The sequence below is a fragment of the Hyla sarda genome, chromosome 2, assembly GCF_029499605.1.
Source record: "Hyla sarda isolate aHylSar1 chromosome 2, aHylSar1.hap1, whole genome shotgun sequence".
Classification (NCBI taxonomy): Eukaryota; Metazoa; Chordata; class Amphibia; order Anura; family Hylidae; genus Hyla; species Hyla sarda.
The window spans coordinates 80,828,596-80,900,684 of record NC_079190.1 but is presented as its reverse complement, the minus strand read 5'-3'; the positions used below and the strand labels follow the sequence as shown (position 1 = coordinate 80,900,684).

General features: G+C 42.7%; 1 long non-coding RNA gene across 4 annotated transcripts; it reads left to right on the top strand.

The window, feature by feature from the left end:
• Positions 1 to 34,518: 34,518 nt before the first annotated feature.
• Positions 34,519 to 70,457, top strand: LOC130358677 (uncharacterized). 4 transcript variants are annotated; one of them, XR_008889613.1, is made up of 7 exons: positions 34,519 to 34,637; positions 34,774 to 34,880; positions 37,946 to 38,051; positions 38,583 to 38,670; positions 44,703 to 44,771; positions 45,383 to 45,498; positions 70,125 to 70,457. It is a non-coding gene; the product is annotated as an uncharacterized LOC130358677 (long non-coding RNA). The 4 variants fall into 4 exon arrangements; XR_008889612.1 differs by having other exon boundaries at positions 70,122 to 70,457; XR_008889614.1 differs by lacking the exon at positions 70,125 to 70,457 and adding an exon at positions 38,409 to 38,474 and having other exon boundaries at positions 45,383 to 46,193.
• The last annotated feature ends 1,632 nt before the right edge of the window (positions 70,458 to 72,089 follow it).

Sequence of the window (72,089 nt, the reverse complement as noted above, 5' to 3'; positions counted from 1 at the left end):
GAGTTGCAGGAGCCGGCGGAGGAGATGGTTGTTGCAGTTGCAGCTGCTGTAACTGTGACTTCAGTTGCTGTGTCACGGTGGACAAGTATGCCAGCTGGTGATTTTGTTGGGTGATCATCGTGGAAATGTCGGCAAGACTTGACAGCGGCACCTCAGCGGAATCCATGGCCGGACGCTGCGGAGGAGTTGCAGGAGACGGCGGAGGAGATGGTTGTTGCAGTTGCAGCTGCTGTGTCAGTGGCAGCAGCTGCTGTAACTGTGACTTCAGTTGCTGTTTCACGGAGGACAAGTATGCCAGCTGGTGATTTTGTTGGGTGATCATCGTGAAAATGTCGGCAAGACTTGACAGCGGCACCTCAGCGGAATCCATGGCCGGATCTACTGTCACGATCCCGGGTGGTAGGAGGTGGATCCTCTGTGCCAGAGAGGGATTGGCGAGGACCGTGCTAGTGGACCGGTTCTAAGTCACTACAGGTTTTCACCAGAGCCCGCCGCAAAGCGGGATGGTCTTGCTGCGGCGGTAGTGACCAGGTCGTATCCACTGGCAACGGCTCAACCTCTCTGACTGCTGAAGATAGGCGCGGTACAAGGGAGTAGACAAAGGCAAGGTCGGACGTAGCAGAAGGTCGGGGCAGGCAGCAAGGATCGTAGTCAGGGGCAACGGCAGGAGGTCTGGAACACGGGCTAGGAACAAACAAGGGAACGCTTTCACTAGGCACAAGGGCAACAAGATCCGGCGAGGGAGTGCAGGGGAAGTGAGGTATATATAAGGAGTGCACAGGTGAACACACTAATTAGAACCACTGCGCCAATCAGCGGCGCAGTGGCCCTTTAAATCGCAGAGACCCGGCGCGCGCGCGCCCTAGGGAGCGGGGCCGCGCGCGCCGGGACAGGACCGACGGAGAGCGAGTCAGGTACGGGGACCGGGGTGCGCATCGCGAGCGGGCGCCACCCGCATCGCGAATCGCATCCCGGCTGGAGGCGGTACCGCAGCGCACCCGGTCAGTGGAACGGGGACCCGGAGCGCTCGGCGTAACAATAACACAAGGGGATAAAGATGGAGGAGGAATTATAACACAAGGGGATAAAGATGGAGGGGGAATAATAACACAAGGGCATTAATATGGAGGGGGGGAGGGTTGATTATCCCCCCCCCCTCCATCTTTATCCCCTTGTGTTATTATTCCTCCTCCATCTTTATCCCCTTGCGCCATTGTTCCCCCTCCATCTTCATCTCCTTGTGTTATTATTCCCCCTCCATCTTTATCCCCTTGTGCCATTATTCCTCCTCCATCTTTATCCCCTTGTGTTATTATTCCCCCTCCATCTTTATCCCCTTGTGTTATTATTCCCCCTCCATCTTTATCCCCTTGTGTTATTATTCCTCCTCTATCTTTATACCCTTGTGCTATTATTCCTCCTCTATCTTTATACCCTTGTGCTATTATTCCTCCTCCATCTTTATCCCCTTGTGTTATTATTCCTCCTCCATCTTTATCCCCTTGTGTTATTATTCCACCCTCCATCTTTATCCCCTTGTGTTATTATTCCCCCTCCATCTTTATCTCCTTGTGTTATTATTCCATCTCCATCTTGATCCCCTTGTGCCAATATTCCATCTCCATCTTTATCCCCTTGTGCCATTATTCCTCCTCCATCTTTATCCCCTTGTGCCAATATTCCATCTCCATCTTTATCCCCTTGTGCCATTATTCCTCCTCCACCTTTATCCCCTTGTGTTATTATTCCTCCTCCATCTTTATCCCCTTGTCCCATTATTCCTCCTCCATCTTAATCCCCTTGTGTTATTATTCCTCCTCCATCTTTATCCCCGTGTGCTATTATTCCTCCTCCATCTTTATCCCCTTGTGTTATTATTCCTCCTCCATCATTATCCCCTTGTGTTATTATTCCTCCTCCATCTTTATCCCCTGTGCCATTATTCCTCCTCCATCTTTAACCCCTTGTGTTATTATTCCCTCCTCCATCTTTATCCCCTGTGCCATTATTCCTCCTCCATCGTTATACCCTTGTGTTATTATTCCTCCTCCATTTTTATCCCCTTGTCCCATTATTCCCCCCTCCATCTTTATCCCCTTGTGCTATTATTCCCCCTCCATCTGATCCCCTTTTACCAAATTGGATGATGCATCCGAACCACTCGCTCAGCTAGCATGAGAAGGTGGTTTGTTACAGTGTATCACCCAGTAGTAATCTAATAACATGAGGAGGCGGTTTGTTACAGTGTGTCACCCAGAGTTCAAGTCCAGGAAAAAAAAGTGTGGGAACCCATCCAAGATTTCCACTCAAGGGCTCGTCCTGCAGGACTCCTGCTAATGGGAATGGTGTTCCTGCTGTAAAATAAGTGTAGGAACTTAGTTCCCATGCGTTCCTGCAGGACTTGAGCCTTGGTATCACCCCAGTAGTAAGGTGATTACATGAGGAGGGGGCTTGTTACAGTGTGTCAACCCAGTAGTAAGGTGGGATGTGTCAAATTGTGGGCTAATGGGTGGAGTCAAGGGGGTGGCAAAATTAGATTTTTCTTAGGGTGGCAAAAACCCTTGCACCAGCCCTGGACATAGGTCCTCTTCTAACTTCTCCCAGCACAGCATAAGGTACAATAGCTCTGCCTGTGGTCAGACAAGACGTGGCAATCCCATGGCACATATGGTGGCCACTGCCAGCATAAAATCTATGAAAACTATTATTATGAACAATGTACATTTACTTCTTAATGATCAATGCATTGTACCATGTAGCTTTGTAGGGGTGAAAAGCAGACGGAGCGTTGTTGCTGTAGATTAGGTTGTATGTGAAATTTGACTAAATATTTATTAGGAGCCACTATTCTTGCCACTTAGAAACGGCAGATCTGTACAATAAAAGTTTCTGTGGCAGACACTGCCAAGAGGAGTTGTTGTAACATCTATCTGAGTGTGCATTGTTTCCATATTATTTACTACGCCAGATTAGCTGCCGGGTTCCTTTGTGGCTTTTGAGTATTGGGCGGAGATTTAAAAAAACATTTATGAGGTGTCCACAATAGTTCTGCCAGGCGCAAAGTTTCCCAATGTGTTTGTTCAGATTTATGCTTCAGTCTCTAAATTATTGTATTACAACTACGTGTAGAAGGTGGAAGTAAGTATTCCTGTTATGTGGACTTGCATGAGTGCGGTGGGGGCAGCAGCATTACTTTCATTAAAAGGGTACTCCGGTGGAAAACTTATTTATTTATTTATTTTTTCAAATCAACTGGTGCCAGAAAGTTAAACAGATTTGTAAATTACTTCTATATAAAAATCTTAATCCTTCCAGTACTTATCAGCTGCTGTATACTACAGAGGAAGTTGTGTAGTTCTTTTCTGTCTGACCATAGTGCTCTTTGCTGACACTTCTGTCCATGTCAGGAACTGTCCGGAGCAGGAGAGGTTTGCTATTGGGATTTTCTCCTGCTCTGGACAGTTCCTGACATGGACAGAGGTGTCAGCAGAGAGCAGTGTGGTCAGTCAGAAAAGAACAACTGAACTTCCTCTGTAATATACACCAGATGATAAGTACGGGAAGGATTAAGATTTTTTAAATTGAAGTAATTTACAAATCTGTATAACTTTCTGGAGCCAGTTGACATGGTTTGGATAAGGGGTGGTCTTCTAAGAGAGGTTTTAATCTATTATACTTCTCAAGATATCAACTCCAAAGTTTTACATGGCTGTTACTGGAATGAGTCTAGATACGTTTCACTACTTTCATCAAGTCTTTTCTCTGTTTAGCATTGTTGCTACATTATCATCCATGGAGTGATATATCACAGCTCATCTATTGGGTGATGTAAGTTGTGAGTAGTGATGTTGCGAACAAAAAATTTTCGATTCGCGAACCGCAAAAGTTCGCGAACTGGCGAACCGGGCGAACCGCTATTGACTTCAATGGGCAGGCGGATTTTAAAACCCACAGGGACTCTTTCTGGCCACAATAGTGATTTAAAAGTTGTTTCAAGGGGACTAAGACCTGGACTGTGGCATGCCGGAGTGGGATCCATGGCAAAACTCCCATGGAAAATTACATAGTTGATGCAGAGTCTGGTTTTAATCCATAAAGGGCGTAAATCACCTATTATTCCTAAATAGTTTGGAATAACGTGCTTTAGCCCCCTTTAGGCAGCACATAGAGCCCCCCTTTAGGCATCACATAGTTAGACCCCCCCCCCTTTAGACAGCACATAGATTCCCCCATATTAGGCAGCACATAGTTAGAGCCTCCCTTTAGGCAGCACATAGTTATATCCCCCCTTTAGGCATCTCATAGTTAGATTCCCCCTTTAGGAAGCACATAGATCCCCCCATGTTAGGCAGCACATAGTTAGAGCTCCCCTTTAGGCAGCACATGATTCCCCCATATTAGGCAGCACATAGTTAGAGCCCCCCTTGAGGCAGCACATAGTGGGATTTGAACAAGGCCCCAGCGCTGCAAGGCAGTAGTGCTAACCTCTGAGCCACCATGCTACCCTTAGCATACATCTAATATCCACGGTTTAAAAAATGGACAGAGATGTCAGCAGAGAGTACCTGAAAAATTAGGCATGTACACATGCCTGAAAAATGTGGTATTGTTGCTGCCGCTTCTGTAGCAGCAGCCATAAAAATTGCAGCACCATAATAAGTGCAGCAGCAGAGGCCAGAAAAATTAGGCATGTACACATGGATGAAAAATTGGGTATTGTCGCAGCCGCATCTGTAGCAGCAGCCAGAAAAATTGCAGCACCATAACAAGTTCAGTAGCAGAGGCCAGAAAAATTAGGCATGTACACCTGGCAGGAAAATTTGGCATTGTCGCAGCTGTAGCAGCGGCCATAAAAATTGCAGCACCTTAACAAGGGCAGCAGCAGAGGCCAGAAAAATTAGGCATGTACACATGGATGAAAAATTAGGTATTGACGCAGCCGCATCTATAGCAGCAGCCAGAAAAATTGCAGCACCATAACAAGTGCAGCAGCAGAGGCCAGAAAAATTAGGCATGTACACCTGGCAGGAAAATTTGGTATTGTCGCAGCTGTAGCAGCGGTCATAAAAATTGCAGCACCATAACAAGTGCAGCAGCAGAGGCCAGAAAAATTAGGCATGTACACCTGGCTGGAAGATTTGGTGTTGTCGCAGTCGCGGCCTGACAAATTTCTGTTTGTTTTGCCAGGCAGAAAGTACCCTAAAACATTGCGGCTTGAACCCTAGTTGGTGGCGGATAAGTCACGCAAGTCATCCGGCATTCAGAGTTCAAATACAGCAGCGTGTGGACCATTTTTAGGCCAAGGCAGCTCATCTGATCAGGCCTTGTTCAGTCAAATGTATCGCACAGTGTCAGTCCCTTCGGGATCCATCCCTTATTCATCTTAAGAAAGGTGAGGTAATCCAGTCTTTTTTGACCAAGGCGACTCCTCTTCTCAGTGACAATACCTCCTGCTGCACTGAAGGTCTTTTCGGACAGGACACTTGAAGCAGGACAGGCCAGAAGTTCGAGTGCAAATTGGGATAGCTCAGGCCACAGGTCAAGCCATTTATGTTTATACCGGGGGCCTAGTAGCATGGACACCCAGTACAGGTAGTTCTCCTTCATCCTTTTTATACGAGGGTCCTTCAACAGGCACAACAGCATGAAAGACCCCAGTTGCACAAGGACGGATGCCGAGTTACTCATGTCCCGTTCCTCGTCCTCAGTGATGTCAGGGAAGGTATAATCTTCTTCCCCCCAGTCACGTAGAACACCACGGGAACCAGATAGGTAACAAGGAGCACCCTGGGATGCCTGCTGTGGTTGGTCTTCCTCCTCCTCTTCAAAGCCACATTCCTCCTCCACTTCCTGACTCCTCTTCCTCACAATCCTCTTCCAGCATTGCCGCAGGTCCAGCAAGCGATGCTGATAAGGCTGTTTCTGGTGGTGATGGTGTCCACAACTCTTCCTCTTCACGCTCATCTACTGCCTGATCCAGCACTCTTCGCAGGGCATGCTCCAGGAAGAAAACAAACTGTAGGATGTCGCTGATGGTGCCTTCGGTGCGACTGACCAGGTTTGTCACCTCCTCAAAAGGAGGCATGAGCCTACAGGTATTGCGCATGAGCCTCCAGTAACGTGGCAAAAAAATTCCCAGCTCCACAGATGATGTCCTAGCACCCCGGTCATACAAATATTCTTTGGCGGCTTTTTCTTGTTGGAGCAGGCGGTCGAACATTAGGAGTGTTGAATTCCAACGTGTCGGGCTGTCGCAAATCAAGCGCCTCACTGGCATGTTGTTTCGCCGCTGGATATCTGACAAGTGCTCCATGGCTGTGTAGGAACACCTGAAATGGCCACACACTTTCCTGGACTGCTTCAGGACATCCTGTAAGCCTGGGTACTTGAGCACAAAGCGTTGTACAATCAGATTACACACATGTGCCATGCACGGCACATGTGTCAACTTGCCCAACCTCAATGCCGCCAACAAATTTGTTCCATTGTCACAAACCACCTTGCCGATCTCCAGTTGGTGCGGAGTCAGCCACTGGTCCACCTGTGCGTTCAGGGCCGACAGGAGCGCTGGTGCGGTGTGACTCTCTGCTTTGAGGCAAGTCAACCCCAAGATGGTGTGACACTGCCGTATTCGGGATGTGGAATAGCACCTGGGGAGCTGGGGGGGTGCCGGTGATGTGGAGCAAGACGCAGCAGTGGAAGAGGACTCGGCCAAGGATGTTATGGAAGAGGATGGAGTAGGAGGAGTAGAGGAGGTGGCAGCAGGCCTGCCTGCATGTCGTGGCGGTGTCACCAACTCCTCTGCAGAGCCACGTATTCCATGCTTGGCAGCCGTCACCAGGTTTACCCAATGAGCAGTGTAGGTGATATACCTGCCCTGACCATGCTTTGCAGACCAGGTATCAGTGGTCAGATGGACCCTTGCCCCTACACTGTGTGCCAGACATGCCATAATTTCCTTTTGCACAATGGAGTAAAGGTTGGGGATTGCCTTTTGTGCAAAAATTTTTTGTCCTGCTGCCTTCCACTGCGGTGTCCCAATGGCTACAAATTTTTTAAAGGCCTCAGACTCCACCAGCTTGTATGGTAAAAGCTGGCGGGCTAGCAGTTTTGACAAGCCAGCTGTCAGACGCCGGGCTAGGGGGTTACTTTGAGACCTTGTCTTCTTGCGCTCAAACATCTCGTTGACAGACCTGACTGCGCAGATGAGCAAGAACTGCTCAAGGCGAGAGACGGAGAGGCGGATGGTTGAGAGGGGGCAAGGAGGGCAGCAGTGGTTGACCTGGCTGAAGATGCTGGACCAGGAGGAGGATGGCGGCTTTGACTTTGTGTGCTGCCTGTACTGACGTGTTGATCCCATAGGCGTTTGTGATGTGACATCATGTGCCTTCGCAGAGCAGTTGTGCCTAGGTGGGTGTTGGACTTCCCACGACTCAGTTTCTTCTGGCACAGGTTGCAAATGGCCTTGCTGTTGTCAGAGGCAGAAACACAAAAAAAATGCCACACTGCTAAGCTCTGCGATGACGGCATTCTGGTGGTGGCAACAGCATGCGTTGATTGGCGTCCCGTCTGGCTGACCCCGGGTGCCGATGCATGCTGTCTGACTGTGCCACTAGCTCCTTGTGACGACCTCCCCCTGCTTCCGACTCGTCTCCTCCTCTCTGTCTCCCCATCTGAACTTTCCCCCTCTTCTTCTCTTCTAGTGGGCACTCACGTGGCATCCACGGACACATCGTCATCATCAACACCTTCACCGCTATCTGACACCTCAAGAAAGGAAGCAGCAGCGGGTACAACATCATCATCACACCGTACGTCCATGTGTGTAATGCTGCCTGACTGAGACATATCCCTGTTAACTTCATCCTCTGCCAATAATGGTTGTGCATCACTCATGTCTTCAAGCTGATTTGTAAATAACTCCTCTGACGGATCAAGTAAAGCTGCTGTGGTGCTAGTGTTGGTGGTGGCGCAGGCGGGCAAGTGGTAGCATGAGAGGTGCCCGAAGCTAAGCTAGAGGAGGAGAAGGATGGTGCGTCAATGTTCCGAGCGGAAGCTTTAGTAGTAGATTGGGTGTCTTGTTATAGCCAGTCAACTAAGTCCTCAGAACTTTGGGTGTTCAGGGTACGTGGCCTCTGAACCCTGGCCATTCTAGGGCCAAAGGAAATCCCAGCACCACGACTGCCCCTGCGGGGTGGCCTTCCTCTGCCTGTCATTTTTTTGGTTAAATTTGCACAAGTGTCACACCTAATGTGATTTGCACTAGGGTGACACAATTTGCCCTGCAGGCAGGAAAAATGGCAACTGTGACGTGAACTAACAGTGACCACTGATTTTATTTAACAGCCAAAAAAGGTATTTTTTTTAATTTGCACAACTGTCACACCTAAGGTGATTTGCACTAGGGTGACACAATTTGCCCTGCAGGCAGGAAAAAATGGCAACTGTGACGTGAACTAACAGTGACGGCTGATTTTATTTAACAGCCAAAAAAGGTAATTTTTTTAAATTTGTACAACTGTCACACCTAATGTGATTTGCACTAGTGTGACAATGAGCAAAAAAACTTGCCAGCGGAGTTCCCCTTTTATGCAGTGGTCCCCAACCAGGGTGCCTCCAGCTGTTGCAAGACTAACAGACTGATATCTTTCTGCCATTTGAATACTGTAGTAGTTAGTTGCTTTAAAGAAAAAAAGCTTGCCAGCGGAGTTCCCCTTTTAAGCAGTGGTCCCCAACCAGGGTGCCTACAGCTGTTGCAAAACACACGGACTGATATCTTTCAGCCCTTTGAATACTGTAGTAGTTAGTTGCTTGAAGGAACTTAAGTTTGATTCTGCAGTACCCCTTTTATCCAGCGGTTCCCTCCCAACCAGGGTGCCTCCAGCTGTTGCAAGACTAACGGACTGATATCTTTCAGCCCTTTGAATACTGTAGTAGATAGTTGCTTGAAGGAACTTAAGTTTGATTCTGGAGTACCCCTTTTAACCAGCGGTTCCCTCCCAACCAGGGTGCCTCCAGCTGTTGCAAGACTAACGGACTGATATCTTTCAGCCCTTTGAATACTGTAGTAGTTAGTTGCTTGAAGGAACTTAAGTTTGATTCTGGAGTACCCCTTTTAACCAGCGGTTCCCTCCCAACCAGGGTGCCTCCAGCTGTTGCAAGACTAACGGACTGATATCTTTCAGCCCTTTGAATATTGTAGTAGATAGTTGCTTGAAGGAACTTAAGTTTGATTCTGGAGTACCCCTTTTAACCAGCGGTTCCCTCCCAACCAGGACTGATATCTTTCAGCCCTAAAAATGGCTTTTTTGGGTGCTGTCCTTAAAGCAGATGTTATACTAGTGCTTTAGAAGTAAACTGGACCCTGAATACGCCACCTAGCAGCAACCTAGCTATCGCTTTCCCTATACAGCAGGAGCAGCTTCTCTAACCCTCCACTTTCTAAGCCTGCAGCATGCTGAATGAGGCTAAAATGGCGTCCGTGCAAGATGTAGGGGGGTCTGGAAGGGAGGGACTGATGCTGATTGGCTGTAATGTGTCTGCTGACTCTGACTCACAGGGTCAAAGTTTACTGCAATATTAAAGTATAGGGGGCGGATCGAACTTCACATATGTTCGCCCGGCGATGCGAACGTGAACATGCGAAATTCGCCGGGAACTGTTCGCCGGCGAACAATTCGCGACATCTCTAGTTGTGAGCATCTTCAGCATATAGATAGACCAGGCCTCAGTATGGGCATTGAGGGGGGAGATTTATCAAAATTTGTCCAGAGGAAAAGTTGCTGAGTTGCCCATAACAACCAATCAGATTGCTTCTTTAATTTTTCCGAGGCCTTTTCAAAAATGAAAGAAGCGATCTGATTGGTTGCTATGGGCAACTCAGAAACTTTTCATCTGGACAGATTTTGATAAATCTCACCAAGAAGTTGTCCAGGAAAAAAACTTTTTTTTATATATACATCAACTGGCTCCAGAAAGTTAAACAGATTTGTAAATGATTTCTATTAAAAAATCTTAATCCTTTCAGTTCTTATGAACTGCTAAAGTTAAGCTGTTCTTTTCTGTCTAAGTGCTCTCTGATGACACGTGTCTCGGGAACCGCCCAGTTTAGAAGCAAATACTCATAGCAAACCTCTTCTACTCTTTGCAGTTCCCAAGACAAGCAGAGATGTCAGCAGAGAGCATTGTTGCCAGACAGAAAAGAACAACTCAACTTTAGCAGCTGATAATTATTGAAAGGATTAAGATTTTTTTATAGTAATTTACAAATCTGTTTAACAGCAGAAATTATGAGATAACTGGAAACTTTTCCTTGAACTTTTATGCAACAGTCTTTACAATTAAACACTTTCTCCTGAGGTAACTGGAATGCAGGTTCCTCACAGGCTTTGCTGGGACGGATAGTAATGAGCTTTAAGCAGGCCACTGTGCTACTAATTATAAGATTTGAGTAGAATAGTAGTCACACAGGATTTGTAGGTTTGAGCTTTATAACTCACGGTTTTAGTGACTGCTGGTTCTTTAGGCTTTGGCCTAGATGAGATGAATGAAGATCTGCTGATTGTGCTTCTTTAGTGTCCAGGGCTCAAGAGAGAGAATTTACAAACTATAGCCCTTTAAATATTAAGGGGCTGGACTAAGCTCATTGGCCAGCAAACCTGTAAGTCCTGAACCCAGTGAACTCTGGGTACATCAAATGACTCAGTAAGGTCCTTGAACATATGTACATTCACAACTGTACAGGGTGGGCCATTTATATGGATACATCTTAATAAAATGGGAATGAATGGTGATATTAACTTCCTGTTTGTGGCACATTAGTATATGTGAGGGGGGAAACTTTTCAAGATGGGTGGTGACCATGGAGGCCATTTTGAAGTTAGCCATTTTGAATCCAACTTTTGTTTTTTCAATAGGAAGAGGGTCATGTGGCACATCAAACTTATTGGGAATTTCACAAGAAAAACAATGATGTGCTTGATTTTAACATAACTTTTTTCTTTCATGAGTTATTTACAAGCTTCTGACCACATGTGTTCAATGTGCTGCCCATTGTGTTGGATTGTCAATGCAACCCTCTTCTCCCACTCTTCACACACTGATAGCAACACCGCAGGAGAAATGCTAGCACAGGCTTCCAGTATCCGTAGTTTCAGGTGCTGCACATCTCGTATCTTCACAGCATAGACAATTGCCTTCAGATGACCCCAAAGATAAAAGTCTAAGGGGGTCAGATCGGGAGACCTTGGGGGCCATTCAACTGGCCCACGATGACCAATCCACTTTCCAGGAAACTGTTCATCTAGGAATGCTCGGACCTGACACCCATAATGTGGTGGTGCACCATCTTGCTGGAAAAACTCGGGGAACGTGCCAGCTTCAGTGCATAAAGAGGGAAACACATCATCATGTAGCAATTTCACATATCCAGTGGCCTTGAGGTTTCCATTGATGAAGAATGGCCCCACTATCTTTGTACCCCATATACCACACCATACCATCAATTTTTGTGTTCCAACAGTCTTGGAGGGATCTATCCAATGTGGGTTAGTGTCAGACCAATAGCGGTGGTTTTGTTGGTTAACTTCACCATTCACATAAAAGTTTAACACTGAACAAAATCTTCTACGTAAACTGAGGGTCCTGTTCCAATTTTTGTTTTGCCCATTCTGCAGCACCTGAAACTACAGATACTGGAAGCCTGTGCTAGCATTTCTCCTGAGGTGTTGCTATCAGTGTGTGAAGAGTGGGAGAAGAGGGTTGCAAAACAGTTAGAAAACAGTGCTATATGCACACTCACACTATATGTACACTCACACTTTATGTACACTTTATGCACCCACTATGCACACTCACACTAAATGCACACACTATGAACACTGTGACCTTGATATATCAGGGCTAAATCTGCACGGGTATCTCGCCTCAGGAAGCAAATCAAGGAGTCCCCAAGAGGCAGTAAGTTCCATGGAGTGACTGTAAATTCTATTATCTAACTCTACCCCTTACTTCTCTTGTTCTGTACTTTTGGGTCCATTGACCCCATGACCAGCAAATGGGGTTCTGGACACAGGCATTAGGACTGGGAATGCAATGATTATTGGTAACTGTATGACTATTACATATAGTACACTTTGATGGTAATATTTTACACTGTAGATTTTCTAATTTTATGCTTGGACACCATTTCAACAAATGACTACTTTCAATGTTCAGTCTTCCTTAAAAGGTTAAAATAATTAAAAATATATTTTAACCCTTTAAGGACGGAGCCCATTTTCACCTCTAGGACGAAGCCCTTTTTTGCAAATCTGACCACTGTCCCTTTAAACATTAATAACTCTGGAATGCTTTTAGTTATCATTCTGATTCTGAGATTGTTTTTTCGTGACATATTCTACTTTAACATAGTGGGAAATTTTTGTGGTAACTTGCATCCTTTCTTGGTGAAAAATCCCAAAATTTTATGAAAAAATAAAAAAATTAGCATTTTTCTAACTTTGAAGCTCTCTGCTTGTAAGGAAAATGGATATTCCAAATATTTTTTTGGGGGATTCACATATACAATATGTCTACTTTATGTTTACATCATAAAATTGACGAGTTTTTACTTTTGGAAGACACCAGAGGGCTTCAAAGTTCAGCAGCAATTTTCCAATTTTTCACAAAATTTTCAAACTCGCAATTTTTCAGGGACCAGTTCAGGTTTGAAGTGGATTTGAAGGGTCTTCATATTAGAAATACCCCATAAATGACCCCATTATAAAAACTGCACTCCCCAAAGTATTCAAAATGACATTCAGTAAATGTTTTAACCCTTTAGGTGTTTCACAGGAAAAGCAGCAAGGTGAAGGAGAAAATTCAAAATCTTCATTTTTTACACTCGCATGTTCTTGTAGACCCAATTTTTGAATTTTTACAAGGGGTAAAAGGAGAAAATGTATACCCCACAGGTGTTTCACGACTTTTGCATATGTAAAAAAATAATAATAATTTTCACTAAAATGTGGGTTTCCCCCCAAATTTCACATTTTTGCAAGGGTTAATAGCAGAAAAGACCCCCCAAAATTTGTAACCCCATCTTTTCTGAGTATGGAGGTACCCCATAAGTGGACCTGAAGTGCACTACGGGCGAACTACAATGCTCAGAAGGGAAGGCGTCATATTTGGCTTTTTGAGAGCAAATTTTACTCAGGGGGCATGTCGCATTTAGGAAGCCCCTATGGTGCCAGAACAGCAAAATAACCCCCACATGGCATACCATTATGGAAACTAGACCCCTCACAGAATGTAATGAGGGGTACAGAGAGCATTTACCCCCCACTGGTGTCTGACAGATCTTTGGAACAGTGGGCTGTGCAAAATTTTTCATTTTCACGGACCACTATTCCAAAGATCCGTCAGACACCTGTGGTGTGTAAATTCTCACTGCACCCCTTATTACATTCCGTGAGGGGTGTAGTTTTCAAAATGGGGTCATATGTGGGTGTGATTTTTTTTTTGCGTTTGTCAGAACCGCTGTAACAATCAGCCACCTCTGTGCAAATCACCTCAAATGTGCATGGCGCACTCTCCCTTCTGGGCCTTGTTGTGCGCCCCCAGAGCACTTTGCGCCCACATATGGGGTATCTCCGTACTCGGGAGAAATTGTGTTACAAATTTTGGGGGGCGTTTTTCCCTTTTACCTCTTGTGAAAAGTATAGGGCAACACCAGCATGTTAGTGTAAAAATTTAAATTTTTTTACACTAACATGCTGGTGTAGACCCCAACTGTTCCTTTTCATAAGGGGTAAAAGGAGAAAAAGCCCCCCAAAATTTGTTAGGCAATTTCTCCCGAGTACGGCGATACCCCATATGTGACCCTATTCTGTTGCCTTGAAATACGACAGGGCTCCAAAGTGAGAGTGCCATGTGCATTTGAGGCCTGAATTAGGGACTTGCATAGGGGTGGACATAGGGGTATTCTACGCCAGTGATTCCCAAACAGGGTGCCTCCAGCTGTTGCTAAACTCCCAGCATACTTGGACAGTCAATTGCTGTCCAGAAATGCTGGGAGTTTTTGTTTTGCAACAGCTGGAGGCTCCATCTTAGAAACACTGCCATACAATACGTTTTTCATTTTTATTAGAGAAGGGGGGGGGGCAGTGTACGTGTATATATAGTGTTTTACTCTTTATTTTATGTTAGTGTAGTGTAGTGTTTTTAGGTTACATTCACACTGGCGGCAGATTACACTGAATCTCCCGCTAGGAGTTTGAGCTGCGGCGGAAAATTTGCCGCATCTCAAATTTGCAGCGGGGAACTCGCTGTAATCTGCCGCCAGTGTGAATGTAGCCTGTACATTCACACGGGAGGGGGGTCAAAACTACAACTCCCAGCATGCACTGACAGACCATGCATGCTGGGAGTTGTAGTTTTGCAACAGCTGGAGGCACACTGGCTGGAAAACCTTGAGTTAGGTTCTATGACCTAACTCAGTATTTCCCAACCAGTGTGCCTCCAGCTGTTGCAAAACTGCAACTCCCAGCATGTACTGATTGCGGAAGGGCATGCTGGGAGATGTAGTTATGCAATGGCTGGAGGCACGCAAGTACAACTCCCAGCATGCCAAGACAGCCTTATGCTGTTCCTGAATGCTGGGAGTTGTAGTTTTGCAAGATTTAGAGGGGTTCAAGTTGTAAATCACTGTCCAGTGGTCTCAAAACTGTGGCCCTCCAGATGCTGCAAAACTACAACTATCAGCATGCCCAGCCAGCAAACTGCTGTCTGGGCATGCTGAGAGTTGTAGTTTTGCAACATCTGGAGGGCTACAGTTTGAGACCACTTAGTGATCTACAACCTGAACCCCTCTAAATATTGCAAAACTACAAGTCCCAGCATGCCCACACAGCAAACAGCTGTCTGGGCATGCTGGGAGTTGTAGTTTTGCAACATCTGGAGGGCCACGGTTTAGAGACCACTGTAAACTGTGGCCCTCCGGATGTTGCTAGGCAACAACTCACCTAGCAGGACCCGGAAGCCGCCGCCGCCGCACGTGGGGGATCCCCGCATGGAGGATCGCGTTCCGGGATCCAGGTAGGGACCTTCGGCGCCGACCCTCCCTGGACGGTTCCCCCGTTTTGCCCGGACATCGATAGGTGGGCAAAGCAGGGGAACCGAACTTTAACCCCCCCTCCCCCGGTCTGCTATCGGTCGGTCGCTCGGCCGACCAATAGCAGGGATAGGAGGGGTGGCAACCCTGCCACCAAACTCCTATCCCTTTAGGAGGATCTAGGGTGTCTCGGACACCTACGATCCCTCTTATTTTCCGGGTCACCGGGTCACCAGTGACCCGTATGACCCGGAATCGCGCAGATCGCAGGTCTGAATTGACCTGCGATTTGCGCGCATCGCGGTCATGGGGGGGTCTCAGGACCCCCCTCGGCGATGTGCCGGGATGCCTGCTGTTAGATAACAGCAGTCATCCCGGCCCGATCACTGCTACCGGTGACGCGGCGCTCCCGGAACCCCGCGACGTACATGTACGTCGCTGCGCACCAAGTGACACTTCGCGGCGCCGTATATGTACGTCGCTCGTCGTGAAGGGGTTAAGATGTCGACCAGACATGTCAAAGTTGTTGATCACATTGGATATCACTCCTGAGACCCACTGCGATCTCTGGTTATAAATTGGATAAGTACACGGCAGCGCTGCCCACTTCCTGGCCAGCTCACATATCTGAACTTTTTGCTGCAAAGGTCAGATTTGATTGACAGCCGGGGAGTAAGTGGTGCGCTGCTGCAAACTTCCCCGGCATAAACTAAACATGGTAGCAGGTCTCAGGACTGCGACTTGGTGCCATAAAAACTTTTGACATACCTGAGCAACAATGGCATACGCACAAAAAAATTCCATATTACAAAATAGCGTATTTTTGGTCACTTTTTATACCATAAAAAATTTATAAAAAGCGATAAAAATGTCCGATCAAAACAAGAATGGTACAGATAAAAAACTTCAGATCACAATGCAAAATATGAGCCCTCATACCACCCCGTACGTAAAAAATAAAAAAAGTTATAGGGGTCAGAAGTGGACTTTTTTAAATGTATAAATTTTCGTGCATGTAGTTATGATTTTTTCCAGAAGTACGACAAAATCAAACCTATATAAGTAGGGAATCAATTTAATCGTATGGACCTACAGAATAAAGATAAAGTGTCATTTTTACAGAAAAATTTACTGCGTAGAAACGGAAGCCCCCAAAATTTACAAGATGTCGTTTTTTCTTCAATTTTGTCGTACAATGATTTTTTTCCCCATTTCACCGTAGATTTTTGGGTAAAATGACTGATGTCATTACAAAGTAGAATTGGTGGCACAAAAAAAAAGCCCTCATATGATTTTTAGGTGTATAATTGAAAGGGTTATGATTTTTAAAAGGTAAGGAGGAAAAAACGAAAGTGCAAAAACAGAAAAACGCTTGGTCCTTAAGGGTTAGACACATATTTTAGCTGCTGAAACGGTGCCATCACAGAAATTCTTTACAATATACACAATAGCCCTGAAATTCAAATCATACTACCTTGTGAAATCCATTATAATACCTTGTGACTCATAAATGAATTAATTATATATCGTGCCCCCATAAACCAATTAATTATACATAAATGATACACTGTGCCCACAAAATTGATTTATTATATACTTTGAATTAATTTAAATTATACGCTGTGCCCCATATATGAGTTTAGTAAGCCACATTGCACTTTATGTAAAAATTGTCCCTTAGTATTAATGGCCCCCATATTGTCCTTTATGTAATAATAAAAGGGGTATTCCAGGAAAAAAAACTTTTCTTTTTTATATCAACTGGCTCCAGACAGTTAAACAGATTTGTAAATTACTTCTATTTAAAAATATTAATCCTTCCAATAATTTTCAGCTGCTGAAATTGAGTTGTTCTTTTCTGTCTGACAACAGTGCTCTCTGCAGACACCTCTGTCTGTCTCGGGAACTGCACAGAGTAGAAGAAGTTTGCTATGGGGATTTGCTTCTACTCTGGACAGTTCCCGAGACAGGTGTCATCAGAGAGCACTTAGACAGAAAAAAACAACTCAACTTCAGCAGTTCATAAATACTGAAAGGATTAAGATTTTTTAGTAGAAGTAATTTACAAATCTGTCTAACTTTCTGGAGCCAGTTGATGTATAAAATTATTATTTTTTTCCGTAATAATCTCCTCCTATATAATTATGCCCCCTTAGTATTAATCTGCCCCTATATGATAATGGCACCTTAGTATTGATTTCCCTAATCAATTGTGAAAATAATGCCACCCAGCTTGCCCTCCACATAATGATGGCCCCTTAATGGCTGGTCCCTTTGAGCATGGTCTATAAGTGATGACTCTATGTCAGTGTTTCCCAACCACATGCATTTTGGAAACAAGTTCTGTCGACCGATGAGGTTAAAATTGAACTTTTTGGCTGGAATGAGCAAAGGTACGTTTGGAGAAGAAGAGGAACATAATTTAATTAAAAGAACCTCTGTCCAACTGTTAAGCATGAGGGTGGATCAATCATGCTTTTGGGTTGTATTGCAGGCAGTGGCACAGGGAAAATCTCACGAGTAGAAGGAAAAATGGTTTCAATAAAATTTCAGCAAATTTTGGATGCTAACTTGATGCCATCTGTGAAAAAGCTGAAGTTAAAGAGAGTATGGATTCTACAAATGGATAATGATCCTAAACACACCTCACAATCCACGGGGGATTACATCAAGAGGCGTAAACTGAAAGTTTTGCCATGGCCTTCACAATCTCTTGACCTCAACATAATTGAAAATCTATGGATAGACCTTAAAAGAGCAGTGCGTGACAGACAGCCCAGAAATTTCAAAGAACTGGAAGACTTTTGTAAGGAAGAATGGGCAAAGATACCTCAAACAAGAATTGAAAGACTCTTGGCTGGCTACGAAAAGCGTTTACAAGCTGTAATACTTGCCAAAGGGGGCAGTACAAGATATTAACTCTTCAGGGTGCCCAAACTTTTGCAGACGCCATTTTTTTGTTTTCTGTTATTTTGAAAGTGTAAATGATGGAAATAAAATCTAACTTTTTTTGACATATTATAAGAATGTCTAATCTGTAATTTGATGCCTTTTGGAGATTTTTCCATCTTTTCTTGGCTTCTTTATGCACATTAATACAAATTTTTACAAATTTTTGTGCCCAAACTTTTGATCCCCACTTTATATATATGTATATATACACATATATGATACATATATATATATATATAAATATATATACCGTATATATATATATATATATATATATATATATACACATAAGTATATATATATATATACATATTTAGTATATGTATATATCATTCCAAAAGTCTAAGCATCAGATTATCAGACTATGTCCTGGTCTATAGTAGTTGTTGTGTCCTTTCTGGGTGAGGAAGAGAATAGTGACATCATTCGGCCGGATACTTATATGAGCAAAAGAAAAGTTAAATCAAGTTTTAATAATTCAACTAAAGCAAGCTTCTATGGCAGCGCATGGAATGAGCAGTCTTCCTCGGAAATCTGCTGGAGATTATGGGTTGGAGGCAAGCCTCGGTCTATGGGATTCTCTTTGTTTTATACATTAGTGACTCTTTTCAGGCTGTTTTATTTCCCCTCTAATCCCTAAATCTAGCAGCTTTAGGTGAAGGATCCCTCACACATTCACTGCTGCTGGAAACGGATTAGCTACAATCCCTTTAACTGGTTCCTTTCTGCACAAATCGACTTTCAACTCTTTTCCCTCTTAAAACCTATTTGGAATCCCTGGCCAGTGATTTACACATTAAATTAAAATCCCAACAGAGCAGCCCCTGTGAGGTCAGGAAGGTGACAGCACTAGTATTGTGTCACAGGGCACTAGTGTGGCAGAGAATACAACAGATAGGACTCGGGTGAGAGGAAAGAGGAAAGATAAATGACTTGAACAGTAATGAGACCACTAACACTATTGTCTGGGAGTGTTGGGACGTAGATAAATACATGGACGGATTGGCAGGTGGATTGATGAGATATTAGTCATAGTAAAAAAATAATAGTGTCTTCAACTAGTCGTGAATGGCCACAACCCAACACAACGAACATTGTGCTAAGACAAGATGTAAGGGTACAATTGACTGGTGTTTCTGATGGTACACAGCCTCAAATCATGCTTGAAAAGCTGGAATAAGGTCATGTTATGTCTCCCCTTGATCTTGTCTACCACAGCTCTGGAAGTAAAATGCTCCAAAATACCAAAAATCAAACAAAATCCTGTCGAACATTGTTGACTCTGAGCCTTTTTTTTTTGTTTTGTTTTATTTAAAGAGAGTAGCATTCAGTAGTATAAATTGAAACATAGTACAAGTAACTTCACAGGATACAATCCCAGTTAAATAAGGCGGCCAAGTAGTACAAATAACAAATTAATGATTGTAAATACATACATAGGTGCATGCTAAACCAAAACAGAAGAAATATAACACAGAAAAATAAGGAAAAATGTAAAAGAAAAAGACCAGCACTTACTCCCATTGCATGGCATCCGTACATATGAAACAAAAGGGTATAGTGAACTTAATGGAGAAATCCATAGAGAATGAACTTATCCCCTATCCAAAGCATACAATGAATGGAGAGCGCGTTGTCTACCGGTAGACGACACATGCTCCTCTCTGTGGAAGCCGGGGTCCCGTCCCAAAGATTGCAAGGGGTCTCAGCAGTTGGACCCCCTGCGATCAGCTAATTATCCCCTATCCTGTGGATAGAGGATAAGTACATTTTTGATATCCCTTAAAGGGGTACTCCACTGGAAGTTTTTTTAAATCAACTGGTGCCAGAAAGTTAAACAGATTTGTAAATGACTTCTATTAAAAATATTAATCCTTCCAGTACATGTCAGGACTTGTCCAGAGTAGTAGCAAATCCTCATAGAAAACCTATACTGCTCTGGACAGTTCCTAAAACTGGACACAGACAGCGCTCCGTGGTGTGATAACGGTATAACCAGATTAGGTGTAATAAAGGTGGCGTTTACCACATAAAGTTACACTCCACCAAGTGTAACTATGGAGAAAAGATAGTAATAAAAGTGCCTAGGAAATGAACAGACAACATTTGAATTAGTACATAAACACATACTGTATGAGGACATTTATCAAAACCTAGAGGAAAAGATGCTGCATTGCTCATAGCAACCAATCAGATCGCTTCTTTCATTTTTCAGAGGTCTTTTCAAAAATTAAGGAAGCGATCTGATTGGTTGCTATGGGTAACTGGGCAACTTATTTTTTACTCTCAACAGATACAAATTTCAACCAGTTTTAAAATAATAGCAGAAAAACCGGCATTCCAAATACTTGACAGCTGTTGCAGAATAGTGTTAGCAGATGTTTTTTCCCACTATATCAGGTAGAGCGAGGCCACCCAGGCAGGGAAGCTTGGAGGCAAAATAGTATCATAATCTCAAATTTTAGGCCATGTGGGCAAAATCTGCTTTACATCTTGTGCCACCCTACTACTACTTTGAATTGTTTTTTGATAAGGTTCTGTGTTTGCATTTCAGCAAATAGACCTTCACAATTATTCTTAGGATACCAGCAGTGTGTTCCATGCTGGGAGTAGTAGTACTACCTAAAAAATGGAGAGAAAAAAAAGAAATAAAATGAAAAACATACACACACACACACGCACACTACATTTTTAATATTGTTAGCTACATTTTTAGTGTCCTGCCCGCACACATAAATTAATCCCTGTTTAAAAATTAATAAAAAATTTCGTTATAAAAAAGAAAAATTTTGTTAAATACTATTTTTCCATCACTACTGTGTCTTTTTTATATAATTATTTTTTTAACCCCTTAAGGACCAAGCCCTTTTTAACCTTAAGGACCAAACCCATTTTAACCTTAAGGACCAGGCCAATTTTGTTTTTGCGTTTTCGTTTTTTCCTCCTCGCCTTCTAAAATCCATAACTCTTTTATATTTCCATCTACAGACCCATATAAGGGCTTGTTTTTTGCGTGACCAATTGTACTTTGTAATGAAACCTCTCATTTTACCCTATGAGAGGTTTGTATGTATGGCAAACCCCCCCCCAAAAAAAAATTTTAGGGAGGAAATTTAAATGAAAACCACAATTTTGCACATTTTGGAGGGTTTTGTTTTCACACTGTACACTTTACGGTAAAAATGACGTGTTCTTTATTCTGTGAGTCAATAAGATTAAAATGATAGCCATGGCTAGATACTTTTATATTTTTGTACCGCTTCAAAAAAATCTAAAACTTTTTGTACAAAATCAGTCATCTAAAATCGCCCTATTTTGACCACCTATAACTTTTTCATTTTTCTGTATATAGGGCGGTATGTGGGCTCATTTCTTGCGACGTCATCTGTACTTTCTATTGATACCACATTTGGATATATAAAACTTTTAGATAATTTTTTAGAAATTTTTTTGGGAATAAAATGTGACTAAAAAGCAGCATTTTTGGACTTTTTTTTTATTTTTTACGTTTACGCCGTTCACCGTTAGGGATAATTAACATAATAGTTTGATAGTTCAGACATTTATGCACGCGGCAATACCAAATGAGTTTATTAAAATAAAACGTTAACACTTTTCGGGGGTAAAGTGGGAATAGGGAAGGCATAGCACTGATCAGTATTATCGGGTGTCTTCTGCTCTGGTCTGCTTGATCTAAGACCAGAGCAGGAGATGCCGGGAGACGGACGGAGGCAGGTGAGGGGACCTCCATCCGCCATTACAGATGATCGGATCCCTGCGGCAGCGCTGCGGGCAATCTGATCATCTATTTTAACATGCTCACTGCCGCAGATGCCATGATCTGTACTGATCACGGCATCTGAGGAGTTAATGGTGGACATTTGCATGATCGTGGATGTCGGCCATTGCCAGCGGGTCCCAGGGTGCTGCTAGCAGCCAGAACTTGCCGTGTATGATGCGAGCACCGCTCCGATGCTCGCGGTCATACACAGGATGTAAATGTATGTCCTGGTGCGCAAAGTACCGCCGCACCAGGACGTACATTTACGTCCGTGGTCATTAAGGGGTTAATGGTACCCTCCAAAATTTTATTAAAAAAGGTATCTCCATCCCTTTTTTGATCGCTAAAGTTCAAAAAAGAGTAAAGAAACGCCGGCAAAAAAAATGCCAAAGTTAAAACCCACATGATTTTCCTTAAAACCAAGATTAAAAAACGCCAAAGTCTCAACAAGAGGTCATTTTTGAAAAACTGCCAAGGAGACAAAAAAAGCTGAAAAATGCCAAAAGGATAAAAAAAAAATGCCAAACTGAAACGCCAAGTGGATATGGCACTTTGCAGTTCTATTGACTTGCAGCTGACGTCTGTCCGCAACGTTTTTTTCACCAAAAAAATGCCATGCGGGAGAATGGGTGTTTTTATTGGCGTTTTTGCCCCAAAAAAACAAGTGGAACCCTAACCTTAGAGTGGCAATGGCTAGAAGACTGTGTTTAAAGGGGTACTCCACCCCTAGACATCTTATCCCGCCGCTGGGGACCCCCGCAATATAGCATGCAGCACCCACCTGTATCTGCTTCCGGCAGCGCTGGAGGTTCTGGCTCCCAACCATGGGAACGGAAGAACGTGACGTCACCACTTCGCCCCTGTGTGACATCATGCCCCGCCCCCTCAATGCAAGTAAATGGGAGGGGGCATGACAATCCCCTTTGGATAGGGGATAAGATGTCTAGGGTTGGAGTACCCCTTTAAGAGGGACATTAGCAGAAGTCAGAGAGAGGGGGCAATGAGTAAAAGTCTATATGTGTATGAGAGAGAGACCTTTGTGCAGCAATCTATGTGTTTGAGGGGGGGGGGGGTAATATACAGCAGTTTTTGTATAGGAGAGAGGGAACCATGGAGAGAAGTCCATGTGAGAAAGGGCATCCATGGGTATCAACCTATGAGAGGGGGTATACGGAGCAGTTTAGATGAGAGAGGCTGTACATGAGGATCAGTCTGAGTGGGAGAGAGTGGATATAAGGAGCCATCTTTGGACAAGGGTTTCTATTGATCTGGTCTGGAGTCATTTTATTTAGGGGTCTGAGTTAATTTTGCGGTTTTATCTGGGGCTTGTTGAAAAGTTTTGTTTTGGACACATTATTTAGATACACTTCTGCTGTGATCTTTATGCACATCCTCAGGCACTATTATATTTAAACTATAGTACTTTGGGGGCATTGTGTAATCCCTACATACGAATGGGGGGATATAGGGCAGCTGCAGCCATAGTATTTGTTGTAGCACTTATAAAGGGTGGGGTTTTGTGTTGTTATAGAGGGTCAGGATGGCTTCAGAAGTGCAGCTCCAAAGATAGCTGGACAGAATGGGAGGGGAGGGGGCTCATGACAGGGGTGGGATGAGGAGCAAAAGGGATCAGGGAAAGGTTAGGTCTAAGAGCGGGAAAAAAGGGGACGGAGCAAGAAGGGGTTAATAGGGAAGAACAGGAAGTAAAGAATCAGTTTCCAGGAAGACAGGAGATTGTCCTGCCCGCCCTTATTATGGGTGTTTGGTGGTGGGAGGGGTCACATTGTCGCAGCGGCAGGAAAGGAAAGGGGGGGGGGACTTGGAGGCATTTATGGAAAAGTGGTGGCAGTGGCCCGGTTATACCGGCCCCTGGTGGAGCTGGGATAGGACCCAGCTGGTTCTGGCTGTATAGTAAGACGCTGTAAGTAAGACGAGTATGCTCGGGGCCCAGGGGACACTGTATCATACAGGAGAAGGAGGCGGGGGGGGGGGGGAGGGCAGATAAAAGGGAATATTTAATGTGAGGGGCAAAGAATAGGGGGCATTATATGGGAAGAGCACACGACAGGTGGGGGCCCCCTGTTCTGTGCTCCTCACATATAATGCCCCTGTACTGTGCCCCTCACATATAATGCCCCCTGAGGGGACAGGACAGGGGGCATTACATGTGAGGGGCACATGACAGGAGCATTATATGTGAGAGGAACAGCCCAGGGGGCATTATATGTGAGGGGCACAGCACAGGGGGCATTATATATGAGGGGCGCATGACGGGGGCGCGATGGGGGCATTATATGTGAGGGGTGTATGATGGGGGCATTATATGTGAGTGGTGCATGATGGGGGCATTATATGTGAGGGGCGCATCATGGGGGCATTATATGTGAGGGGCGCATGATGGGAGTGTGGTGTCCCGGTACCGCATCCTATCCGGTACCTGTGTATATAGGTCCCCATAGCCAGAGTCCCTAGGATGTCGGGTCCTTATTGCCTAGTCCACCCCTAGTCACCTGTCATCTAGGTATTAGTTATCTAGTAATTATTTAGGATTTATATGTAAAGGATTGTATAGATGTACCGTATATAAATAGTTAATTACCTGTCCGGAGCGTAGCAGGACCTGCGGGTCACGTGATCAGGTAAACTCTATGGTTTTTGCTTAAGGACCTTTGGAGGTCCCTGTGACGTATTGCGCCCACCATGCACTCTGCAAGATCACCGGACCTTATCTATCCCCTAAATCCAGATGGATCTTTGCAAATTACCCTAAATTCAGAGACTTGTATTGCTAGTCAAGGTCCGCAACAACTGTCAGTCATTGAGCTATATAGAGACTGTATTCCTGAGACTGTTACAGTCCATTGGATGTACCGCAAGCATTTAAGTAAAGTTATCCAAGTTCAAGTTCAACTACCTTGTGGACCTTCAGTCATTTTTGCATGCACCTATCGTTACTGGGAAGGGCGGCAATAGGCCGGAGAATTACCTCAGCATACTAGCCCTCAGCCTGGCGTCACGAACTATAGGGTTAACCTTAACCCCTCATCTACTGAAACAACACCCCCACTACCATACACCCCCCCAAGGGCTACTACAAAGCCTTTTTGGCTTTGCACGAACAGGATTCGGGTGTGTGCCTACTACAGTCGCCATTAGTGAAAGTGTACTCCCCCACAGAAAACAAACTTTCTTCATGTGCTGTAAACTGTGTTGCTGTGTACGGGAGCGGTGTCCATGGTGCACCTTACAAGGGGGCCACGAGAAAAGTAAGGGGGGAGGCGAAGATTTATCTACAACTGAAATGTGTAAACTGCGCAACGAGTTCATACTGCGATCCTTTGGTCCGGTCAGCACAGGCGGAGCCAAACTGCTGCCGGAAAAGCGTGCGAAGAAAGCCCTTCAACTTGAGGCCGAAATGGTCTGCTCCTAAAGCCTCCACCAGCGTACCCAAGGAGGAGGAGCCTCAACAGCCAAGTTCATCATCTTCAATGTACAGCAAAGAGCCAAGTTCTTCATCTTATACATACGGTCGAGAGTCAAGTCCTGCTCAAGTTCAGGAAAGTAAGCCCAAATTGCGGGCACCAACGACCGTACCTAGACCCTCTCGAAGCAATGAGAGTTTGTCTGTTCCAGAGGTACCAACGCATGTACCTAGGTCCTCTCAGAGCAATGAGAGTTTGCCTCCTGCACAGGTACCAACGTATGTACCAATGCCCTCTTCTGACATGGAGAGTTTGCCTGCTTCCAGGGTACCGACGAAAGAGTCATGGGTCCATACTAGTTTAGAGATGGTACTCAAGCCCTATTGCCCCACTTTGATCCTGGCTAGTAAGCCTATAACCCCTGCTAATGCTACTTTCCACCACTCCATCGTCACCAATGTGGTGTGGCAAAGCTATGTCAAATCTAATCCTGCCCCTGATGTTGGCAGATACAGAGGAACCAAGAGAGGCACAAAAAGAGTAAAGAAGAATATTCTCTAAAGAGACTCTAAAGTAATGTCCTATTGTTTCTTATGTTAACCACTTTTATTTTGCAGCAACCAAGTTCAAGAATTGTGCCTAGCAGGACTGTGCTAAGATTGTTCCAGTTCAAAGTTCAACAACGTAACCACTAAGCTTGTGCCTGACTATTATGTCAAGAGACTCCTAGCCTGTAGGAGATTCATTAAGGACTGTACCCGGCTGATTTGTGGTAATGCCGTGTTTCCTTTCCCTTCCTATGAACGCTTAGTGTAGGTGGACTGCTGATCCTTACACGCTACCTTGTATATTTCCCTTTAATTGGACTCCTAGTGTAGGTGGACTGCTGATCCTTACACGTCTGTTTTATGTATATGCCAGCAGCGTCATAAGAACTCTTATGCTAAATGTTCCACTTGTCAGGTGAATGCGCCTGAACCATGTTGGAGTGTTGATAATTGTGTAAATTGTGTAGTAAATATGTATATGGTTCTTGTACACAGGAAGGTATCCTTGTGTCTGTGTACATAAAAAATAAGTAAGGTTTGGACATAGAAAGATAGTCTAATGTCTATGTACATAGAAAGTGAGTCAGAACTGTACACAGAAAATATTGAACATAAATAAATAATTCTTGTACATACAAAAGTATAGAATGCTAAAGGTGCTTAGTAGGTAACTCAACAGGTGACACCTTGGCTCCTCCGTGGGTAGTATTATTGCTGTCGCCAATCGCTAGCACCTGTCTCAACAAAAATAATAGGGAAGATTCCCCTTAAAATAGTACTTGCACACATAGTACTCTAGATTGCTTACTTAAATGTACTACCTCAAGTTTCGCTAGTACATACACAAAAACAAAATATGTCTCACTTAAGTAAACACTTAGGAATTGTAGCATATTGATACCCAATTCCTGCCACTGTTAGGTACACTTCTTCTTTTCCTTCTTTGCGTGTGTGAGATGCTCTGCCTGGCCAGTAGGTGCTCTTGCGAATATAGAATTAAACACGTATTCCTAAGAATAACCTAGTTAGGTTGTTTTGAAAGTGCTCTAGGGGTAAGTAGTGTGTAGCCGATCGACCCTAGCAGCGATCCTTACTGTGACCTAGCTTCCGGCTAGCCAGTATAACCTTTTGTGTACTAACAGATAACTTATTGTTGGCGAATAAAATGTGTTAGATAATAAAAATGTCTAGTCAGCTTGAAACTAAAGGTATAGAGAGCTGTACTAATATTCAGTTTAGCCTCATAAAAATGTGTAGAGAGCTAATAAAATTTCTTAGGAGCTAGCAACTACATGTCAGATAGCTGCCTAATTGTCTAGTAAGCTTTAAAGTGTATGATAAGTTTAATAAAATGTTTAAGAAGCTAGAAACTAAAAGGTTAGATTGCTTCCTCAGATGTCTAGATAGCTTCATTTATGTCTAGATAGCCCCAATGTCTAGGTAGATTTCTATTGTCTAGTCCAGATACTAGTAAAAGTACCAGAGAATGTAAATGTGTTCAATGTTTACTTAGGATGTATAGCAAATTTATAGATCATTCTGTTCTAATCCTAGTCCCTCTTTCTTAGGGGACAGACGTCGAGGTCGACTTATCTTAAGTAAGGGGGTTTGTGGTGTCCCGGTACTGCATCCTATCCAGTACCTGTGTATATAGGTCCCCATAGCCAGAGTCCCTAGGACGTCAGGTCCTTATTGCCTAGTCCACCCCTAGTCACCTCTCATCTAGGTATTAGTTATCTAGTAATTATTTAGGATTTATATGTAAAGGATTGTATAGATGTATATAAATAGTTAATTACCTGTCCGGAGCGTAGCAGGACCTGCGGGTCACGTGATCAGGTAAACTCTATGGTTTTTGCTTAAGGACCTTTGGAGGTCCCTGTGACGTATTGCACCCAGCATGCTTTGTGACGGTGAGTGACAGATATTCAGACCAATCCAAACAGCCCCACCCCTGCCCATATAAGGGAGCGGCGGCCATGATTCTCTCTCTTGTTCCCGGGATGTCAAATGAGCAGGATCTGCGCAGCTATCTTCCGCAGTGAGTTAGGCCCGAGCCTTGCGGCAACGGCTGATCTATTCAGAATCGTGTATCAATCCCTAAGCACTCTGCAAGATCACCGGACCTTATCTTTCCCCTAAATCCGGACGGATCTTCGCAAATTACCCTAAATTCAGAGACTTGTATTGCTTGTCAAGGTCCGCAACAACTGCCAGTCATTGAGCTATATAGAGACTGTATTCCTGAGACTGTTACTGTCCATTGGATGTACCGCAAGCATTTAAGTAAAGTTATCCAAGTTCAAGTTCAATTACCTTGTGGACCTTCAGTCATTTTTGCATGCACCTATCGTTACTGGGAAGGGCGGCGATAGGCTGGAGAATTAACCTCAGCATACTAGCCCTCAGCCTGGCGTCACGAACTATAGGGTTAACCTTAACCCCTCATCTACCGAAACAACACCCCCACTACCATACACCCCCCCCAAGGGCTACTACAGGAGCATTACATGTGAGGGGCGCATGATGGGGGCATTATATGTGAGGGGGCGCATGATGGGTGCATTATATGTGAGGGGCGCATGATGGGGGCATTATATGTGAGGGGCGCATACGGCCCAGCCTCACCCAGCCTCTACCTCCAGTGGCCCTCGGATAATTTGAGTTTGAGACCCCTACCTAACAATGTTTGCAAGTTCTGAGTGAGACCGAGTTTGCGGGCTCAGTTTGCTTAACTCTATTCGCATCTCTACAAGTCACAGGATCAGAAGTGGTCCCAATATTTTTGGACAAATTCTGTTGCCAGGATCATCATAAAAAGATATATCAGCAATTAAAAGCACATCTGTCGCTAGGAATTACCCCTTAAAACTATGTCTAGTATAAAGAAGCTGTTATGCAGTCATATCTTTGGCTGCTTAAAGGGGTACTCCGCCCCTAGACATGATCATATGTCTGATCGTGGGGGTCCCGCTGCTGGGACCCCCCCCCCCCCCACGATTTCCATGCAGCACCTGGCATTCTGAAAGTTATTTTCACAATGTTGGGTTTGAGCGGCCCCCTCCCATAGACATGAATGGAGGGGCTGTGGCGAGACATCACGACCACAGCCAACCAAAATAACTTCCAGAACGTCGGGTGCTGCACAGAGATCTCGGCGGGACCCCCGCAATCAGACATCTTATCCCCTACCCTTTGGATAGGGGATAAGATGTATAGGGGTAGAGTAGCCTTTTAATTAGTGCCTTTATGGTGTTAAAAATACACATTTCACCAGAGTCTTCAACAGTTGTTTAGGCGTGGCCAGAGGTCTGCAATTCCTTGAGGCCCCCATGCCTCTCTCTTTTACTTCAGCGCTTGGCCCACTATGTGATTGACACACAGGTCCTTACGCATGTGCCATTCATCTCTTCTACAGTGTGCGGCGAGATGTGTCAGTGAGTGCTCGGTCCTGATGTCTCCCCTTTATGCGCTGAGGACCTGTGTGTCAAACACACAGCAGGCAAAGCGCTAAAGTAAAGGAAATTGGCGTTGTGGCCCAGTGGCCTTACGTACCCCTGGCCACGCCTACTCGCCTGTTGCTGATTTGGTATAGTCATAATTTTACTTGGTATAGTTTTAGGGGTAATACCTAGTGACAGTTACACTTTAAGGGGTTAACGTATACAACATACGCAACACATGCTGAATAGTTTGTGCAAATAAACAGATTTTAACAAGTTTGCATTGTTGGTAATGTGCAAATGTCATGCAATGCAGATCATAAACGGTTAAAGTTTTCCAAGTTTGTCGGTTTCCTGGATGCACTTGTGCGCAAATAGCTGAATTGATTCCTGATCTCGCAGCTCCTCCAGTCTGTCGGATGAGGTATTATGTCAGAGACCTTCCCATGAAAATAATTCCTTTTAAATCTTTCAGCACTATGAGTCACGGGTCCTGCGGATCAGTATTCTCCGGGTTTAATTCAATATTCTGCATCCTGTGGTGTTCCTTCTCTTCAGTGAGAGCTCACATCCTAAGACCATTTCCACAACTAAGTAGGTGTAAAATTGTCCTGTAAAAGTGACACACTGGACACATTACCTTGACATTTGTGACATTTCAGGTATGGCGGTATTATGTCATGCTTAGGTATATTCCAGTGCTTATTTCTATATATTTAAAAACTAGGTTTTATGTCTTATAGCAGTGGTCTTCCAAATGTTGACCTCCTGTGCTCCAGAAGCTACAAGTTACACCTCTGATCCTATATAGTAGTGGCCTTTAAACTGTGGACCTCCAGAGGTTCCAAAACTACAACTCCCAGCATGCCCGGACAGCCATTGGTGAAATCCATTTTAAGTATAATCCAAAGCTAATTTCTATAAACTATTTATGCATTTTAGCAGTGATCTCCAAACTGAGGACCTCCAGAGGTTGCAAAACTAAAACTCCCAGGATGCCTTCCATTGGCTGTCCGGGCATGGTGGGAGTTGTAGTATTGCAACATCTGGAGGTCCACCGTTTGAAGACCACTTTTATATAGGATCAGAGGCTTAGCTTGTAGCTTCTGGGTCTGATGTAAAAACCAGTTTAGGTATCATCCAGTGCTCATTTCTATAAACTATTTTTATGTCTTATAGCAGTGGTCTTCAAACTGTTGACCTCCTGTGGCCCAGAAGCTACAAGCTACGCCTCTAATCCTATATAGCAGTGGTCTCCAAAAGGTGGCCCTCCAGAGGTTGCAAAACTACAACTCCCACCATGCATGGTGGGAGTTCTAGTTTTGCAACATCTGGAGGTCCACAGTTTGAAGACCATTGCTATATAGGATCAGATGTAAAAACCAGTTTAGGTATCATCCAGTGCTAATTTCTATATTTCTATAAACTATTTTTTATGTCTTATAGCAGTGGTCTCCAAACTGTTGACCTCCTGTGGCCCAGAAGCTACAAGCTACGCCTCTGATCCTATATAGCAGTGGTCTTCAGACTGTGGACCTCCAGAGGTTGCAAAACGACAATTCCCACCATGCCCAAACAGCCAATCTCTGTTTTGCAACCTCTGGAGGTCCAAAGTCTGAAGACCACTGCTATATAGGATCAGAGGCGTAGCTTGTAGCTTCTGGGCCACAGGAGGTCAACAGTTTGGAGACCACTGCTATAAGACATAAAAAATAGTTTATTGAAATATAGAAATTAGCACTGGATGATACCTAAACTGGTTTTTACATCGGGCCCAGAAGCTACAAGCTACGCTTCTGATCCTATATAGCAGTGGTCTTCAAACGGTGGATCTCCAGAGGTTGCAAAACTACAACTCCCACCATGCCCGGACAGCCGTTGGCTGTCCGGGCATGGTGGGAGTTGTAGTTTTGCAACCTCTGGAGGTCCACATTTTGGAGACCACTGCTATAAGGCATAAAAAGTAGTTTATAGAAATATAGAAATTAACAGTGGATTATACCTAAACTGGTTTTTACATCAGGCCCAGAAGCTACAAGCTACGCCTCTGATCCTATATAGCAGTGGTCTTCAAACTGTGGACCTCCAGAGGTTGTAAAACAGCCGTTGGCTGTTCTGGCATGGTGGGAATTGTGGTTTTACAACCTCTGGAGGTCCACCGTTTGGAGACCACTGCTATAGGGCATAAAAAGTAGTTTATAGAAATATAAAATTTGCACTGGATAATACCTAAAATGGATTTTGACAATGGCTGTCTGCGCATGGTTGGAGTTGTAGTTTTGCCACCTCTGGAGGTCCATTGTTTGAAGACCACTGCTATAAGACATAAAAAGTAGTTTATAGAAATATAGAAATTAGCACTGGATTATGCCTAAATGGATTTTGCCAACGGCTGTCCAGGCACAGTGGAAGTTGTAGTTTTACAACCTCTGGAGGTCCACTGTTTGAAGACCCCTGCTATATAGGATCAGTGGCATAGCTTGTAGCTTCTGGAATATCTATTTTAGGTATAATCCAGTGCTAATTTCTATAAACTACTTTTTATGTCTTACAGCAGTGGTCTTCAAACTGTGGACTTCCAGAAGTTGCAAAACTATAACTCCCACCATGCCCGGACAGCTGTTGGCAAAATCCATTTTAGGTATAATCCGGTGCTAATTTCTATGTTTCTATAAACTACTTTTTATGCCTTATAGAAGTGGTCTCCAAAATGTGGACCTCCAGAGGTTGCAAAACTACAGCCGTTGGCTGTCCGGGCATGGTGGGAGTTGTAGTTTTGCAACCTCTGGAGGTCCACATTTTGGAGACCACTGCTATATAGGATAAGAAGCGTAGCTTGTAGCTTCTGGGCCTGATGCAAAATCCATTTTAGGTATCATCCAGTGTTAATTTCCATGAACAATTTTTTATGCCTTGGGGCCCCCTTTGGCACCAGGGCCCAGATGCGACCGCTACCTCTGCAGCCCCTATAGCTACACCCCTGTATAGGATGTTGCTTTATAGGTTAATGTAGATTCCTAGCAGTATGATTACATTGTAATCTGTGGGAGGGTGCAGTAAACTGTTTAGTAGTACATCTACTTTTAGTAAGTGATACTGCATGTGTAAAGCTTACCTGGCCTCCGCTGCCAAGCACTTAGGAACATTGCTCGCCTCAACCTGTTTGTTGGTCCTGGCTGAACTCCAGATACATCCAGAGCCACGCAACAATAAATATACCTTTTGAGTGTCAAACTATGCAAACCAGCTAGTTTCACAATGTAATGGTGACTTCTGTGTTCCTATGTAGGTCAAAAGGAATACACGACTCTCCTATGTTTTGGCCATCTTCGTCTCAGCCAGGAAGCCATAATAATCATTGTATCCATTTGGGAATGGAAAAGAATCAATCTTTTATTGTTAAAGGGGTACTCCGGTGGAAAACTTTTTTTTTTAAATCAACTGGTGCCAGAAAGTTAAACAGATTTGTAAATTACTTCTAAAAAAAAAAAATCTTAATCCTTCCAGTACTTATTAGCTGCTGAATACTACAGAGGAAATTCTTTTCTTTTTGGAACACAGAGCTCTCTGCTGACATCATGAGCACAGTGCTCTCTGCTGACATCTCTGTCCATTTTGAGAACTGTCCAGAGTAGGAGAAAATCCCCATAGCAAACATATGCTGCTCTGGACAGTTCCTAAAATGGACAGAGATGTCAGCAGAGAGCACTGTGGTCATGATGTCAGCAGAGAGCACTGTGGTCATGATGTCAGCAGAGAGCTCTGTGTTCCAAATAGAAAAGCATTTCCTATGAAGTATTCAGCAGCTAATAAGTACTGGAAGGATTAAGATTTTTTAATAGAAGTAATATACAAATCTGTTTAACTTTCTGGCCCCAGTTGATTTAAAAAAATAAGTTTTCCACCGGAGTTCCCCTTTTAAACCTCTAGCTGTCCAGTCATCTTGCCTTGCATTAAAGGGGTACTCCGGAGGAGAAAAAAAAAATCAACTGGTACTAATAATTTACAGATTTGTAAATTACTTCTATTTAAAAAAAAAACAAAAAAAAAACAAAAAACCTTAAGTCTTCCAGTACTTATCAGCTGCTGTATGCTCCAGAGGAAGTTGTGTAGTCCTTTCCAGCCTGACCACAGTGCTCTCTGCTGACACCTCTGTCTGTGTCAGGAACTGTTCAGAGCAGGAGCAGATCCTGATATCTACAGGAAGACAGGGTTAAGATTTTTAAATAGAAATAACTTACAAACCTGTATAACTTTCTGCCACCATTGGTCTTCAAACTGTTGACCTCCTGTGGTCCAGAATCCTCTGATCCTATATAGCAGTTGTCTTTAAACTGTGGACCTTCAGAGGGTGCAAAACTATAACTCCCAGCTGGACAGTCATTGGTAAAAATCCATTTTAGGTATAATTTTAGGTATAATTTCTATATTTTTATATAACTACACAACTTCCTCTGCAGTATGCAGCAGCTGATAAGCATTGGAAGGATTAAAAGGCTACTCCGGTGGAAGACAATTTTTTCCAAAATCAACTGGTACCAGAAAGTTATACAGATTTGTAAATTACTTCTATTAAAACATCTTAATCCTTTCAGCTGCTGTATGTTCCACAGGAAGTTGAATTCTTTGTTGTTCTTTTCTGTCTGACCACAGTGCTCTCTGCTGACACCTCTGTCCATGTCAGGAACTGTCCAGAGTAGGAGCAAATCCCCATAGCAAACCTTTCCTGCTCTGGACAGTTCCTGACATGGACAGAGGTGACAGCAGAGAGCACTGTGGTCAGACTAAAAAGAACTAAGAATTCAACTTCCTGTGGAGCATACAGCAGCTGAAGTACTGGAATGATTAAGATTAAGAATTATTAAGATTTTTTTTAAATAGAAGTCATTTACAAATCTGTTTAGTTTTCTGGAACCAGTTGATTTGAAAAAAAAAATAAATTCCACCGGAGTACCTCTTTAAGATTTTTACATAGAAGAAACTTGGAAACCTGTATGGCGTTCTGCCACCATTTGATTTTTTTTTTTTTTTTTTTACTCTGTACCCTTTCAGTACCCTCTATTAAGAGGGTCTTGGGATGATTACACCAATGGAACCTGACGAAATTCATAGGATTTGGCAAAAAAAGAAGACATAGGGGGAGATTTATCAAAACCTGTGCAGAGGAAGAGTGGTGCAGTTGCCCATAGCAACCAATCAGATTGCTTCTTTCATTTTCCACAGGCCTCTTTAGTGGCCTGTGGAAAATGAAAGAATAAATCTGATTGGTTGCTATGGGCAACTGCACCACTCTTCCTCTGCACAGGTTTTGATAAATCTCTCCCATAGACCCTGACTGTTGCAAGAAAAAAATGATAAAATTAGCCGGTTTAGAAATCACATCGCTTCTTACTTTGGAGGGTATTTATATTCAATTACCAACACTTTTATCTAACCAGACCCTGACGCGAAGAGTTACCAACATATTAACTACCTGTTTCATTTGCATTATTTATTAACTGTTAAGGCAAACCTTTTCCCTTTTTATCCTTACCAGGCCCCACTTACCTGGTGAATTATTGAAGGATTCCTGATACCAACAGACCACGCATGAGCAACCAATTGAGTCACTCCCGACGCGTTTCACACTTATCTTATTGATGGGTAATGCAAACTGGTTTTATTGCTTAGTCAAGACACATTGGGAGGAATTTATTAAGACCAGCTTTTCATATGCAGATTGTCCTGGAGTGAGATACACCACCTCTTAATACATTTGGTGCACCTTTGCCTGTCTTTGTGCCACACCCTAAAATCTATTTGTAGATTTCAGCTATAAATTACATCAATTTCTTGAGTAAACTATAATAGTAAATCCATTGTGGAGCAAAAGGCCCTTTCTCCTCCTGCTAAGCCCTGCACACTTTTTTTTTAAATGGTATGGAAGCACAAAATAAATAAAAAACTGGGACAGGGTGTAAAATCTAAATTCCCAACAAAGACTCTCCTGGTGTTTATCAACAATTTGTTTTACTAAATTGATTTTTTTTTTTTTATCAGTTTACAATTAGAACTGGATTATTTAGTGGATCACTACGAAAAATATATTTAGTTATCACTTTCACTTCTATCTTACAATTTAAATATAGCTATTAAAGGGGTACTACCGCGGAAAACTTTTTTTTTTTATTTATTTATTTTTTATAAATTGGTGCCAGAAAGTTAAGCAGATTAATCCTTCCAGTACTTTTTAGTGGCTGTATACTATAGAGGAAATATTAATCTTTTTGGATTTCTCTTATGTCCTGACCACAGTGCTCTCTGCTGACCTCTGCTGTTCATTTTAGGAACTGTCCAGAGCAGCATATGTTTGCTATGGTGATTTTTTCCTGCTCTGGACAGTTCATAAAAGGAACAGCAGAGAGCACTGTGGTCATGACATAAGAGAAATCCAAAAAGATAATCCTTCCAGTTCTTTTTAGGGGCTGTATACTACAGAGGAAATGTTTAAGATTTTTTTTAATAGAAGTCCTTTACAAATCTGTTTAACTTTCTGGCACCAGTTGATTAAAAAAAAATAAAAAAAAGTTTTCCACGGTAGTAACCCTTTAATAGAAAAAATATATATATTCTTCATGTTATATTTTAATCCCAGGTTGTGATGCAAAAAACAAATAAAAACAAACAAACAAAAAACAACAACAGGAAAAACACCAATGAGGGTGTATACATTTGCAAGGTACTGTATATCTCCTTGTCTCTTACTTCACACTAGGCCATCCCTTACTCTCTAAACAAATTATCAGGCCGTGTTCACACTTGTCAAGCGGCAATGTCTGCGGAGCGGATTCCGCCAGAACATTGAGCAGGTTAAATGTTCTGACAGAATTTTTTTGATCTGAATTTTCAATGGAAATTCCGACCAGAAAATTCTGCAGTGTGAATGGGTCCACAGAAAACCCATTCACCTGCATGTTAACCTTTATGCAGCAGAATGTCCGACCAAAATTCCGTAGTGTGAACTTGGCCTTATAAAAAAGAAGGCTTAGGGGAGACCTAATAACTATGTATAAATATATCGGGGGGCAGTACAGAGATCTATCCCATCATCTATTTATACCCAGGACTGTATCTATAACAAGGGGGCATCCTCTATGTCTTGAGGAAAGAAGGTTTCTACACCAGCACAGACGGGGGGTTCTTTACTGTAAGAGCAGTGAGCCTATGGAACTCTCTGCCAGAGGAAGTGGTCATGGTGAACTCTATAAGGCTAAGTTTCCACTTTTTTTTTTTTTTTTTTCTGGCAGTTTTTGGAAAACTGCAACTGCAGTTTTTGAGCCAAAGTCAGAAGTGGATCCATAAGAGAGGAGAAGTGTAAGTCCTTCCTTTATATGTCCTATTCCTTTTGAATACACTTCTGGCTTTGGCTTAAAAACTAACTGCAGTGGCAGTATTGCAAAAACTGCCAGAAAAAAAATAAGTGGAAACTTAGCCTATAAGAATTCAAAAGGGGTTTGGATGCATTTTTGGAGAGTAATAACATTACTGGTTATATATACTAGATTTATAGGGACAGAGGGTACAGGGATTTATTCTGATGCCATATTTGAAGTCGGGAAGGAATTTTTACCTCTAGTATGAGGGTTTTTTGCCTTCCTCTGGATCAACTCAGTAGGGACTCATTAGGGATATAGGTTGAACTTGATGGTCCATTAACTATGTTACTATGTTACTATGTTATAGTTACAAAAAGGTTAGGTTGAATAAATAATGAATAACTATAGAAATAGCTGTGAAAATGAAATTGTATAGAAAATCTTTAGTCTTCTCTCATATACAGTATTGAGGAATCACAAGAAAAAGCTCATCCAATGCTTGAAAGCCATAAGTGTTGCTTTAAAATATAAGGTGTAGGGTCCTAATATTTTTGGCTATGTAGTTTCCTGTTAAAGGGGTATTCCGGCTTTATACATCTTACCCCCTATCCAAAGGATGTGGGATAAGATGCACTGCGATCTCAGTGCAGCCCCCGGCATTCTGTGCCGGGCGCTGCCTCCGAAACGGGGATATGATGTCACAGCCCCGCCCCCCTAGTGACATCACGCCATGCCCCCTCCATTCATGTCTATGGAAGGGGGTGTGGTGGCCATCACGCCCCCTCCCATAGACATGAATGGAGGGGGCGTGGTGTAACATCACTAGGGGGCGTGTCCGTGACGTCGCATCCCCATCTCGGAGGCAGCGCCCGGCACAGAATGCCAGGGGCTGCACCGAGATTGCGGGGGTCCCCAATGATTATACATCTTATCCCTTTTCCTTTGGATAGGGGACAAGATGTATAAAGCTGGAATACCCCCTTTAAAGTTATGAAATGTTTTCACTGCATTATTATTCACCTGTTACTATGACTAACACGAATAATCTGTGGAACAGTCAATTAGTTACAGTCAAATAATTTGTCAAATGGAGATCACCTGTGCGGAGGAGTAAAGACGCTTCACATAAATACAGTACAAATCTTCTGTGTTGGGAAAGGTCCAACTGATAAGTCAGCTTTCTAAAACATGCAATGAAGACGGAAGAATTCATAAGACAAATGTATGGTTTGACTAAAGACCCCACAAGTCCAGAAGCACATTGTTGTTTTTGCTTCTGTTGTGCATAACTATGGTTTTATTTGGATTATGATGATGATGAACTGATTTTACCCTTTTTCATTTAATATTTAGTGCTGGAGTTACATTTCTCTTCTACAGTTTGGATGTAATCCTGGAAGTCTGGCCAGTTTCCTCCATGCACCGATCCTTTCCACCTATCCTTTCCTTACACTGAAAGGTAATTGTCTAATGCACTGCGTATGTATGCATATTAAATAGAACCAATCATGGAACTACAGTGGATGGATACAAGAAAATGTCACTTACACTGAATATTTAAAAGTACAGTTTAGTATGTCTTTGAAAAAATGATGGCACATGGATGTAAAATGTGGCTACAACAAACCTTTAGGAAAAACTGAGTTCCTGCAAGAAGGACAATAATAATGGAGGCTACAGAGGTAACTATAACAGTTCTGAATGTATAACCTTTAGCTCCTGAGTCCCAAGGCATATTTTGTAATCAAGTTTTATATTATTTTAAAGTTCTGATTCCAACCTGTTTTATTTTATCTTACATCCTACTGTTCCCCAGATATGGCAATTTTACTATAAAGTAGCCAATCACAACATAGGATAGGTCAGAAAAGATCTGTGACAGGTAAACTCTTCCTTCTTTGTCGATACGATGTCAACAATAGGTCAATAGGTGAGTATTTCTAAGTATTTCTAGTAGAATAGGAGAAAACATTTATTTCATCTTTCATAGGATGAAAATACGGGTGGTGAAGATAAGCCGAAGATTCCCAGAAGAGATTGATGGAAGACTGAAGAAAACCACTTTGGATCCATATCAGGTGAGTAGTTCTAGAAGGCTGTAAAATTGTAAAAAAAATGTAAAAAAAATATTAGCAGTAAAGGGTTGGGAAAATAGGGGGGGAGGGGATATTACTCGCCTCCTGTCATTAATAAAAACCTATATTTTCCGTCATAAATACTAGGAAAATCTTAAATTTTATTTCAAACAGGAGGCTCCTAATATAATGCAAGTTTAATGTGAAACAGATATAAATTATGAAATTGACATAGAAATATGAGATACTGGTCTGAAATAGAAAGATCTAAAAGTTGATTCTGATGACCAATCTGCGGCTTTGAGAGCATAGTAAAGTGATCCGCCTGTTTGAATAGCCTTGGTAGAAGCAGCTCCTCTGACTGTGTAAGCACCAAATTTAGAGATGTCAATACCTGCTATGGCCATAGATTGTCTGACCCATCTAGCCAGAGTAGGGGATGATACTGGAAGATGGGGTCAACACATAGTTTAGCATCGGACAACACAGTTTAGGATGTTGAAGGAAAAAAGGGTAGAAAACTGAGTCAATATTGGTCTTAGTTCGACAGGATATCATAAAATGTACGCCTTGTGGGGCAAAAGATCTATTGGAGATATGTAGTGCTCTAACATCTGATACTCTCTTGATTGAAATTTAACATAATAGTACTGTCAACTTGTAAGATAATAATTTTAGGGATAAAAAATCATTATCTTCCCAAAAAGAAAATAAGTTAGGGACGAGGGAGACATCCCAAGTAGATCGATATTTAGGAAGGGGAGGTCTACGAATGCGGATACCTTTAAGAAGTCTACATATGAGAGGGTGTTTTGCTACTGATACAGAGTCAATTAGATCATGTTCGGATGATATGGCGGAACGGTAAAAATCGATGGTCCTATAGGCTTTACCTGAATTAAAAGCTTCTGATAAGTAATTTAAGATATGTGAGATAGAGGTATGACTGGGATCAAGGTGTCGTTGAGAGCACCAGTTAAACCAAAGTCACCAGACTGATCCGTAAGCTTTCCTGGTGCCTGGAGACCAGGCATCGGAAAGGATGTCTCTAGTAGATTGTGAAATTTCAATGTCAGATGATAACGTCCTAATATGAATTAAGCTAGTCCTCCTGAAATAACTAAGAGGTGAGGGTTCCCTGATGGATCCTGAAGGATATGAGGAGAGGAAGGAGAATCGGGAAGTCTATTAGTAGACTCAGTATTTGAGGGAACCAGGTTTGGGATGGCCACCAAGGGGCTATGAGAATTAGTGTTGCCTCTTGATTGATAGTTTGAGACAGGACTCTCGGAATCATCGCAAATGGGGAAGACGCATAAAGAGTCTCCTGAGGCCACAATTGGAGGAATGCATCTATTCCTAGTGCTGCTGGATCTTGATGCCAACTGAAGAAGAATAGGAGTTGGTGGTTCAGGCGGGAAGCATTGAGGCCCATAAAAAATTGGATCCCAGTGAGAATTGAGGGATTGAAAAATTAAAGGGTTTAGCATCCAATCACTGTGGTCCGAAAGAAATTGGGAATTCCAATCTGCTATATTGTTGGATAAGCCAGGTCAATATTCTGCTTTTAGAATAACATTTTTGTCTAGACAAAAATTCCATATATTCTGAGTTAGGTCCGACAGCTTTTGAGGTTGTACCACCTAATTGTTAATATACTGGACAGCAGGAATATTATCCATACGGAGTAAGATACAGCAGTGCAATCTGTACTTTGCAAAGCTCTTGATGGCAAAGAAACCTGCTAATAACTTCAGACAATTGATATGTAGGAGATTTTCTTCTTCTGGCCATTTGCCGCCTGTGGAAAGGGATCCACATCCTAAAAGGCTGGCATATGATTTTATAATCAGATCTGGGTTGCAGTTGAAAATGATCTTGCCATTCCATAGTTGAACATGATGAAGCCTCCAAAGTAGTTCTTCTCTGGCTTCCTGAAAGAGTTGGTCATTGTCTGAATAAGATAATCCTTCTCTTAAGTGTTGAAGTTTGAGGCGTTGAAGTGTCCTGTAATGAAAAGGGGCTGAAAATGTGGCCTGTATTGATGCTGAAAGAAGGCCTGCGATGCGGACAATAGTTCTCAGTGAAATTTGTTGTTTGTTAAGAACCTTTCAAATCAATTGTGACTTTTTGAAGGGTAGACTCAGAGTAGTTAATTGAGTGTTTATGGTGAAACCCAAAAACTTCCCTTGAAGGGGTCAATATGGATTTCTTCTGATTGATTGAAAAACCCAGGCTGGTCAAAAGAGATAATGTCCATTGTAGGTGGCAATTGAGGAGTGATTCTGATTGGGCCATGATGAGGATGTCGTCCAGATATATAATGAGATGGACACCCCTACTTCTGAGTAGAGAAACTACTGGTTTTAGTAACTTGGAGAAGCACCAAGGAGCTGAAGAAAGACTGCAAGGGAGGCATGTGAATTGCCATTTCTGTTTTTTCCAAAAGAATTGGAGGTAAGGTTGGTGAGAAATATGAATTGGAACTGTAAGGTATGCATCCTTCAGGTCTACCTTTATAAGCCAAATCACGAGTAAATCACAAAGTTGTTGAGAGGTCTTAAGTTGATGACTGGTCTGTGACCTCCATCCTTTTTTTTACTAGGAAAAGGTTGCTGATGAAACCTGTAATATGATGAGGGGCCAGGATAATGGCACCTTTTGAGGAGAGGTCTTTTATCTCCAAGTCTATTAGATTCTTGTCTAGATTTGAAAATTGAATTGGAGGAGGGAAAAAAGTTTGAATTGGAGGAGAAATGAACTCTATCATGTAAAAGGATACTGTGTTGAGAATTCAGGCATCTGATGTTATGGAGGCCCAGACATGAGAAAAATGCATGAGTATTCCGCACAGAGGAAGGGGGGAAGAAAATAGGTGAGGTAAACTGGTCTCGATCTGGAGTATCCATGACCTCCTCTAGGTTTCCAGGACCTTGCTCTATTGGGGAAGAAAGGTGCTGGCTGGAACGTAGGGTTAGAGAATGAGGATCTGTCCTGATTGTAGGAGCCTCTGGGATAACCTATGTAAGAGGAAGAGGAGCGGCTGGGAAATCGGCTCCGTCTTTTCCCAGCCCTCTCAAAAAACTTTTGTGGAAAGACTTTGCAAAGTGAGGATTCTGCTTTACTAAACGATGTAAAAATTCCAACAAATTTGCCAATTTCTTTTAGAAAACTATCAGGAAAAAAAGGCCTTCATTAGAAGGATCAAATTCGGCTGTGGCTAAATTAGGAAATTGAGGATCTAGTTTCATAAGTATGGTTCTTTGCCTTTTGGCGGTCAGAGCTGTGTTAGCATTACCAAAAACACAGCGTGCTGAGCCCAGCCGCGTAAAGTAAAGGTATCTATTGGTTGACCAGATGAAGAAGATTCTTCAGAAATATCTAAGATCTTAGTAAGTGGTTCCAAAAGATCTAGTAGCTTATCCTGGACATTTCTTAGGGACCGATCCAAACCCTTTTTGGGATTTTTTCCCCCATTTTTAATAAGTACACTGCTGAAAAAAATAAAGGGAACACTTAAACAACACAATGTAACTCCAAGTCAATCACACTGTCCACTCAAGAAGCAATTGACAATCAATTTCACATGCTGTTGTGCAAATGGAACAGACAACAGGTAAATATTATAGGCAATAAGCAAGACACCCCCAATAAAGGCGTGATTCTGCAGATGGTGACCACAGACCACTTCTCAGTTCCTATGCTTTCTGGCTGTTGTTTTGGCACTTTTGAATACTGGCGGTACTTTCACTTTAGTGGTAGCCTGAGACGGAGTCTACAACCCAAAAAAGTGGCTTAGGTAGTGCAGCTCATCCAGGATGGCACATTAATGCGAGCTGTGGCAAGAAGGTTTGCTGTGTCTGTCAGCATAGTGTCCAGAGCATGGAGGTGCTACCAGGAGACAGGCCAGTACATCAGGAGATGTGGAGGAGGCCATAGGAAGGCAACAACCCAACAGCAGGACCGCTACCTTGTGCAAGGAGGAACAAGAGGAGCACTGCCAGAGCCCTGCAAAATGACCTCAAGCAGGCCACAAATGTGCATGTGTCCACTCAAACGGTCAGGAAAAGACTCCATGACGGTGGTATGAGGGCCCGACATCCACAGGTGGGGGTTGTGCTTACAGCCCAACACTGTGCAGGACGTTTGGCATTTTCCAGAGAACACCAAGATTGGCAAATTTGCCACTGGTGCCCTGTGCTCTTCACAGATGAAAGCAGGTTCTCACTGAGTACATGTGACAGACGTGACAGAGTCTGGAGACGCCGTGTAGAATGTTCTGCTGCCTGCAACATCCTTCAGCATGATCGGTTTGGCGGTGGGTCGGTAATGGTGTAGGGTGGCATTTCTTTGGGGGGCTGCACAGCTCTCCATGTGCTTGCCAGAGGTAGCCTGACTACCATTAGGTACCGAGATGAGATCCTCAGACCCCTTGTGAGATCATATACTGGTGCGGTTGGCCCTAGGTTCCTCCTAAAGCAAGACAATGCTAGATCTCATGTGGCTGGAGTGTGTCAGCAGTTTCTGCAAGAGGAAGGCATTGATGCTGTGGACTGGCCCACCCATTCCCCAGACCTGAATCCAATTTAGCACATCCGGGACATCATGTCTCGCTCCATCCCCCAATGCCATGTTGCACCACAGACTGTCCAGGAGTTGGCGGATGCTTTAGTTCAGGCCCGCCACCTCATCAGGAGCATGCCCAGGCATTGTTGGGAGGTCATACGGACACATGGAGGCCACACACACTACTGAGCCTAATTTTGACTTGTTTTAAGGACATTACATCAAAGTTGGATCAGCCTGTAGTGTGGTTTTCCACTTTTATTTTGAGTGTGACTCCATATCCAGACCTCCATGGGTTGATAAATTTGATTTCAATTGACCATTTTTGTGTGATTTTGTTGTCAGCACATTCAACTATGTAAAGACGAAAGTATTTCATACGATTAGTTCATTCAGATCTAGGATGTGTTATCTTAGTGTTCCTTTTATTTTTTTGAGCAGTGTATTTAACGAGTATTGGATCTAATTTTGGTGTAAATGCAGCTTTGTTCAGAAGGTTACGTCTCTGACATTCAGAACGGAGTTTACTCCATGAATTTTTATCAAGAGCCTTTTTTATCCTTAGGGAGAGATATTTTGAAATTTCTGGGTGTGGAACCCATTCAGAGGACCTCAGATGGCTAATTTGGTCCGGGTTGAAGTATGGGATACCTTGGCTATCCAGTATAACTGAGCCAGAATTTCCATGAGACAATTGATCAGGTGGAGAATTTGAAATCTCACCTTCTTCATAATCTTCTGATCATCAATATCACACCAATTATTATGTGATATATCAGAATATGAATCTGAGGATGAAGATATGACATGAGAATCCGGCTTTGCCTGTTTATGGGCTTTCTTAACCCGAATAATTGGTTCCTCCTCTTGGGTAGAGGATCTAGTCTGCTTAAGAATGGCAGATGGTTCGTGACCGCGAGAAGTATGTGGAAATTTAGATGTGTCTTAACCAACCCTGTCATGAGGTGATTTGAGTCTAGAGATAATATGGCCGTCTTGAGAAAAATGCTGTTTCTTAGCACATTTACCGGTTCCATGTCCTTTAGACAGTTGAGCTGTAGACTTTGCTGCTGACCAAAATTGGTCGGACAGGGTAGATGGCTGAATATGAGTGGGTTGGTTTTGGGATACAGCTATGGAAATGGATTTAGAAAAGGACTCATTTAAAGTGAACATGGCTGACTTAAGAACATGTTGTACAGACTTTGATACTGATTTGTCCACTATAGATTGTATTTGGTCAGTGTCTAAAACGTCATATTCTAGAGTACCTGAAGGGTTAATCTCTTGAGGAGAAATCTTACTAGGTTCCATTATTAGTGTTAGTATAGAAATATATGGGTATAGAAATATAGGGAATAGATTAATTATGATAGTATATTATCTCTAGAATTGATTATAGTAATTACAGAATGTATTAGAAGGTGATAGGGTAAATAGGTAGTAATATAATTAATTTCTTTTCACAGGAATTGTGGAATGAAGCAGAAGAAGAGCTGATGACACCTATGAGGAGAGTTGCGGACTGCAGCACTGAGGTAAGAAGGACGTGTACGCACAGGTGAGGAGAAGTTAAGTTTCGAGAGAAGCGAGGGTACGGAGTGAGCGGAGATATGCGGGTAATGGCGCCGGCGAAAAAGAGAGCACTGACCTAGCCTATATGAAAGAGGTATGAGGCAGCTAGGTGGAACAAGTAGTGAAGGGAAGGGGGATAATAAGGTAATGAGATAAAAGGTAATGTCCCAGGAATTAGGGGAAAGGATGAAAATATATGGTGGCTAAATAACTGAATGAGGACTGATGAATATGAAAAATATAATATTCATGATAAACGGAGAATGAGAATAATACTAAAATATATATATGCAACAATAAGGTACAGTATAGGTATAATGAATAATAGTAATATACGTATCTTTATCCTGCGGGGAGCAGCGAGAACGAAGGAAGAGTTTACCTGTCACAGACCTTTTATGACCTATCCTATGTTGTGATTGGTTACTCATATTCTTTCATGTTTGGTTGTCACTAAGTTTTTTCTTTCATTACACACTAACTGTTTCAGTGCTGGAAGTCAGTAAAGAGAAAATATTGCATTATATTTGGAGTCTCCTGTCGGAAATAAAATTGTTGTTTTCTTGTTCTTCAGTTGGAATTTTCAGTATGGAAGCCTTTGAGTTTTCTCAAGAAGACAACGCTTGTCCATAGGCCATATCAGAACATTTAAATATCATAGAGGGTAACAAAGAGAAGCTGACACTTATGGTAAGCCAGACCTGCACTGATCATTACCTTATCACCATCATGAAGAGGAGTAGTCTGGAACATTTCTGTGATTAATCTCATCTCCGGAATACATAGCGGTGCCGGAGTATAAAGTGAGAGATTTGTGGGCAGTTTTACAAGTGAAAGATTTGTGCATAGCTATTGGGACAATTATTGGCACATTTAATTGTGGAACTACAATACAATTTAATGGATGTCCTAGTTATTTATACATAAGTTATATACAGACAAAGTATATTGGGACAATACAACAAGTAACGCTAACTGGATTAACAGAACTATTGGTGGCAATACTGTGTATTTTATTGTGGCATTTTTATAAGGTGGTTTCACAAGGGCCCTGTGGACCACCTGTACATTAATGTTTTTATATAAGGTATGACAAATAAATATTTTACTATCCAAATATCTATAGACTTTGAGCTCCAGCATTCTTTTCCTTTTCTTTGCATTTTTTACACCGTGGGTATAGGTGTTGGATTGGATTGCTCAGTCTAGCCAGTGCTTTTTAGAGATAATTGAGCCACTTCCGCTTTTTTCTGTTTCAAAAATAAATATAAACATATGTGGTACTGCTGCGTGCGTAAATGTCCAAACTATTAAAATGTAAGGTTAGTTAAATTGCACGGTTAATGGGGTACATGTAAAAAATTGGTCACTTCATATACCATAAAAATTGTATAAAAAGTGATCAAAAAGTCCCATAAAAAAAAAAAAGATTAAAACTACAGAACAGAGCACAAAAAATAATCCCTCATACATACCTGTATGTGGGGGAAAAAAGTTTTAGGGGTCAGAAGATGACAATTTTAGACATACAAATTTTGGTGCATGTAGTTATATATTTTTTTTAAGTTGTAAAATTTAATAAAACTGAGTAATTACTGAAAATTGCACTGTGTATAAATGGAAGCCCCCAAAATTTACAAAATGGTGTTTTTTGTTTCTTTATCTCGACCCCAAAGTATTTTTTTTTATTTGCGCAGATTATGTTATAAAATAAGTGATGTCATTACAAAGAACATTTGGTGATGCAAAAAACAAGCCCTCATACGGGTCTGTAGGTGCAAAATTGAAAGCGTTATGATTTTTAGAAGGAGAGGAGGAAAAAACGAAAGTGCAAAAAGGAAAATAGTTTGGCTCCTTAAGGCGAAAATGGGGTGAATCCTTAAGGGGTTAAAATAATTATGTAAAAAATTAAAAAATTTAATATTTGGCAGTTCCGTGCAGTAATGTCCCATGTGTGCTCCTATGGACATTTCCACATATTTAATTTGATTGGGAGCCCAAGTTGTGTAATTACAGTGTAATGAAGTAAAAGAAGGGAAAAGAGCAGTGGAATCCTGGTTCCACGAAGAAGCGGTGCTTGGTAGCGCTCGTTTCCAGCGAGAGGCGAAAGATTGTAGTCTACGAACTCGGGTATGGCATAAAGAAAAAAGTATTTATTCGCACATGTAGTAACACAAGGGATAACGCGTTTCGAGGGGCGGAGACCCCCTCTTCGTCAGATCCAATCATATGTTGGGATAGGTTCCCGTCCCACTTATACAGAAAAAAGCCCGCGAGAAAATACTCACTGGCGAATCAAATTGCGTTACACTATATACATCTTATTTAAATGTACATATCAATAATCAATGATATATATAAACCTTAAAAAGATTAAAAGAATTCCCGCTGGGAAAAGAGGAAGGGGAAAGATCAGAGGAAGCTATAATTATAGTATGCTCACTCATAGATCCTAGGTTGAGGGTTCGGGTGGCTCCCTCGTTTGGGCCGCCAATAGTTGAAATGAAGCTCAGTGGTCCGGTGCCGTGGTTCCTGGTGAGATGAAAAAACGCACAGCAGAGGAGGAACTGGCCACACAGGAAATGGGAGACCCGTTCTCCCGGCCGAGAGTTGCTCCGGGTAGATGTCGGATCACCGCGTCGGCGGAGTTCCATGGGACACACTGCACCTGACATTCTCTAGGTTAGGAGGCACGGAGAATGGGAGGAATCGCATGCTCTAAAGACAGTCGCTCAGCTGCACGGGGTGGTAAGTGAGGTTTACTCTGTCTTACTGTCAGAGGTATTCATTATTTGTGATGATTCACACACCTGGATAATAGGTTTTACTGGACATAGTCCCATTGATTCAATGTATAAGTTCTACTGCCTCATTAAGACCATACGGTTGGAGTGATTCCAGCCTATATATCCAAAACTTTTCCCTCTTTGCTAGGGCTTCTGAACGGTTGGTGATATGGTTGGGAATGTAATCAATTGGAATAATGGAGAATGAATTTGCAACGTCTTTGTGTTGTAAAGTGATGTGCCGTGACAGACTGTGTTTCATATAGCCTTTCTTGATGTTACTTCTATGTTGGTTGGTCCTTAGATGCAGTTTCTGTGACGTGCGACCAGCATATTGTAAACCGCAGCAACAGTTGATTAGGTAGATCACATATTGGGACTGACAAGTAAGATGGAATTGTATGTTGAATTTTTCTCCTGTGTGATGACTTGAAAAGGAGATATTGGGGTTGGTTATTGTTTTGCAGCACAGGCATCTTTTGGTGTTGCATCTGAATGCCCCTTTCTTTTGGCTCGTTTCCATAGTTGTTGTTGCTTTTTTCTTTTGTTTTTTGAGGCGGCTTGGAGCCAACATGTTTTTTAAGGAGGGGGCCCTTCTAAAGGTCATTGAAGGTTGTATGGGTAAAATATCTTTGAGGTACGGATCGCATCTCAAAAGGCCCCAATGTTTTTTTAGGATGTTCCTAATTTTCGAATGGCCGGTTGAATAGGTGGTAATAAAGTTGCCGGTATATTTTTTAGTATTTGAGATCTTTGCTAGACCAGTCTGTCTATTGGTGGTTTCATTTATTTGTTCATCCTTAGTTTCCACCTTCGTTTCTTTAGGTATCTGTGATGAAGCTAGACAGTCGTCCTGTGTGAGTAGCAGAGTTTTGTGATATGCATTCTCTACCAAGGATTTAGGATATCCTTTCACTTTAAAACGTTTTTTTAGGGTTTTGGATTGCGTGATGAAAGTTCTTGTCTCCGTGCAATTTTTCCTGATTCGTCGGAATTGGCCATATGGAATATTTAGTTTCCATTTATTGTAATGGCCGCTTGGAAATGGAACATAACTGTTCGAATCTACTGGCTTGAAATGAGTAGAAGTGATGATTTTGTTATTAATATGTGAGATTTGGAGGTCTAGAAATTCAATAGACATGCTTGAGATATTCGGGGTCAAAGTAATGCCCCAGTTGTTTTCATTAATTTCTTTGATTAATGTTTCAAGTTCTTCTGGGGAGCCTCTCCATAGTAGGAACAAATCATCTATATATCTTTTATAGATGACTGTATTGTTCTCGAATAAGGGGTTCTTTCTGAGGAACCTGTCTTCAAATTGGCCCATAAAAAGATTGGCATATGACGGGGCGACTCTAGTCCCCATGGCCGTTCCTTTTATTTGGTGGAAGGTCGCCCCGTCGTATGTAAAAAAATTATTCTTTAAAATGGTTTCTAGACACTTCATAAGAAATGAGGTCTGTTCCGGTGGCATAATGGGATCATTTTCTAAGTAAAAAGCCGTACATGCTAGGCCCAGATCATGTTTTATATTGGAGTATAGTGCTGATACGTCCATAGTAACCAGCAGCATGCCTTCCTCCCATGTGACATCTTTGAGGGTGGTAATTAGTTCGTCCGAGTTTTTTAAATAGCTCGGTAATTTTTGAACATATGGTTGGAGTATCAGATCAAGATACTGTTAGATACTGTGAGATGAACTAATTACCACCCTCAAAGATGTCACATGGGAGGAAGGCATGCTGCTGGTTACTATGGACGTATCAGCACTATACTCCAATATAAAACATGATCTGGGCCTAGCATGTACGGCTTTTTACTTAGAAAATGATCCCATTATGCCACCGGAACAGACCTCATTTCTTATGAAGTGTCTAGAAACCATTTTAAAGAATAATTTTTTTACATACGACGGGGCGACCTTCCACCAAATAAAAGGAACGGCCATGGGGACTAGAGTCGCCCCGTCATATGCCAATCTTTTTATGGGCCAATTTGAAGACAGGTTCCTCAGAAAGAACCCCTTATTCGAGAACAATACAGTCATCTATAAAAGATATATAGATGATTTGTTCCTACTATGGAGAGGCTCCCCAGAAGAACTTGAAACATTAATCAAAGAAATTAATGAAAACAACTGGGGCATTACTTTGACCCCGAATATCTCAAGCATGTCTATTGAATTTCTAGACCTCCAAATCTCACATATTAATAACAAAATCATCACTTCTACTCATTTCAAGCCAGTAGATTCGAACAGTTATGTTCCATTTCCAAGCGGCCATTACAATAAATGGAAACTAAATATTCCATATGGCCAATTCCGACGAATCAGGAAAAATTGCACGGAGACAAGAACTTTCATCACGCAATCCAAAACCCTAAAAAAACGTTTTAAAGTGAAAGGATATCCTAAATCCTTGGTAGAGAATGCATATCACAAAATTCTGCTACTCACACAGGACGACTGTCTAGCTTCATCACAGATACCTAAAGAAACGAAGGTGGAAACTAAGGATGAACAAATAAATGAAACCACCAATAGACAGACTGGTCTAGCGAAGATCTCAAATACTAAAAAATATACCGGCAACTTTATTACCACCTATTCAACCGACCATTCGAAAATTAGGAACATCCTAAAAAAACATTGGGGCCTTTTGAGATGCGATCCGTACCTCAAAGATATTTTACCCATACAACCTTCAATGACCTTTAGAAGGGCCCCCTCCTTAAAAAACATGTTGGCTCCAAGCCGCCTCAAAAAACAAAAGAAAAAAGCAACAACAACTATGGAAACGAGCCAAAAGAAAGGGGCATTCAGATGCAACACCAAAAGATGCCTGTGCTGCAAAACAATAACCAACCCCAATATCTCCTTTTCAAGTCATCACACAGGAGAAAAATTCAACATACAATTCCATCTTACTTGTCAGTCCCAATATGTGATCTACCTAATCAACTGTTGCTGCGGTTTACAATATGTTGGTCGCACGTCACAGAAACTGCATCTAAGGACCAACCAACATAGAAGTAACATCAAGAAAGGCTATATGAAACACAGTCTGTCACGGCACATCACTTTACAACACAAAGACGTTGCAAATTCATTCTCCATTATTCCAATTGATTACATTCCCAACCATATCACCAACCGTTCAGAAGCCCTAGCAAAGAGGGAAATGTTTTGGATATATAGGCTGGAATCACTCCAACCGTATGGTCTTAATGAGGCAGTAGAACTTATACATTGAATCAATGGGACTATGTCCAGTAAAACCTATTATCCAGGTGTGTGAATCATCACAAATAATGAATACCTCTGACAGTAAGACAGAGTAAACCTCACTTACCACCCCGTGCAGCTGAGCGACTGTCTTTAGAGCATGCGATTCCTCCCATTCTCCGTGCCTCCTAACCTAGATAATGTCAGGTGCAGTGTGTCCCATGGAACGCAATTTGATTCGCCAGTGAGTATTTTCTCGCGGGCTTTTTTCTGTATAAGTGGGACGGGAACCTATCCCAACATATGATTGGATCTGACGAAGAGGGGGTCTCCGCCCCTCGAAACGCGTTATCCCTTGTGTTACTACATGTGCGAATAAAGACTTTTTTCTTTATGCCATACCCGAGTTCGTAGACTACAATCTTTCGCCTCTCGCTGGAAACGAGCGCTACCAAGCACCGCTTCTTCGTGGAACCAGGATTCCACTGCTCTTTTCCCTATACCAGACGTCCAGGACCAGTTCCCGAGACGAACGGGTGCCCAGCAGCTCTTCCACCACTACCTCCCAGGGATCTGGGGAATAAGCCTTCTACGGTGTTGTGTCTGTAACACAACACCCCCAGGTGAGCGCATCAGTCTTTGTTCACCTGTGTATCTCCTATACATACAGAATCATGGCACATTAGTGCGCTCTCTTCTCTGTTTCTTTTTTTGCATATACATGAAGTAAAAGAAGGCATTCGCTCACTCGAACCCCAAAGCAGGGCTGTACCTCTCACTTCATGCTTCAGGGTATTGAATTAGTACGTCAACAGACTAGAGGGGGTGACCAGGCACTTTGCAACAGAGAGGTGTTCTGGATATACCTGTTGCGAACATCCCAACCCTTTGGACTAAATTACAGATCTGATTTGATCCTTCATTACTAGCCCTCATGACGTCACACCCGCCCCCATAATTCAAGTCTATGGGAGGGAGCATGATGGCTGTCACACCCCCTCCCATAGACTTGCATTGAGGGGGCGGACATGAAGTCATAAGGGGGCGGGGCTATGACATCACAAGCGCCTGGTGCCGGCACCAGCATTCGGAACTGTTTGTTCCAAATGCTGAGCAGTGGAGTACCCCTTTAACCCCTTAAGGACTGAGCCCTTTTTCACCTTAAGGACTCGGCCATTTTTTGCAAATCTGACCACTGTCACTTTAAACATTAATAACTCTGGAATGCTTTTAGTTATCATTCTGATTCCGAGATTGTTTTTTCGTGACATATTCTACTTTAACGTAGTGGTAAAATTTTTTGGTAACTTGCATCCTTTCTTGGTGAAAAATCCCAAAATTTGATGAAAAATATGAAAATTTAGCATTTTTCTAACTTTGAAGCTCTCTGCTTGTAAGGAAAATGGATATTCCAAATAATTTTTTTTTATTCACATATACAATATGTCTACTTTATATTTGCATAATAAAATTGATGAGTTTTTACTTTTGGAAGACACCAGAGGGCTTCAAAGTTCCGCAGCAATTTTCCAATTTTTCACAAAATTTTGAAACTCGCTTTTTCAGGTTTGAAGTGGATTTGAAGGGTCTTCATATTAGAAATACCCCATAAATTACCCCATTATAAAAACTGCACCCCCGAAAGTATTCAAAATCATGTTCAGTAAGCGTTTTAACCCTTTACGGGTTGCACAGGAATAGCAGCAAAGTGAAGGAGAAAATTCACAATCTTCATTTTTTACACTTGCATTTTCCTTTAGACCCAATTTTTGAATTTTTGCAAGGGGTAAAAAGGAGAAAATTTTTACTTGTATTTGAAACCCAATTTCTCTCGAGTAAGCACATACCTCATATGTCTATGTTAATTGTTCGGCGGGCGCAGTAGAGGGCTCAGAAGGGAAGGAGCGTCAAATGGTTTTTGGGGGGCATGTCACCTTTTGGAAGCCCCTATGGTGCCAGAACAGAAAAAAAAAAACACATGGCATACCATTTTGGAAACTAGACCCCTCGGGGAACCTAACAAGGAGTAATGTGAACCTTAATACCCCACAGGTGATTCACGACTTTTTCATATGTAAAAAAATAAATACATTTTTTTTACCTAAAATGTTTGGTTTCCCTAAAGTTTTACATTTTTAAAAAGGGTAATAGCAGAAAATACCCCCCAAAATTTGAAGCCCAATTTCTCCCGATTCAGAAAACACCCCATATGGGGGTGAAAAGTGCTCTGCTGGCGCACTACAGGTCTCAGAAGAGAAGGAGTCACATTTGGCTTTTTTGAAGGAAATTTTGCTCTGGGAGCATGCCGCATTTAGGAAGCCCCTATGGTGCCAGGAAAGCAAAAACAAACCACATGGCATACCATTTTGGAAACTAGACCCCTCGGGGAACGTAACAAGGGGTAAAGTGAACCTTAATACCCTACAGGTGTTTCACGACTTTTGCATATGTAAAGAAAAAAAAAATTTACCTAAAATGCTTGGTTTCCCCAAAAATTTACATTTATACAAAGGGTTAAAGCAGAAAATACCCCCCAAAATTTGAAGCCCAATTTCTCCCGATTCAGAAAACACCCCATATGGGGGTGAAAAGTGCTCTGTTGGCGCACTACAGGTCTCAGAAGAGAAGGAGTCACATTTGGCTTTTTGAAAGCAAATTTTGCTCTGGGGGCATGCCGCATTTAGGAAGCCCCTATGGTGCCAGGACCGCAAAAAAAAAACACATGGCATACCATTTTGGAAACTAGAGCCCTCGGGGAATGTAACAAGGGGTTAAGTGAACCTTAATACCCCACAGGCGTTTCACGACTATTGCATATGTAAAAAAAATAAAACATTTTTTACCTAAAATGCTTCTTTTCCCAAAAACTTTACATTTTTAAAAAGGGTAACAGCAGAAAATACCCCCCAAAATTTGAAGCCCAATTTCTTCCGAGTACAGCGATACCCCATATGTGACCCTTAACTGTTGCCTTGAAATACGACAGGGCTTCAAAGTGAGAGCGCCATGCGCATTTGCGACCTAAATTAGGGATTGCATAGAGGTGGACATAGGGGTATTCTACGCCAGTGATTCCCAAACAGGATGCCTCCAGCTGTTGCAAAACTCCTAGCATGCCTGGACAGTCAACGGCTGTCCGACAATACTGGGAGTTGTTGTTTTGCAACAGCTGGAGGCTCCGTTTTGGAAACCGTGGCGTACCAGACGTTTTTCATTTTTATTGGGGAGGGGAGGGGGGCTGTGTAGGGGTATGTGTATATGTAGTGTTTTTTTACTTTTTATTTTATTTTTTGTGTTAGTGTAGTGTAGTGTTTTTAGGGTACAGTCGCACGGGCGGGGGTTCACAGTAGTTTCTCGCTGGCAGTTTGAGCTGTTGCAGAAAATTTGCTGCAGCTCAAACTTGCAGCCCGATACTTACTGTAAGCCTCCGCCCATGTGAGTGTACCCTGTACATTCACATTGGGGGGGACATCCAGCTGTTGCAAAACCACAACTCCCAGCATGCGCTGACAGACTGTACATGCTGAGAGTTTTAGTTTTGCAACAGCTGTAGGCACACTGGTTATGTATCACGGAGTTTGTGACCTTACTCAGTGTTTCAAAACCAGTGTGCCTCCTGCTGTTGCAAAACTACAACACCCAGCATGTACGGTGCATGGTGTAAGGTGACTGCTGGGAGTTGTAGTTTGCAAAAGCTGGAGGCACACCGGTCGTGAAACACTGAGTTAGGTAAAAAAAAACTCTAAGTTTCACAACCAGTGTGCCTTCAGCTGTTGCAAAACTACAACTCTCAGCAGTCACCGACAGCCAGCGGGCATGCAGGGAGTTGTAGTTATGCAACCAGCAGATGCACCACTACAACTCCCAGCATGCACTTTAGCTGTTTGTGCAAGCTGGGAGTTGTAGTTATACAACAGCTGAAGGTACACTTTTCCATAGAAAAAATGTGCCTCCAGCTGTTGCAAAACCATAAGTCCCAGCATGCCCATAAGGGAATGCTGGGAGTTGTGGTGGTCTGCCTCCTGCTGTTGCATAACTACAGCTCCCAGCATGCCCTTTTTGCATGCTGGGAGCTGTTGCTAAGCAACAGCAGGAGGCTGTAACTCACCTCCTGCTGCTGCTCCATCGCAGGCTGTCCCTCGCCGCCGCCGTCGCTCCTGGGGCCCCGATCCCAACATGGACGCCGGGGATTGGGGTCCCCAGCACCCGGGGTCGTCTTCCCGCACCCGCTCACGCCCTCCGGAAGAGGGGCGGAGCGGGTGCGGGAGTGACACCCGCAGCAGGCGCCCTGATTGGTCGGCCGGTAATCCGGCCGACGAATCAGGGCGATCGTGAGGTGGCACCAGTGCCACCTCACCCCTGCAGGCTCTGGCTGTTCGGGGCCATCAGAGACGGCCCTGAACAGCCAGTAATTCCGGGTCACCGGGTCACTGGAGACCCGATTGACCCGGAATTGCCGCAGATCGCTGGACTGAATTGTCCAGCGATCTGCGGCGATCGCCGACATGGGGGGGCATAATGACCCCCCTGGGCGATATGCCGGGATGCCTGCTGAACGATTTCAGCAGGCATCCGGCTCCGGTCCCCAACCGGCTAGCGGTGGGGACCGGAATTCCCACGGGCGTATGGATACGCCCTGCGTCCTTAAGGACTCGGAATGCAGGGCGTATCCATATGCCTTGCGTCCTTAAGAGGTTAAGTGTTCACGTTGGTAGGTAGCTTTATATGTAAGGTCTAGTTCACACCATAGGTGCGACTCTTTAGGTGCTTTAGGTCATGGGGATGCGGTTTTTCCCACCCCTGATTATACACACCAAAAATAAGAAATCAAATTTCACGAGCGGGCACACAGAGCTACGCCAGCCGCAGGAAGCTCAATCTGTGTAACACTCACGTTTCAGAAGACAGGAACTCCGGTGGATCCGCTGGACCTGTGTGGCAGATGACACAGACCATACCAGGGAGCGGAGTCTAAGGTGCCGCTGGTTTTCACCAGAGCCTGCCTCAAAGCGGGATGGACTTGCTTTGGCAGGCGGCACCCAGGTCGCTACCCCTGGCATGGCTCAACCACACAGGCGGCTGAGGAAATGCGAGGCACAGGAAGCATAAGGCAGCTCGTAGTCAGGATAGCAGAAGGTCAAGGCAGGCAGCAAAGAAGCATAGTCAGAACGTAGCAGGAGGTCAGTAGGCAGGCAGCAGAGGAGCAAGGTCAAGTCACAGAGCAAAGGATCAGATACACGGTAGGGCAACTCTCAGGAATGCTTTCTTTCAGGCACAAGGCAACAAAGATCAGGCAGGAAAGTGAGGAGAGTGGAGGAATTTATCAATGAGCCATAGGGGAATTACACTAATGAGTGCACTGACCCTTTAAATCTTAAAGCTCCGGCACGCGTGCGCCCTAGGGGACGGGGACACGTGTGACGGAGCAGAGAGGCAGAGGCTGGGGCAGGAGAAGCACCATGTGAGTGATGGACTGGGGCTCGCATGCGGGCATGTCCCGCAATGCGAGTCCCAGCCCCACCAGCAGCAGATAACGGGACCATGCGTTCATGGACAGCGTGTGTGGCACATAACGCAACACTCTGCATTAACTCTGTGTGTGCCGGCCGCGTATTTGATGCTGTGGATACACTCCTGTGTGAATACACAGACATGTACATGTTTGGCAAATACATTTTACCAAATATATCACCCAATTTATTTAATAACAATTGTCCCTTATATAAGATCTTAAAGTGGTTATCCAAAATCAGAGAATACATACTCTCTTCTAGAAACAATGCTACTCTTGTTCCCAGGTTGTTTGTGGTATTGCAGCCTAGTTCTATTGAAGTGAATGGAGTTGTAATACCCCACACAACCTAAGTGAAGTGCTTTTTTTGCTACAAAACTGTGTTTTTTTTTGTTTTTGTTGTTTCACATGGGGTCATTTGAATTGCTAATACCCTAGAGCCACTACAAAGCTGGATGTTATTCCCTTACAAAAAGATAGGTCAGGGGAACCTTTCTCATAACAGTTTGGAAGACAGTTCAAAGTTGGTGCAGGAAACTAAACTAAACTGTGTTTGTAAACAAATATGTTATTCCTCTAAAGACTCAGACCACTTTAGCCTTGAGGAGACAGGAAATTTTTATTTTTGCATTTTTGTTTTTTGCAGTGCGAAATTGCAAAAAATGTAGCAAATTTGGGGGGTTTGGTTTTTACGCAGTACACTTTATGGTAAAAATGACATGTTCTCTTTATTCTGTACGTCAATGCAATTAAAATGATCCCCAATTTATATAGCTTTTCTATTATTGTACTACTAAAGAAAAGTCTAACTTTTTACCAAAATCAGTATGCCTAAAATTGTCCTTTTCTAACTCCTATAACTTTTTTATTTTTTCGTATATAGGGCTGTATGAGGGCTCATTTTTTGCACCGTGATCTGTAGTTTTTATCGGTACAATTTTTGTTTTGATGGGACTTTTTTATTGCTTTTTATTCATTTCTGTCTTGTATGTGATTGAAAATCTATATTTTTGGTGGCATTTTTTTTTTGTTTTACCTTTATACTGTTTCCCATGCAGGATCATAAACCTTTTATTTGAATATTTCAGGCAATTTCATCTGCAGCGATAAAACTTTATTTTAATTTTTCACATGCAATCATTAAATTGCGTTAACTGTTCAATGCTATGCTATAGCATAACATAGAACAGTGAGGTCAGCGCTCCACTGAAACAACCTGGATCTCCCAAGCTGCATCACTGGAGAGCCGAGTAGGTGACATCTTACCATATCTGACCCTCACAGTAATGTTGCAGACCCCTGAGCTAGCCGGGATGTGTCATTTTACATTTTATTAACATTTGACCACTGAGCGGTCACTAAGACCCTATATTTCCCACCCAATATAAAACTTAACGTTTATTGAGCCAAGATTAAAATAACCTCACACATATTGATCTATAATCCATTGATTGGCATGACACTGCATGCTATATTAATTGAATTGAAAAGATAGATTGTGGCTGCAGTCCACAATCTATAGTGTGAGACAATTAAAAAATCTAACACATTGCCCGCCCGCCCGACGTTTCGCCACAGGCTGTGGCTTTATCAAGGGCTAAGAGGCAAATGACCATTTGCCTCTTAGCCCTTGATAAAGCCACAGCCTGTGGCGAAACGTCGGGCGGGCGGGCAATGTGTTAGATTTTTTTATTGTCTCACACTATAGATTGTGGACTGCAGCCACAATCTATCTTTTCAATTCAATTAATATAGCATGCAGTGTCATGCCAATCAATGGATTATGGATCAATATGTGTGAGGTTATTTTAATCTTGGCTCAATAAACGTTAAGTTTTATATTGGGTGGGAAATATAGGGTCTTAGTGACCGCTTAGTGGTCAAATGTTAATAATATTGGATTTACCCTCCACTCATAGGTCCCTTTTGTTGCATTTTACATTTTAGACGCCATGATCGGCATCAATCTCGGCATCAAAAGGGTTAAAGACGGGCATCGGCGATCCCGTCACTGCCCATCATTAACCCTATTGATGTCGTCACTGATGCCGATCGTGGCATCTAAAATGTCACTCACTGTGAGTCTAGCGGTGATAGTAGCTGACAGGCATCCCGATAAAGCTCCTGCGCTCGCTTTAGAGTCACTTATCGTCGCAGGGCATACATTTACGCGCTGCTGTGTTAAGTCCTTGAGATTCTAGTAATTTTTTTTTACTCGCATTTAAAAGGATACATTTCATTACAATGTTTTTACTTGTAATCATGCAACCAGTGAACATATTATTTTTCCAAAAATATAAACTAGTAAAGGGCTGCATAGTAAAGAGTGCCCATTAATACTACATGTAATTTTGGGCTTGTTGCATCTGATTATATGTTGTAAGGAATCTAAGAAGAATAAGGTAGTAGTGCAGCAGTAGACTAAACTGGCCCGAGGGATTATCATAACATGTCAATCCAATTGGTCTTTAAATTTATGGGGTTTGAAAGAATAATAAAACTTGACAGATCATGTGCTACAAATATTATAGATTACCATAAGGTTGACACTAATTTACCGCTGTGGCCCCTTCACTGATATTCACTGCACAGTAGCACTTAGAGTAGCTCAGAGAGGATTCTGCATAGGGCGGAGCATGTGAGAAGGCTGGAACTTGTAGTTCCATAACTATGAAAGTGTATGTCCCGCTTGCAAGATTGCCCAATGCTCCTTGGGCTTGCCCAGATAAAGGGGGCTTCATATTGATGATATAGGTGATATGTACCCTGAAGCACACCCTATTAGGTGTCCAGTCTGATGGAATGTGGGGTGCCATTGGTGTTATTTGTGCAACCAAGCCAGACACAGAGATAGAACCATAAGTCAGTCTTTTACATAGCAACAAGTCTTCCAGTAGAATAAAAGCATGATTTCTTGCAATGACATTGGTCTGGAGCAGAGGATCACCCCTATGAAAGGGAGGTGAAAAGAGATATTCTCTATGCTCAACTTCTAGCCCTTTGGATAATGCTTTAGTCCAGCGATTTCTCCTCGAAGGGGTGCACTATGTTTAGTGTTATTCTTAGACCTGAGCAGCAATGTGCATTACAGGGTACAGTCCTTTTAATAATCTGTAGCTTGACAACCATAGAGTCTCTAGGCCCAGCCTGAAGTGCTGAAAGGTCCTAGAAAAGATGAGGGGCCCCTCTACAACTTTTGCCCACAAGCTTTGTCTCTGTCTCCTTATTTTCTCCTCTCGTGATCTCTCAGAAATAGAATAGGATGAAGTTCAGTGGGATGTGATCTTTACACCTCAGGAGCTGACATGACATGCTGCAAACACTGGAAAACAGAATAATTACACATAAATAGCAAAAAAACACGCAAAATACCATAAAGACATGACAGTAATCAAGAACAATAGCCAGCAACCAGTTCACATGCCCCGCGAGGATGTGCAGTGGTACACTGCACACTTATGGCCATATTGCTGAGCAGGGAATCAGACCTCTTCACTTGAATAGAACTGTGCCACTATTCCCCAGGCGGCCACTGCGCACGTAAAACAGTAAAAGAGCTGCAGCATTCAATCAGTACTGGAGACCCTTCATTCTCCAAAAAAGTGGGGTTCCTTGGGGTCAGGCTCCCACTGATCATAACGTGATGGCATACCCTAGGGATACTACTTGAACTGCATGTTTATCTTTTTTTTTTTAATGTTTTATGCATATTTTTATATGAGTGCAATTTTTTTTTTTTTTTGTAAAGATGATGCTATAAATGATTTTGGATGAATGTCTAATGAACGGTGTCTTCCTTGTGTGTTTTTTGACCATTCTATTGCATTTGTAAAGCTTCTCCTTTGTGTGTCCTTTTTTACTTTAACCAAAAAGTGGGACCTATGCAAACTCTTTTATGACAGATGTTCACACCAGTGATTCAGTATATTAAAGGGAAATGTGACTCGGAGAGACAGCTTTGCAAGTTTATGAGATGTATGATCTTCTCCACCCAGCTTCCTCCTCCCTTCCTCCACTGACAGTAGCATTCTTGGAGTGGTTATACTCATTTAACCCCCTGTGGGTGCAAAGCCATGGGGGAATTCTCAGACAGCCTCCCTGCGAGTTCAGGCAAAGAACACACGATCGAAACTGTCAGGAATTTTGGCAGTTTCTCTGATGAGGAAACTATATGTTCTGGAGCGTGTGCCCGAGTGCAGACTTAATCTTTATCACCTTGTACAATTTCATGCACAATGTATAGGCCGTACAGGTTATGATACATTCATTATTATGGATAGGAAACGATAGATAGATGGGATTCTGAAAAAAGCAGCACACCAAAATTCAGGATGTCGGGGTGCAATCTGTATAAGAATCTAGGTAGTCAATTTCAAACTTCACATAACGTACATAGGACAGCAGCACTCCCAAATAGTGAAATAAAATTCCGGTCTTTATTCATAAATGTGCAGGCGACGTTTCAGCTGGCTCACCCAGCCATTGGCTGGGTGAGCCAGCTGAAACATCGCCTGCACATTTGTGAAAAAAAAACAGATTTTTTTCCCCTATTTGGGAGTGCTGCTGTCCAATGTACCTTAGATAGGTAGATAAATAGATAGATAGATAAATCGCTTGATGCAGGCACACTACCGTTCACAGTCTATGTCCATCGCCTAGGTCGGGCATAGTCTGTAATAACAGAAGGTTGTGTTAATGTCTTTGGATAGACCTGCTGCTAGATAGTTTTTGTTGAATGCTTAAAAGACATGACAGCCTGTAATTCATCATGGAACCTGTCCACAGGGATAGAGATGACCTATTCAATTCATTGGCAGCTTCGCCATAACAGGTGCTTTGTCATGAGAAACAGGAATGTGGGTTAGTTCACAGGACAAGGACTGTGTATAATTAACATGAAAATCCATGGCTCCAATGTTGTCATTAAGTGACATGACTGTCATGAGGCACAGTGAATGGGAGCTGAAGTATTCCAGGACATGGGTCAAGGAATGCTATTGTAAGACAGTGGGGTACCTACACACTCGAGAGTTTGACTTAATAGCTGCAAAAATGCTGATGGCTACAGTACATTATCCTAGGATGTGTTCCAGAGACATAGTTGACATAGTTACAGACTGATCTAGGCAGTATTATAACTGGCCCCATATGATAGATAAGCGGTGCTGTCAACTATTCCTCTCTTCCAGTCAGTTTTTCAGATTTAGATACCATGTGGTACCATAGATTTACATGATGTCATTGGTAAAACCATTTGGTAGATTCTAGTTATTTGTGATTTTTGTTGGCATATGCCAAAGAGTTTGGTGCATATTGCAACACATTCGATCCTATTGTTTCTTGAACTTAGGTGCCATTTATTCCTCTCTAGTAAGGCATGATAATGCTGAACTGACATGGGGGGGATAGCCGATGTCACATATCAGTCATTACGTGTCTATGGCTTAAGCTGACTATAACCGATCCCCTATATAGATCGCTGATCTATTCTTCTTATGTAATCTCTGATCTCACAATACCTCTGTCTGTGATCTCCTCTTGTCCGCTCCTCACATAGCCGACTCCAAGATCTCTCCCATTCTTCCTCTATGCTCTGGAACACACCACTCCGATAAATCACACTCTCACCCACCATCACAACCTTTAAAGGTGTACTCTGCTTGAAATTTTTTTTTTTTAAATCAACTGGTGCCAGGAAGTTAAACAGATTTGGAAATTACAATGGATCCAAGTAGAGGTACGCTCGGCACCACCCGGTACGTATTCGGCTACAAGTGGGGAGACTCTGGACATGCAGCAAATGGCCCCTAGAAGCTACGCTAAGACTTTCAGGTGCTGACACCAAGAAAACAGATTCAGTTCCAAATGTAGATATGCATAGAAGAATACGGAGCACTCACCAAGACTTGCTTGCTGTAGCTTCTTTATTGTTCACATATACATGCAGGGTAAAGCGGGCAGGGAGTAGGTGGACAAGATGCAGGGCTATGGAGCTGGCGACGGGCCGTTTTCACACCAAAGCGCTTCGTCAGGCCAGGCGCATTACTCATATGGTACCTTGTTTTTCCTACTCCTTGTGCCCCAGCTTGACTTGCACCTTGATAACATCAAAAGCATCTCAAGCTACCATCTGATGTGCACTGTATTCAGGTGTGCCCAAACATCGGTGCAGACCCTTTTTTACCACTGCCATGTGTGCTGGAGAAGTAATAATGTGGAGCCTTTTGGGGGAAAGAAGTTGTAAGACTGGAGGCATTTGTGGGGGCTGGAGGCATTAGGGGAGAAATGAGGGTTATGCTGGATGTAATTGGGGGGGTTCTAAATCCATTTTGGGGAAAAGGTGGGTTAGACTGGAGTCATTTGTGGGGGTCTGATGGCAATTGGGGAGGCTAAAGGCATTTGAGGGAGTCCAGTGGCAATTGGGGGAGGCTGGAGGCATATGTGGGGGGTTGGTGGTAGTTAGGGGAAGGCTTAAGGCATTGTGTGTGGGGTGAGACTGGACTGGAGGTATTGTGGGGTTTTTTGTGCATAGCCAACAGATATATAGGTATTAAACATTGCTTCTTTTTAGCCATTTTATGTCTTTGGTCAAAAAACTTTGGGTAAGGGTGCCCTGTGTTTTTTTTTTTTCTGAGGAGTGGTGCCCTGAGATGAAAAGAGTTGGGAAACACTGTTATAACCAAAGATGATGCAGATTATGACTGGCCCTAATGCTGGAAGGGACCTAGTTGCCCCTTTGCCCCAAGAGAGGACTCCAGCTATGTAACTGTCATGTCATAGGGGCCCAAGTTACAGTTTTTGCACTGGGGTTCTTGAGCTTTAGTTTTATTACTGTTCACAGATCACTGGCCTACAGATCACTAGATGCTTCTGAGTTCCTGAGAGGTTCAATCCCAACATCAATGAATTGGTCTGCTAGAGGTTTGTGATAAAATGCCTCCCAAACAGTGGTAGCCTTACATAACCTTGCTTCTTAGTATTTTCTTAAAGGATGTGTGAGCCGCTCACCACTTTGCAATTTGATAAGCTGGAAGGCATTACCATTCATAGATTAAGGAGGCAAATGCTGGAATGTAAAGCCATGCTCCATTTATCACAACCACACATGCATTTCATTGCTCACTCAGTAATAAAAGCTTGTCATCAGCAGCCTCGGAAATATTTGGGGTCTAACTAGGAAAATGAAATGTGGAATTAGCTGCAGGGTAATTTTTGGGTTACAGCTGAAAGTCCAGCAGCAATACTTTTACATCTTAGTGTTTCTTAAGTGTTCTGGGTGATATTGTCAACCCTGTTCATTAGCAGAGAATACGGTATATTATTCAGTAAATGGATCATTTTGAGCTCTGAATAAATACATTTGGTGAACATTTTCACTTTAATTTATTCAATTTGGTTATTTTAACATACAGGAATGGTGGATTAGTAGGTTCTATGGGCAACACTGGCCACATTTTTTGCACTTGGTTCATCAGATAATTTAAAACAAATTCATGGTTTTGTTAGATAACCCATTAGAGTGGTGACAAAATGACATTAGTGCCTTCACTGCTGTTATTAAGCCACTTAGAGCCCCTTCCATGTTACACAGTTATTTGTCATTTACTTCACTTCAGTGGGCAGGACCAGGGCTGAACTGTTTGCAATAGTACACACAAATGTTCTTCCTTTCCCTTACTTGTCTGGCCAATCACATCTCAACACCTACTTCTTACTGTTATGCCATGCCATTACGCTACTATAGATGGCTTGTGGAGGGAGAAGGGGTTACTGATGCACTTGTTTTTAAGGTGCTATGTGAGTGGGAATTAAATAAACAGCAGCACTGCAAGGAAGGGGTTACACTTGAAACAGAACTGCTGTAGAAATGAGATTCCATCTAACCTTGATTTAACTTTCAGGGACAGTGAGAACACTCTGGATGGTGAAGACAAGCTCACAAATTGCAGGTATACAGCCAAGACCCCCTCTTTCCTGCACATAGCACTAGCTAAGCCCCACTCTTACTTCCTGCGTCCTGTCTTGAACTCTTTGTTACTAGTGACAGCCGGAGCCTAACAACATGCAGTCAATAGCAAAGTGACACCTAGTGGCCACAACTTTAAAGCTTTTTTTTCTAAGTTAAGGAGTCATTTCTGGTAAATGAAGGGATTTAAATATATGTTACAGATCCCATGGGCTTGCAGATAGAGAAAAGTTTGAAATTATTTAATATATATAAATATATATATAATATATATAAAAGGGGTTATCCCACAAAAATATGTTTAAAAAACAGTCAGTTGCAATATCAATGCAAAAAATATTAAGTCAATGAAGACCTTCCAAAAGCCAGCTCTTCATGATAGCCTACAACCTGCAACAACCTTGCTGCCTCTCTATTACATTGTGAATAGCTGCTTTTTTGACTGCTTACAGATGACCAGCTATTTCCCTAACCTACTGTTTCCCTTCTATCCCATTTAGATTATAAGCCCTCTCGTGCAGAACCGTCTCTCCCTCTGTATCAGTCTGTCATTTTACTCTGTTTAACGTTCACTTTACTTACATTTGTGTCATGTTATGTATTTTAACTCCTTATCATATGTACAGCACCCTTGAACCGAGGGTTCTCCAAAAATAAATGAATACAAATAATGGTCGGCTGGTCCTGCCAAAACCAGTGGGTTTTAGCTGGAACATGCATAATGTGTATATTCATCTTAACTACTTTTTAACTAGCAACACTTGTCCAACAATTGACGGTGCACTTTGTTTTATATAGAAGATGTGCTAAAACTTTTACAGGCTGGGTCATTGCCCTCCATTGAACGCCTATTAGTAGGGTAAACATTCTGAAAGTTTAAGTCCAGCAGCAGCTAGAAAGTTGCAGGTAATTTTTGTTCAGTGTTGACTCATCCTTGGTTCATATTTTTCTGCATAGGAACACCCATAATGACTCTGAGTACACATACTCCCCAGATTTACAGATAAAAGTTTTCTGTTCTCTTGATGGGATTTGCTTTGTTTGATATATATCATGTAATTGACTTTATAATATTCTAGTTTTCCCTAGGGGTTAAAAGTAACTAAGAAAAAGTAGGACAATTAGAGGACAAAACAATTGCATCAAAGGAATCAAAGAAAAAAATATAATCGATTGCAATAGGATTAATACCTTTCATGATGGATTTACAGGCACACTCTGCATAGAAGTGTATTCAACAATTAGACATATTTTCTTCTCTAAAGATAGACCATTGGTGGGAATAGAAAAGAAAGAAGATCGATTTGGGATCTTTAGTATGGTGCCAGGTTAAGCCATCCTGTACAGAAGGCTTTCAAAAATGTATCTGTTGTCTCAAAACTTTTGGCATTTCAAACAGATATATCAACGGTTTTGATCAGTCAAGGTCTAGGTGTTTACACCCCCACCGATCGTTAGATAGAGCTGGGAGAAGTGCACGGCTGAGAGCTTCTCTTCCCACCTTGCTGCCTTGTAAACTCACTAAAGGAGATTTTGTAAGTCTATCAGGCTTGTCTACTGCAGCAAGACAGACATTGCAGCGAGCCCGGGGAGAGAAGGGCTCAGCTGCATGTTTGTAAGACCAGATGCCCTACCAGGTATGGCCTGAATGTATGGAGCTGTGCATAGCAGGAAGTAATGAGGTTGCAACGCTTGCACAAATACTATGGCCCTGTCAATCAGCTGACCGCCAGGGAGTCAACCCCCCACCAACCAGATGGATATTAATAACCTATCCTAAGGATAGACCATTAATAAAAAGTTGTCCATCGGCTTCTGGGTTTAGGGTATGTTTCCATGAAAACAATGCAGGGTAATTTTAGAAAACCCTACTCCTATTTACTTCAATGGGAGATGGGGAACCACTCAAAAAAAGAAGTGACATATCCCATTGAGATCACTAGGAACTTGAGAACTGGACCCCCCCCCCCCCCCCCATTATTTGCACCTTTCTTTATAATATAGAATGTATTTGAATACATCTGTGTGTCTATGTAAAAAATCAGAAGAACTCATAGGTAAAGTATTGATACATATACTGTACAGTAATTCTGTGAACATTATATTCACAATCTTTATTATATACTTAAATTCCTCATATAATCATATGCATGAGCTGAAAGACTATGCCTGTAGATGCTCATGTTATTTTGATCATTTGAAGTGGCTGACCGCTCATCACTTACTGTATGAGGGAATCTTATAATAGCATTGATGTCTGAAGTAATGCTATCTATGGCCACCTGATCATTTCTAACAATCAAAACGATTCTAATTACATATGTAATCTAATGAATTCCTATATAAAAGACTCTGTCAATACATATAATTAGACTTAAGTATATAGTTGATAAAATATGTTAACGCCAACCTGTGCCATAGGTTAAGCCTATATCATGCTTTGTCATGTCATCACCAGCAATGACGCAAAGGTGCTGAACTACATCTGCACCAGAAATGTAAATAAAATCAGGTGAAACTTGTTTCTATTCCTGTAATGATGATTAAAATGTGTTAAATAATTTACTGACAGATTCATTTATGAGAGAACTTTATCTTACGTGAGAAAAGCCAATAAATCAGGGCGGAGACTGCCTGAGCTATGGAGCAAAATGAATGCAGGCAAAAACAACACAAATGACAAGTAGCTGCGCAGAAGTATTTGATACAATAAAATATATAAATAAACCATTGTGTCAACCTTATTTCCATGTGGGTAACCTTTTGTTTTGCATGAAAGATCAGTTATAGATGAATCCTGGAAAATGAAAGGATAATGATTGGAAAGCAAAAGAATAACAGGGGGACAACTGTCCCTCTACTATTAATTCTACACTAGAGGACCGTGGAGGAGAAAAAGAACAAGAGGGCGCTCCCTTAGTGTAGTATATCAGTTGGCAGTGGCATTGCTATAGAGGTCACAATGGTCGCCATTGCGACCGGGACGCCTTGCCAGGGGGGCACCGGTCGCCATTATTGGTATTGTCCCGGTCAGAACGTTCCCCAAGTGCCATTGTGGCCACTGCTGCCAGACTTTACCATCCGGCAGAAGCGGAGTCCATTAACATGCCCTGATTGTCCTACCCCTGCCTTGCTGCTTCAAGTGAGTGGAGGGGGAGGGGCAGGGCATGTACAATCCACATACAAGAAGCCCTGCCCTTCTTCTTCCTCCATTGTAGTGCCTCTAGTGCAGTCGGCCCACCCGGACTAGCCAGTACTCTATCCAGAGGTCTGCTTCCAGACCTGCCTTCTGTCCCGCCTTTCCGTCCGGTATGACCCTTAGACACTTTATGCAATGAAGTGTCTAAGGGTCATACCAGACGGAATGGCAGGGACAGCAGGCACGTCTGGAAGCAGACCGGGTGTCATGGCTATGAAGTGAGTGCAGGAGCTCCTGCACTCACATAATAGCTATTGCTTGAAATGATATGTTGACCCAAGACTGACATCCTCTGATAAGCCAGTGTTTTCCAACCCAGTTGCCTTCAGCTGATGTAAAACTACAGCTCCCAGTATGCCCAGACAGCCAAAGGCTGTCTGGGCATGCTGGGAGTTGTAGTTTTGCCACAGCTGGAGGCACAATGGTTTGGAAAACACAGCCTTACAGTACAGTGGTCCCTCAACATATGATGGTAATTCGTTTCAAACGACCCATCGTTTGTCGAATCCATCGTATGTTGAGGGATCCGTGCAATGTAAAGTATAGGAAGCTGTACTTACCTGTCCCCGCCGCTCCGCACCAGGTCCTCACCGCTCCCGCTGCTGTTCCAGGGGCTCCCGATGCTGTCCCGCTGCTCCGGTGTCTTCTTCGCGATCCTCCGGTGTCTTGCGCATCTTCTGCAGGGTCCGGGCCTCGCTTTCTGGTGACGTTATTACGCTGCTGCGCCGGCGCGGCGTGCGTAGTGACGTAATAACGACGCCGGAAAGCAAGGCCCGGACCCTGGAGAAGATGTGCAAGACACCGGAGGATCGCGAAGAAGACACCGGAGCATCGGGAATAGGTAAGTGAACCTGCTGGGGCACATTACACTGCTATCCGACAGCAGCTTAAGCATTTTGCGCTGTCGGATAGCAGTTAATGCGATGGCCCCGACATATAAAAGCATCGTATGTCGATGCTGACATCGACATGCGATGGCCTCTGAGAGGCCATCGTATGTCGATTTTATCATATGTCGGGGCCATCGTAGGTCGGGGGGTTACTGTATATGTATGGATTTATAAAAAAAATTTAAAAAAATTTAAAACAGCTGTCGAAAACTCACTCATTAAAAGATTTATGATAAAACATCTCAAGATTTACCCCTTAAAGGGGTACTCCCGTGGAAAACTTTTTTTTTCAGATCAACTGGTGCCGGAAAGTTAAACAGATTTGTAAATTACTTCTATTAAAAAATCTTAATCCTTCCAGTACTTTTTAGGGGCTGTATACTACAGAGGAAATGGTTATCTTTTTGGATTTCTCTTATGTCATGACCACGGTGCTCTCTGCTGACCTCTGCTATCCATTTTAGGAACTGTCCAGAGCAAAAGAAAATCCTGATAGCAAACATATGCTGCTCTGGACAGTTCCTAAAATGGACAGCAGATGTCAGCAGAGAGCACCGTGGTCGTGACATAAGAGAAATCCAAAAAGAAAAACATTTCCTTTGTAGTACACAGCCCCTAAAAAGTACTGGATTAAGATTTATTAATAGAAGTAATTTACAAATCTGTTTAACTTTCTGGCACCAGTTGATGAAAAAAAGAACCCCTTTAACCCCTTAAGGACTCAGAGTTTTTCCCTCTTTGCACTTTCGTTTTTTCCTTTACTTTGTAATGACATCAGTAATTTTACCCCAAAATCTACGGCAAAACGGGGAAAAAAAAATCATTGTGCGACAAAATTGAAGAAAAAACATCATTTTGTAAATTTTGGGGGCTTCCGTGTCTACACAGTACATTTTTCTGTAAAAATGAAACATTCTCTTTATTGTGTAGGTCCATACGGTTAAATTGATACCCTACTTATATAGGTTTGATTTTGTCGTAAAAAACTACCTGCGCATGCGCCGGAAGAGGCCGCAGATTCGTCGCTGAACCACGGAAGAAACCGGAAGAAAAGATTTGCCTTGGACGTCAGAAGATAGGAAGGACAGAAGCAAGAACACACCCCCCGACATCCCACTTACCGAACACAACATGGTGGAGGCCGAGGTGCACAGCAAGCCAGTGGAAGAAAAAGGGGGCAGCTTCCGGATCTTCACAAAAGGTAAGAAAATACATATATACATAATCACAACACACATAAAAAAAACACATACTTATACACACATAACACACAAACATAATAACAAAAAACAGTATAAACAAGGGAGAACCCCTTTAAGTGGTTAAAAACACAGGGATTTTATATTTTTGCACTTCTGTTTCCCCAACTCATCTTCTAAAGATCATAATGCTCTTAATTTTCTACCTACAAACCCATATGATGGCTTGTTTTTTGCGCCACCAACCATCTATCATTTCACCTCAAAAACACAAAGCCTTAAAAAAATTATTTGCGGGGTTATAAAAAAACAAAACAAAATGCCATTTTGTAACTTTTGAGGGCTTTTGCTTCTGCGCAGTGCACTTTTCAGTAAAAATTACACATTATCTTTATTCTGTAGGTCCATACAGTTACAGCAATACATAATTTGTATAGATTTTTTTTAATTATATATTTTTGTACAAAAATGTATGTGCTTAAAATTGTCCTCTTCTGACCCTTTTGACTTCTAACTTTTTAATTGCACAAAGCAGGATCTCCACACCAGTATCCCGACGAGTTGGATTAACCCCTCGAGGATACATTGGTGGACCTGAGGAAGGCACGAGCCAGTGCCGAAACGTGTCGTCCTTATTGTGCAAAATAAAAAATACCGGATGAAGCGTCGGATGACGTGAAACAGTTCTGTCGTTTGGACCCCACCCCCCTGCACAGCTCCCTGATCCCTACATGCCGCGAGTGTCTCCAGTTGTTGTGACAGAGACGGATCTCCGCAATAAAGCTGTCATTGAAGACGGTGAGTCGCTACGTGTTTTTCTTTACATCTACTTGCAAAATAAAAAATACGTTGTGCTGTGCGATCCCTGGTCCTTTCTTGTTCATTATGCAAGCAGCGCCTCCTAGACCATTCTTTTTCCGTTCTCTTGTTAATTCTACACTAGAGAACTTTAAATCAATAATCAGTTGATTTGGGGAGATTTAATTACACACACACACACATATATAAACTCATAGTATGTGTGTATGTTTTGAATACACTAGGTACACGTACATACTGTATTTCTTATATGTCAACTAAAATAAAATAGAGTTTAGGGATACCGACAATTTATGCAGCCTGAGAGTAAACAGTGGAGCCCATGCAAATCTATGGGACCGGAAGTTTTAAACATCTTGCTGTGACCAATGTCATGGTATGATATAACTGATAGGTGCTGAGAATAGTAGGCAGTAGGTGGGGACATGTAGCGGGGACAGGGCGGGCGGGGGAAGACATTAGTGTGGGGCAGAGAGAAAGCATGGAAGCACTGCTGTCACTGCTGGGGCTTCAGGAGACTGGAAAAGCTGGATGGTATGCACACCTACTTACACATTCACATGCACCTTTTAGCATTTGGCAGTGACAATACCACTAATGACTAGTGAAATTGAAACCAATTGTCAATTGAATTTGATTAAAGTGTTAATTTAGTATAACTTTTTACATGAGGCCAGGTAGGGCTTAGGTGTATTTTATAAAAAAAATAAAAAGGAAATCATCATTGAAAAAACAACATTTATGCTTTTGGGTTATTTGTATCTACTATTAAAAGTAACTTAGTGATCTAAACCTTCAATTGTTAAGTATTCAAAAAAAGAAGAAATTGGGAAAGGTGCAAATAATTTTTCACAGCACGATACATCTTTTTTTTAACCACTACAGGTACGCCCTTGCGTCCTGGTACTTAAGGACCAGAGGCCTACCTCCACGCCCTCCGGGCGGTGATCGGAATTGGATGACTGCTGATATATCAGCAGCCATCCCCGCACATCACCTAGGTGGGTCCTGAGACCTTCCCCATAACAGTGATCACTGTGAGATGATCGGTCTATTCTGACTGGCGAATCACTGATTTTCTGGGCCAATTGGGTCTCTGATGACTGATGGCTCAGAAAATAAGGGTGCTGTCTAAGACAGCATCGATCACCATGAAGGATAGGAGTGCCACCTGTTCTATCACTGCGATTGGTCGGTCAGGAGCGACCGAGCAATCACAGATCGGGGAGGGTGGGGGGTTAAAGTTCAGTTCCCCCGCTCTGCCCACCTACAGTGGTCCGGGCAGAACGGGGGAACAGTGACAGCAGTGGGCGTACCAGCGATGGGCTGCAGCGATCCTGGGTAAGTTGCTGGCTGTCTCTGCAAGATCTGTAGGGCCACAGTTTGGAGACCACTGTGCAGTGGTCTCTAAACTGTGGCCCTCAAGATCTTGCAAAATTACAACTCCCAGAATGCAGTTTTCTGTCTGGACATGAATTAATTTGTAATTTTGCAAGATCTGGAGGGCCACAGTTTGGAGATTGCAGCAAACAGCTGTTTTGACATGCTGGGAGTTGTAGTTGTGTGCCACCAGCTGTTGCATAACTGCAACTCCCAGCATGCCCGGCTGTTAGTACATGCTATGAGTTGTAGTTTTGCAACAGCTGAAAGCACACTGGTGGGGAAACACTGAGTTAGTCTG